At 43.5% G+C, this 71,503-nt stretch overlaps 6 protein-coding genes and 1 pseudogene across 6 annotated transcripts; 4 read left to right on the forward strand and 3 right to left on the reverse strand.

Moving 5' to 3' along the window:
* The first annotated feature begins 3,820 nt into the window (after positions 1-3,820).
* On the forward strand, positions 3,821-6,649 carry LOC124524292 (proline-rich extensin-like protein EPR1). Its single transcript, XM_047096481.1, has one exon. It carries the CDS (start codon positions 3,821-3,823, stop codon positions 6,647-6,649), a length of 2,829 nt encoding a protein of 942 aa, XP_046952437.1.
* A 6,000-nt stretch (positions 6,650-12,649) lies between these two features.
* On the forward strand, positions 12,650-13,366 carry LOC124524295 (interferon alpha-like). Its single transcript, XM_047096484.1, has one exon. It carries the CDS (start codon positions 12,650-12,652, stop codon positions 13,364-13,366), a length of 717 nt encoding a protein of 238 aa, XP_046952440.1.
* Positions 13,367-21,425: 8,059 nt separating this feature from the next.
* On the forward strand, positions 21,426-22,224 carry LOC124525727 (interferon alpha-like). The gene has a single exon (XM_047098307.1). It carries the CDS (start codon positions 21,507-21,509, stop codon positions 22,074-22,076), a length of 570 nt encoding a protein of 189 aa, XP_046954263.1. The 5' UTR covers positions 21,426-21,506; the 3' UTR covers positions 22,077-22,224.
* Positions 22,225-27,369: 5,145 nt separating this feature from the next.
* Positions 27,370-28,940, reverse strand: LOC124501052 (golgin-45-like). Its single transcript, XM_047064981.1, has one exon. It carries the CDS (start codon positions 28,834-28,836, stop codon positions 27,631-27,633), a length of 1,206 nt encoding a protein of 401 aa, XP_046920937.1. The 5' UTR covers positions 28,837-28,940; the 3' UTR covers positions 27,370-27,630.
* A 2,725-nt stretch (positions 28,941-31,665) lies between these two features.
* LOC124525735 (interferon omega-1-like) lies at positions 31,666-32,256 on the forward strand. The gene has a single exon (XM_047098317.1). It carries the CDS (start codon positions 31,666-31,668, stop codon positions 32,254-32,256), a length of 591 nt encoding a protein of 196 aa, XP_046954273.1.
* A 4,515-nt stretch (positions 32,257-36,771) lies between these two features.
* On the reverse strand, positions 36,772-37,216 carry LOC124525741 (ubiquitin-conjugating enzyme E2 variant 1-like; annotated as a pseudogene).
* A 16,130-nt stretch (positions 37,217-53,346) lies between these two features.
* IFNE (interferon epsilon) lies at positions 53,347-53,973 on the reverse strand. Its single transcript, XM_047098337.1, has one exon. The coding sequence runs from the start codon at positions 53,971-53,973 to the stop codon at positions 53,347-53,349; it is 627 nt and encodes a 208-aa protein (XP_046954293.1).
* Positions 53,974-71,503: the final 17,530 nt, after the last annotated feature.

Consider the following 71,503-nt stretch of genomic DNA (forward strand, 5'->3'; position numbering starts at 1 on the left):
ATAATATAAATGATAACATTTGCAAAAATAGAAATTATTATAGGATATTAAATTCTCATTACTCAGGTTAAAATGCAATTCCTTTTCCCAAAAGTATAGTTTCTTATTATTAATACATCATGTGCTGCAAACGACTCACCACATTTTAAAACTGACCCAGACAAAAAATATTTCAGTGAATATTTATAAAATTGAAGCCACACAGAAATAGATGAGACTCAATTGCAGAAGGTTGAACTGAGTCTCCTCTCCAACTTCCCAGGTATTCTGATGAGCTTATTAATACAGGGAAAGCACTTCTTGATTTCCACTTCTGAATTTCCAGTCTGACAACGTCCCGGGAAGGGCAGCTATGTACTTTCTTGCCAGAGAAGACTGATTCTTTGCAACTAGCTCCGCACAGGCAGGCTGGCGTCCTCGTTGCTCGGGAGAGTCTTTTCCTTCCCCATCTCCTGCACCGAACTGGTCACCGGGTCGTCCACCTTCTCATCGAGTCCAGTGAGCACTTTCAGCGGTTCGTGCTGGATCGTCGTGAAGTTGGATCATCATCTCCTGAAGACAGAGGTGGCCTGCGCTCTTTGGAACCGGCTGCCACGCACCTGCTTCTGGGGAAACCTGAAAATGTTCTCAGTCCTTCAGGCACGACAGCAAGGACGATCCTCCCCACATACTGCAGAACTGTGACGGTCTCCAGCGTGGGCAGGCCACGGTTCTGGGCCAGGTCGCCACGGAGGGTGCTGACAGAGCTGGAGAGCATCGTCTCCAGTGTCATCATGAAGAGGCTGGCAGGCCCCAGGCGGGCGTGATGATGCACAAGTCCACCCGGGGGAGACTTTACCCAGCTGCCCTGAACACCTTGCACATGAGGTTCTTCATTAGGCCGGGACTGCCGCCTCGGTCCTTATCCCGATCTTCTTTCCACTTTTTGTCGGGGCTTCAGACAACGTCATGACCTCAACACTTCCTTTGTATTGTGACGCTGCAGATCAAACACGCTCATGGACATCATAGAAGTCTCAGTCCAACAGGATACGTTCACCTAAATGAGACCCCAGGTTGAAGTAAAAACCCGACTCTCCGTCCATGTCTCTTTTTCAATTCTAAAAAGAATGCTCAGTGGTTTGATCCAGGTACCATTCTTCCACTTCTCCCAATGCACTCGAAGACAACTTGCCCCAACCCTCTGCATTTCCCTTGTAAGGGGCTCTCCATTAAGTTTGAATTCTCCCCTATTTCTTTACAGGAGACATGGCTCATATATTCTGACACAGTCTGAAGATAATAGAGGCATAAAGGTGAACTTCAAGGGTTAACTCACAGAGTTCTCTGCATCCTGTCCCCCAGAAGGTGCCGCCTGCACAACACGCGGGAGGCAGTGTGTGGCCATGTGGACTCACAGAAGGCAAGACAGGGATGGTGACTGCCCTCCAGGGAACAAGGAAGGCAGACATTAAAGACATGGTTCAGATTAATGAGGCACCAGCACAGTCAGTGCAGCTAAGGGCACGTACTAAGAGCTGAGGAAGAGGAGGGACTGGAGGGCGGCAGAAAGCCCCACTTTTGAAGACACCTGTGGCTCCGAAGGATAAATGACACCGGATTTTCATCTCCTCCTCAAAAAGAAGTGGAGACATTAGTAGTGGTCACACAGGAAAGTGTAAAGACTAAATGAGATAAAGTTTGCAAATTTTAGGCTGATCGCAGATGAGAGTCCACCTGACCGCAGTAAATGGTCGCTGCCTGCAGGGCTAGTAGGACATCCAATGCTGGGTAGAGTCCACACTCAGCCAAACCAGCTCAAGCTTTCAGTGCATCTCCCTTCACACCCTCAGGGGTGTGCATGGGGCCCCTCCCACCCCCCACCCCCCGGACACTCCTGGAGAGGGCAGTGTCTGCAGGACTGTGAAGGAGCAGAGCCCAAGTTTCCCCTCTGGGGTCAGTACCTGGAACATAAAAGAGAGAGCTCTCACAGCGCAAAGAAGGTCTTTGCAGGGAACCAGCCTCTTGAAAGTTGTCTGACAGAAATGGCTGCTCTGTGAATAGTATAAAGCGGTCAGAGCTCCTTCCCTCAGGCTCACTCACCTTCAGACCACTTCTGGTGATAGTTTGAAGGCACAGTGGAGAAGACACAATTTGTAGAAACGAGGAAACCAGTTTTAAAAATTATGAAGGAGAGGGTGATGAGAAATGGGACATTCCTAGATTTTCAGCCATTGAAATTCACAGCCCGAATTCAAAAGCTATTTCTTGGGTCAGTATTTGGGTAAAGTAGGTGAGTACTTCCTTCAAGTACTAAATTTAAAGAGGCACCAAATCTAAGTAATCAAGATAAATACCTTAATGCAATACTTTAAAATGTAAGTTAATGCAGAACATCCATGAGGTACAAAATATCAACATGTTCAATACAGAGGAGAACTGACCTTGCACATGCAAGTTCCTGAGTCTTCAAAGGAGCCACAGTGCCTATGAAATTTTGGCAAATTCCATTCAGTCTAGGAATTTCTTGCCAAAGAAAATACAAAGATCTCACCTGCTAAATGTGCTGAATGCTTGTGCACAACACCACCCTTCCTCTTTAACCATAGAGTCAAGTTGGAATACTGGGAGAGATGTTTCATTAACCAGGAGTTAAATAAAAATGACATGAAGTTTGTCAAGGAGACACAAGAAATTGTCAAACGTACAGTTCTACCAACTGAAAAGAAGAAGTAATCTCCACTATATTATTGAGTTTGTTTCCATCAATGGTGGAAGAGTAAAGTTCTATTCAATTGTGGTTTTGCGGTAAATATGCATTCAATCCCACTGCAAAAAGTTCACGAAAATAGCGGTTGAATATCTTAATATGAGAATGTTTAATATCTTATGTCTAATATTTTAATGTAATATTTACTATCAAATACGTCATGGTGACCCAGTGGACGACAGTGCTGTGCGAGATTCTCAATTCCTCCTTTGCAAAGTGCCATCTGTTCACGCCTGCGCACCGACTTCTGGGTGGCCAATGTTGCTAGAAGTCAGCAGAACGCTAGTGGGCGCCACACTTCCTCACAAAGAGCATCCAGATGCTGGCGGCGCGCGCGACTGGCTCCCACGACTGTATCAGCGCTTTGGTCCAGGAGCGTCCCATCGCCCATCGCCCATCGCCCCATCGCCCCATCGCCCCATAGTCCCATCGCCCCATAGTCCCATCGCCCCATAGTCTCATCGCCCCATCGCTCCATCGCCCCATCACCCAATCGTCCCACAGTCCCGTCGTCCCTTGATTCCGACGCTGGCCAATGTTGCCAGAAGTCAGCAGAAAGCTACTGGGCGCCCGACTTGACAGAGAGCATCCAGATGCTGGCGGCGCGCGACTGGCTCCCACGACTATATCCGTGCTTTGGTCCAGGCACCTCCCATCGCCCCACCGCCCCATCTCCCATCATCCCATAGTCCCATCGCCCCACTGTCCCATCGCCCCACCATCCCATCACCCCATCGCCCATCGTCCCATAGTCCCATCGTCCCATCGCCCATCGTCCTATCATTCCATCGCCCCGTCGCCCCATCGTCCCAAAGCCCCATCGCCCATCGTCCCACCGCCCCACCGTCCAATCGCCCCATCCTCCCATCTTCCCATCGCCCCATCGCACCATCGCCCATCCTCCCATCCTCCCATCGTCCCGTCGTCCCATCGTCCCACAGTCCCGTCGTCCCTTGATTCCGACGCTGGCCACTGTTGCTGGAAGTCAGCAGAATGCTACTGGGCGCCCGACTTCCTCACAGAGAGCATCCAGATGCTGGCGGCGCACGACTGGCTCCCACGACTGTATCCATGCTTTGGTCCAGGCGCGTCCCATCGCCGCATCGCCCCATAGTCCCACCGCCCCATCGTCCCATCGCCCCATGTTCCCATCGCCCCACCGCCGCGCCGTCCCATCGCCCCATCGCTCCACCATCCCAATGTCCCATTGCTCCATCGCCCCATATCCCCATCGTCCCTTCGTCCCATCTTCCCATCGTCCTATCCTCCCATCGTCCCAAAGCCCCATCGCCCATTGCCCATCGTCCCAACTTTCCATCGTCCCATCGCCCCATGGTCCCATCGCCCCATCGCTCTACCGTCCCATCGTCCCATCGCTCCATTGCCCCATCATCCCATCGTCCCTTCGTCCCATCTTCCCATCGTCCCATTGCCCCATCGTCCCAAAGCCCCATCGCCATCGCCCATCGTCCCACCGTCCCATCGCCCCATCGCTCCACCGTCCCATCGTCCCATCGCTCCATCGCCCCATCGTCCCATCCTCCCATCGTCCCAAAGCCCCATCGCCCATCGTCCCAACTTTCCATCGCACCATCGTCCCATGTTCCCATCGCCCCACCGCCGCACCGTCCCATCGCTCCACCGTCCCATGGCTCCATCGCCCCATCGTCCCTTCGTCACATCTTCCCACCGTCCCATCCTCCCAAAACCCCATCGCCCATCGTCCCAACTTTCCATCGTCCCATCGTCCCATCGTCCCAAAGCCCCATCGCCATCGCCCATCGTCCGATCGTCCGATCGCCCCATCGTCCCATGTTCCCATCGCCCCACCGCCGCACCGTCCCATCGTCCCATCGCCATCGCCCCAAAGCCCCATCGCCATCGCCCCATCGCCCCACCGTCCCATTGCCCCATCGTCCCAAAGCCCCATCGCCATCGCCCCACCGCCCATCGTCCCACCGCCGCACCGTCCCACTGTCCCATCGCCCCACCGTCCCATCGTCCCATCGCCCCATCGCTCCACCGTCCCATCGCTCCATCCTCCCTACGTCCCATCGTCCCAAAGCCCCATCGCCCATTGCCAATCATCCCAACTTTCCATCGCCCCATCGTCCCATGTTCCCATATCCCACTGCCGCACCGTCCCATCGCCCCACCGCCCCATCGCTCCACCGTCCCATCGCCCCATCGCCCATCGTCCCATGTTCCCATCGCCCCACCGCCGCACCTACCCATCGCCCATCGCTCCACCGTCCCATCGTCCCATCGCTCCACAGTCCCATAGTCCCATCGCCCCAAAGCCCCATCGCCCATTGCCCATCGTCCCAACTTTCCATCGCCCCATCGTCCCATAGTCCCATCGCCCCATCGTCCCATCGTTCCATCGCCCCATCGTCCCATCGCCCCATCGTCCCAAAGCCCCATCGCCATCGCCCATCGTCCGATCGTCCCATCGTCCCATGTTCCCATCGCCCCACCGCCGCACCGTCCCATCGCCCATCGTCCCATCGCCCCATCGTCCCACCGTCCCACCGCCCCACCGCCCCAACGCCCCACCGTCCCATCGCCCCACCGTCCCATCGCCCCACCGTCCCATCGCCCAATCGCCCCATCGTCCAATGTTCCCATCGCCCCACCGCCGCACCGTCCCATCGCCCCATCGTCCCATGTTCCCATCGCCCCACCGCCGCACCGTCCCATCGCCCTTCGCTCCACCGTCCCCATCGCTCCAACGTCCCATCGTCCCATCGCCCCATCGCTCCACCGTCCCATTGCTCCATCGCCCCATCGTCCCAAAGCCCCATCGCCCATGTTCAAATCGCCCCATCGTCCCATGTTCCCATCGCCCCACCGTCCCATCGCCCCATCGCTCCACCGTCCCATCGTCCCATCGCCCCATCGCTCCACCGTCCCACCGTCCCATCGTCCCTTCGTCCCATCTTCCCAAAGCCCCATCGCCCATCGTCCCATCGTCCCAACTTTCCATCGCCCCATCGTCCCATGTTCCCATCGCCCCACCGTCCCATCGCCCCATCGCTCCACCGTCCCATCGTTCCATCGCTCCACCGTCCCATAGTCCCATCGCTCCATCGCCCCATCGTCCCATCGTCCCAAAGCCCCATCGCCCATTGCCCATCGTCCCAACTTTCCATCGCCCCATCGTCCCATCGCCCCATCGTCCCATCGTCACATCGTTCCATCGCTCCATCTTCCCATCGCGCCATCGTCCCAAAGCCCCATCGCCATCGCCCATCGTCCGATCGTCCGATCGCCCCATCGTCCCATGTTCCCATCGCCCCACCGCCGCACCGTCCCACCGTCCCATCGCCCCATCGTCCCATGTTCCCATCGCCCCACCGCCTAACCGTCCCATCGCCCCATCGCTCCACCGTCCCATCGCTCCACCGTCCCATCGTCCCATCGCCCCATCGTCCCATCGTCCCTTCGTCCCATCGTCCCAAAGCCCCATCGCCCATTGCCCATCGTCCCATCGTCCCAACTTTCCATCGCCCCATCGTCCCATGTTCCAATCGCCCCACCGCCGCACCGTCCCATCGCCCCACCGCCCCATCGCTCCACCGTCCCATCGCCCCATGTTCCCATCGCCCCACCGCCGCACCGTCCCATCGCCCCATCGCTCCACCGTCCCATCGTCCATCGCTCCACCGTCCCATAGTCCCATCGCTCCATCGCCCCATCGTCCCATCGTCCCAAAGCCCCATCGCCCATTGCCCATCGTCCCAACTTTCCATCGCCCCATCGTCCCATCGTCCCATCGTCACATCGTTCCATCGCCCCATCGTCCCAAAGCCCCATCGCCATCGCCCATCGTCCCATGTTCCCATCGCCCCACCGCCGCACCGTCCCACAGTCCCGTCGTCCCTTGATTCCGACGCCTGATCACCCCGTCGTCCCATCGCGCTAACGTCCCACTGTCCGCTCATTCCATCGCTCCATTGCCCCCTCCTCCCACCCTCCCATCTTCCTGCCTTCGGGCCCTGTCCTCTGTTCCCTCTTACCCCCCAATCCTGTCCCAGCCGGTCTCGGCCGCGGCCTCAGGCTCACACGCTACCCTAGGCTGACAGGGCGATTCAACGCGCTCACGTGGGTTCGGAGCCTCCAGGTCGTTTAGGAAACGATTGTTGGAAAAAATGGCCCGGCTGCACTCTCGGCGCAAAAGGAGAGTTCGGGACACAGGGAGCCCAGAAAACTCAAGGTCCACGCCTCCCTCCCCGTGGAGGATGTTCCTGGCGGAGGAAGCACGGAGGAGGTGCCCGCCAGGCGCTAAGGGCGGGGAGAAGCAGGGCTTTGCGGGGACTATAAAAGCAGCACACAGTTGGCGCCCAGAGCGCCTCAGCCTTCGCTTTGCCCTGGCGCTCTTGGAAGGGCTCAGCCTGGAGTCCCCCGAAGCTGCCCAGAAGCTGCCCCGACGCTCCCCTTTCTGTTTCAAAGTCACAGCTTCTTTGCCCTAAAGCCACTTCCGAAAAGGACGGCCGAGCGCCACCTGCCGGCCGCCTGGAGAACCACCGAAATCGTCAATGGCCCAGATCTGTGGTTAGCCGCGCTCTGCAGCATCCCTGCCCGCTCCCTTGCTGGAGACCTGCCTTGGCTCCAGAGCCCAGGAAACAGGGACATCCTCCTACTTTTGAGACAGTTGAAAAGGAGCCCCTCTCACACATGCCTGAATGACAGAACCTCCTGTTTCAGACTTCCTTGGGAAGGAGGCTGTATCGCCCAAGTGCAGAAGGCACAAACCACCTGTTTCCACCATCAGATGCTCCAGCAGATCTCAGCCTCTTCAGCACAGACCACAGCCACGCTGCTAGGGGCGACGCCCACCTCCTTACCCTCCTGTCTAGCCTGGATCGCAGCCTGGAACACCTGGAGCCCCCGGAAGAAGACAACCCGGCCCGTGTTTGGGAATTGTGGCCTAGAAGTGCTTCTAAAGCATCCATCAGTATATGAAGGAAAAGACACACAGTCGCTCTACCTGGGTAGCAGGTGAGAAATATCTGAAACCGAAACCGTGAACTTAAAAAAAAATTAAGTTTATTTATTTATTTTGAGAGAGACAGAGACAGCGGGAGCAGGGGAGGGGCAGAGAGAATAGGAGAGAGAGAGAATCTCAGGTAAGCTCTGCCCTGCCCACACGGAGCCAGAGGGGGACCTGGAAGTCAAGTCTGATACCATGACCTGAGCTGAGACCAAGAGTGGGAGGCTTCATCCACTGAGCCACCTAGGGTCTCCAAAATCATGAACTTAAAAAAAAAAAAAAGTAAAGAAGACATGTTTAGGAGAAGAACATGATCTATTTCCGTAAGTAAATGATCTTGTGATGTAATTTTAAAATCTGATCAAGGTTCGGGGCGTATTTGCGATTTCCAAAATGTAAAGTCCAAATTTTAAGTGGAGAGGTGTTTGGGGATAGTATTTTCTGAAAGACGTTTGTCGGTAAGTGAATGCCAGCTGTTGTACCAGATCTATAGAAAACTAGAAGAGAACCGTGCAGGAGTTCCAGCTCAGATGTCTCTTCTGGTTGGCTCATCTTCAAACAGTGACTCAAGGACACGAGGCCCTTCCATTCTGTGACTTGACCATACTCAGCACAGGACTCCAAATGGGTGTGAGATGCTTGAGTCTATTCCAGTTAGTTGTAAAGGGAAACAATACGGAAGATCACATGGGAGGTTTTCAAGGGTCAAGGCTAGACCCCACAGGACAGTATCACTTCCACCACCATTTGTCTGGTCCGAATGTATTCTCATGGGCTGCCTAAGTGTCAATATCAAGTGCGTCCACTGGGAAACAGACTCTACTCTGGTGACTGTGGAAGAGAGGAGTTCAGTGAAAGTGAGTTTTCACTGTTACATTATTTGTACTGATGCTTTTTTTTTTTCTTTACGTTTACTTATTTTTGAGACAGAGAGAGACAGAGCATGAATGGGGGAGGGTCAGAGACAAGGAGACACAGAATCTAAAACAGGCTCCAGGCTCCGAGCTGTCAGCACAGAGCCTGATGCGGGGCTCGAACTCACGGACTGTGAGATCATGCCCTGAGCCGAAGTCAGCCGCTTAACCGACTGAGCCACTAAGGCGCCCCAGTACTGATGCTTTTCTCAAGGGGAACAATAGCCAGTATGTTGGCAGCACACTTTTTCTTGAAAAGCTCAAAACGACTGACCCAAAGTCTGACTCCACAGTTTAAACCGGGGGGAGATTCAGTCCAATGGATGTCACTCTTTGGACTTGACAGCGTCATTGATCCACTGAAAGAAGCATTGCAATCGATTGCCAGAGGCCGATGTTGGAAAGTGGCCATAAGGGTGGAGATGAGGTCTTGGAACACTTTGTAAAATTCAGTTATCATTATGTGAGGGAGGTTAGCAAAGTATGATGAGGTAGCTCCTTGCGGGTACTTGAGGCTCCCTGAAATAAAAGAGGAGAGTGGGTCTTCTATTGATGACCAGGCCCGTGATTCTTGTCTTAATATTCTAAATACTGAAAATACAAACTTGAAGGAAATTTCCACACACAGAAATGTTTATTTCTCTTTCTTTCTTTCTTTCTTTCTTTCTTTCTTTCTTTCTTTCTGTTATTTCTTTCATTCTTTTCTTCTTCTTCTTCTTCTTCTTCTTCTTCTTCTTCTTGTATTGTTTTGTTTTTAAATGCCTCACAGGCTATTCCATTATAAGTTCCCTGTAGGACCGTGAGGAATTCATATAGGATCTTCAGATCTATTGTCCTTGCAAATCACAAGATTCATATCTCTGTAGCCTCTGTTGGTAATATTCTTTCTCCCTTAATTACCATGCTTGTTTTCCTCATGAATATTGATTGTGCTCTGGAAATGATGTGGGCCAGACTGGGTGCCTAGAAAAACAGCCGGCTAAGATGATGTGTCTCCCCTTAAGTATTTTACAGACCCCTGGAGGGAGGTATTCTAAGGAGAAAACAGAGCAGGTCAGGGCTCAATCTGTTTGGGCTGCCTTAAAAAAATAGCATACCCTGGGTAGCTTGTAAAAAGCAGTAATTTATTGGGGCGCTTGGGTGGCTGAGCCAGTTGGGCGTCCGACTTTGGCTCAGGTCGTGATCTCGTGGTTTGTGAGTTTGAGCCCCGCGTCGGGCTCTGCGCTGACAGCTCAGAGCCTGGAGACTGCTTCAGATTCTGTGTCTCCCTCTCTCTCAGTCTCTCTCCCACTCACCCCTGTCTGTGTCTCTTTCTCTCTCAAAATACAAATATTAAAAAAAATTTTTAAAAAAGCAGTAATTTATTGGTCACAGCTCTACAGGCTGGAAATCCAAGAGTGGGGTGTCTCTTATAAAGGCCCCAATTCCATCATGAGGGCTATACTCTTGTTCTCGCACTACCTTCCAAAGGCCCCACCACCTAATACCATCACTTTGGAGTTAGGACTTCAACAGATAACATCCAAACAGTCTGACCATAGCGGCTCCTTAAAGGCTCCATGCCCGCCATTTAGAAGATAGAACACAGCCGTGCCGAGTGACAAGAGTGAGGAGGCAGGTTGGCAGGCAAGGACAGGGCGCCTAGAATTAGGAAGCCAAAGCCTTGCTTTCTGACGGGAAGGGAAGCTCTGATTATTACCCACCCTGCCCTCCCCGAATTCTACATATCAAACTGAAACGGAGCCTACTCTCCCACAGAAATAGACGGAGATAGGAGCCTGCAGCTAATGGTTCACGTTCTTTCTGAGTTGTCTCCAGAGAAGCTCAGGGTGAAGGCTTGATCGTTGGCGCTTCGGACCACCAAGTCCGGGGATCAACGGTCAGGTGACTGTGAGCTCTGGGGTCCGGGAGAGTTGGAGTTTCGATGTGTTGTGCTGTGCAGGACGCCAGGCTGGTTAGCTTTCTGTGATGACCACGTTGAGGGGCGATTTGAGATGAGGCCACACCTGGGGGTTCTTCCTCGTGCTGGGCAAAGGCTGAAAATAGTGCTGTTTTAGCAGCCTGAGTCCCAGAGCCCTGTGTGCAGGAAAGCAAATAAAATCCCAGTGGCTTCAGCAATAATCTCAGTAGGCCACGTGGGTAGCAGGAGACTAGAGCAGAAATTTCAGCCATTGTCTCTACAATCTTCCTCAGCACCTATGGCCCTGATGAAGCAAACTAGCATGGTCATTCACGAATGCCTTCTGGTAGGAGGAGAAAATCAGTGAGACGCCTGCAGTAAAAGTGACTTACTGAGCCAGTATTCAGGGCCCGGTGCTGAGGACAACAGAGTGAATGTAACAGAGTCCGTGACTAAGAGCTGGTGTGTCCAAGATGGGTACACAGCTTCCATTTAAAGAGTTGGTCTATGGAGGGCTTAGGCCAGGTAACTTCCTATGCAAAATCCAAAGAGTTAAGGATGGGAGCAAAGAGAAAGTTCTTCACATGATAATAATCAATATTTACAAACTTCTGAATTTAGGACAAACAACTTTCTTTTCTTTTCTTTTCTTTTCTTTTCTTTTCTTTTCTTTTAAGAATAGATCTGGTTTGGGACTTCTGAAAGTCCTCTGGGAAATTTGAAATTAAATGCAAATATAAAAGAAAATTCAAATTGAATATGTATGTTTTTTAAGATTATCTCTTTTGAGAGAGAGAGGGAGCACAAGCGGAGAGGAATAGAGAGACAGGGAGAAAGAGAGAGTCCCAAGCAGGCTCTGCACTGTCAGCGCAGAGCCCGACGAGGGGCTCAAACTCACAAAATGTGAGATCATGACCTGCGCTGAAACCAAGAGTCAGACGCTTAACCAACTGAGCCACCCAGGCACCTGCGAATACGTTTTCTTACTTGCCTATTTTCGTAGGCCATATCATTACAAACGGTGCAAAAATTAGCTCTTGGGGAGTGAACAAATCTTACGTATTACAATGGTTCGTTCCTCTTCAAATCAACCCTATTCAACCAAATCTTATTCCTTAGGATTTATAATCTCATCACCTTGTATCTTCTCGGTGTTTCTTGGGTATCTTATGTGAAGTATTGATGTTGAGTTCATGGACGTTATACAAAATGTATGCATGTTAAGAGCAATAAAACTTACGTCCAGTAGATGGATCACCAGAGGACTCTCCCTCCATCATTTGCTAGATTTCAAAGCTCTGTTGTGAGAGGTGGGCTTCCCTTGGTTAGAAGACGCCACGGTGCTTACGTTGGAGCCTTAGCGTGAACTGGGCTCTAAAACTAAATGCGAGTAGTTTCTATTTGATCATTTAATTCTACTAAAGTTATTCAACTCATTTATAATTATGTCAATTGCTGAAAAGAAATCGATGTGGAGAATATCTTGATGAATATCTAGCTGCTAGTGAAATTAAAAATTGTTTTTTGATATGAAGCAAAATTAAAAGTTAAGACCTAAAAATACATGTTAAGACAATACTGTAATTTTTCAATTGTTTTTAGAAGTTCTGAAAATCGTTTTAAGTATATCATTACATGTATATTATTATTATGTCTTTGTATAATTTTTAATTTGAATATGTAACTTAATACATTACTATTTATACACGTAAATATGTTAAAATTTGCTCTGCAAACTTAGCTATAGAGATAAATAAAATGGTAATAACTTTAAATTTACTTTTAGCTTAAAATTTTTATCAATTTTAACCCTGCCTTGGATAAAAAAAGAAGTTTGGCACTCTCTTTTTCTATGTATAAAGGATAGAGAGAGAGAGAGTACGTAAATAGATATAGAGTATAACTGTGTCATTAAAATTTCATGAGGGGTTCAATTAGCAAAAAAAATCTAAAAGGGCTCAGGGGTCAGGGGAAAGGGGGCAATAATTAAATAAAACGGTTGAGAAGCACTGCTCTAAACCCATTTGGAGAATGTAAAATGAAAACCAGAAAACAAAAGTAGGAAGTAAGAGGAGATTCAGAAAATGGTATTCATGTGTTCCCATTTAGGAGGTGCGCACAAGGGAAGATATTCAGAGAACCTAGAGCCACGGGTCACAGAGTCGCCCACCCCAGCCAGGCCAACAGCATCTGCAAGATCCCCAATGGCGCTGCCCTCTTCCTTCTTGGTGGCCCTGGTGGCGCTGGGCTGCAACTCCGTCTGCTCTCTGGGCTGTGACCTGCCTCAGACCCACGGCCTGCTGAACAGGAGGGCCTTGACGCTCCTGGGACAAATGAGGAGACTCCCTGCCAGCTCCTGCCAGAAGGACAGAAATGACTTCGCCTTCCCCCAGGACGTGTTTGGTGGAGAGCAGTCCCACAAGGCCCAAGCCCTCTCTGTGGTGCACGCGACGAACCAGAAGATCTTCCACTTCTTCTGCACAGAGGCGTCCTCGTCTGCTGCTTGGAACACCACCCTCCTGGAGGAATTCTGCACGGGACTTGATCGGCAGCTGACCCGCCTGGAAGCCTGTGTCGTGCAGGAGGTGGGGGAGGGAGAGGCTCCCCTCACGAACGAGGACTCCATCCTGAGGAACTACTTCCAAAGACTCTCCCTCTACCTGCAAGAGAAGAAATACAGCCCTTGTGCCTGGGAGATCGTCAGAGCAGAAATCATGAGATCCTTGTATTATTCATCAACAGCCTTGCAGAAAAGATTAAGGAGCGAGAAACGGGACCTGTTCAACATGGAAATGATTCTCACTGACTAATAATACACACTTCCCACGTGTTCTGCCATGTCAAAGACTCTCATTTCTCCATTCTGCTGTGACATGAATGGCATCAATCTGTCAATATTTTCAGGAGTATTAAGTACATCATGTCAACTCTACAAGCACTAGTCACTTTCCAATGACCTTGCTGATCTATTTCACAATTTATTTATTTACTTAACTATTTATAAGATTTAAATCATATTTGAATAATAATGATGTACTTTCACTTTGTGGTTAAGAGAAAAAATATATTCTTTATATTTATTCAACTTATTTTCTTTATTAAATATTTTCTATAGAAAAATTCTTGTCTTTGTTTATCATTTAAAAAAGAAACAACTCTGATGAAAGAATGGATTGTGCAATTCACTTACTCATTACATTATTCACGTTATACATTAAAAATCGACTTTCTCTAAGCCAGTCTGTATGCGGCTGTCAGGATAGGGGTGGACATAACAAATCCAGTTCTGCTTTTGCACCCGTGAGTTTTGTGGAGAAAGCAACCTAAAGACAATAATCACACTGAATTTATATCAGTTATATTAAACGGTATAATGAGGATAAGGGGGAAAATGGAGTTCTCTCAGCAGAATCTGCAGGAAAGCATGCCAGGAAACAGAAACAAAAGCCGTAGATATCTCCTATAATTGACTGGTGGACTTCCAAGTGCGAATATTCTTTGGAAAATGGATATTGAGTCTGCAATTTACAAGCAACGCCATTAACTGAAAGCCTTAAAACAGAAGCGGTCACACGGGAAGAGGAGAGCATGAGCAAAGAACTTCAGATCAATTCCTCAAAACTTCAGATGGTAAAGGGAGAAAAGAGCCACAACAGAAACAGAGACAGAATGGCCATGAGGTAATAGGGTAAGAGAGAATATCAGTAAAAGTCTATTTCAAGGACTGAAATGGCTTCAAAGAATTGCATCATTGTAAAATGTGGATGCAAAATGCCCACCGCACTGGGATGAAGGGGGCACTGAAGCTTTGCTGAGAGCTGATTTGGAAGAACTCACAGAAACCATATTGGAGGGTGGGAGGGAATGAGTGAATAAGAGAAGAGAAGTTCAGGTAGAAGGAGCAAATAGTTGTGAGAGATGTGCCTGCTGAAATGCAACAGGAGAATAGAATGGGAACTGGGAATTACGTGAATTTTTTTTTTTTTTTCTGCAGAGTTCTCCTTTTTGCACTATGTGTGTCTCTGGATAGATACATGGATTGGATGTATTGGCAAATCATGTTCATATGCTTAATGTTGTGTTTATTTTAAAGCATGGCACCTTTCATTCCCTACCATGATAATCTATTATCATTTTGATGCGTACTATGCGGAAGGTCAGGAAGCTGTTCTGTGGACGGAAACCATCCAGTATGTGGGGAAGCAGATGGAACTGACCTTAGCGAGGGCTGGGTGGAATTCGCAAGCAGGCACCACAGTGAGCAGGTGGAAGGTGGTAGCAGAAGCCAAGGGCTCCCGCTGGCTTCCCCTCACCTGGGAGCCACCCTAGTGTTTCCACGGCCGTCACGGTCAGATTTGCCTTTGATTTCCTGGTGCCTCGGTGCATCCCAACGCCGTGACAGCTTTCTAGGAAAGCTGAGTGGAGAAAGAAAAAGATGCTCTATCAAAACTGACGGGAAATAATGGTAGGGGCCCTTCCCGTTTTCATTCTTGCTTCCCTCTTTTGGTACTGACCTCAAGATGAAGTAGAAAGGAATTCAGAAGAGAAGTCCACCCGTGCCTATAAAATTACTAAATTAAAAAGAACATATACAATTTAAAAAACTCCAAGCTAGTAAAGAAAGGGGTTAGTTTCTCTAGTATGTGGCCTCCCTGCCCCACATCTTCTCTGTGAGATGGATCACGATGAACCAAATAGCTCAGGAGAAAAGAACTGACTCACTAACCCAGGAAGCCTTATTAGTTACTTCAGTGCAAGCCTCCAGCAGCAGGAAAATCAACACTGAGTCCCTTGCGGCCTCAGAAACTGAGAGCATGAGAAGGACTCCACAGGTTAATAGACTGAACTCCACATAGAAATCAATATTTAGCAAAATACAATTCCTGTTGCTATTTAAGGTTACAAAAAAAAAAAAAAAAAGATAGTTTACCCACACCAGTGCCCCCTACACACATGAAGTGCATAACGTTTGTGTCCTCTGGAAGCTATGGAAAAATCTGACTCTTGAGCACCTGACAGAAAGAGAAGGAATTGGTCACAGAAACAAGCTTGGGTCACGGACAGTTGATTATTTGGGGGACAAAAGCAGCCACCCTCCAATAAAATTTTGCTCAAAGCTGGAAGTATGATGAGCTGACTCCTGGCGGCCAGTTAACAGAGAAAGAGAGAGTGAGCGAGGGGAGCCAGGTGTCACACACAGGGCTATGGGCACGCTGACCCAAAGGGACCAGGCATCTTGACTGATGCGCAAAAAATAAAAATCACAACAACAGAGCTCAGGATTGGAGGTAAAAGTATGTCCTGAGCAAGGAGAACAACACCTACCTACTTTTGATCGTAACACAAAAGATTTCCGTCATTTGAAAGCTTTGGATCCCTTTACGCTGAAACATTTGAAGTACTGGGGCAAATTAAACTTCAATGAAATAGTGAAATGAGTAATTCATAGGGTTAATGTTATCTAATCTAATCTACTCTAATCTAAGGCTTACATAAAGAAAGGAAAAAAACTTAAGAAGAATAAAACGTATATAGGAACATTCAGAAAATGGAAACGGTTTTGTATTAAAAGACATGTGAGAAAGAACTTGAGAGGAACTAGGGCCCAAGACGCCCCCCCTTGCTCGTCACCCAGGCCACCAGACCCCTCAGGTGCCCAGCGCGCACCCCCTCTGAGGGCCTCCTGCTGGATCCCTGTGGCCGCATCTCCTTTCTGGGCTCTGACCTGCCTCCCGGCCAAGGGCGGCTTCACAGGAAGACCTACTGCTTCTGACACAGATCAGGAGGATGTCCCAGTTCTCCTGACTGAGGGGCATCTCCCCCAGGGAGAGGGTGGGTGGCTGCCGGTTGCAGGAGGCCCAGGCCACCTCTATCCCCAGGAGCTGCTCCGGCAGACCTTCAAAGGTCCTCACAAATTGCCATCTGCTGCCTGGAACCCGATCCTGCTGGACAAACTGCACGGGGCTCCAGGGACAGCCGGAACCCGGGACACCTGCCTTAAACGCACACACCCGGACACCCCAGCAAGAACCTTTCACTAGAGGACAAAAGTTCCATCCGGGGACTTCATCTCAGTCTCAAGAGAAGCAATGGAGTGATTGTGTCTCTAGAAAGATGCCTGAGTGCAAATCACGTGATCGTTGTCTGCATATTCAAATTCGTAACAATTAGTAAGGAGGAAGGAAGGAGACCCCAAAATGATTCTCTTTAATACATGAAGTCACATTCCCAGGTATTTAGTCATTTCACTGACTTTATTTCTGCTTTTGTCTTAGAATGTATCGAGTTAAATTGTTCAAAAGTGTGCTCCAATGTTCTTCTTCAGTGATTATCTCTCGGGGCCTCTTTCCTTGGGAGACACTTACCTCTAACGATGTGACATACGTATTCATGTATTGGCGGACGTTCTGGTTCCCATCCAACATGTAATCAGCTGGGCTGGTTGTCAGCCTTGACCTTCCATCAACTACAACACAAGTGCCAAACAAACTGAAAAGCAACAACTCTTCCTAGATCCAGACAGAGACCCTGGATGACTGGGAGCAGAAATGCAAGAGTTTAAAGCACAGCTGAAGCTCGTATTGGTAGAAACACTGAAGCTGAAATGGAAGGATTACTGGCAGGTCCATATGGATGAGCTTGAGATCGAAAAACTGTAAGATATCCTGTCTTTGGGGGCCACACGCTTTTGTGAGTGTTACCTTCGGGAGAAACCTTCACCAGGTTCTCACTGTGAAGATAAGAAAACAAACTCCTGGGGCTTCCAGCAGAGGAAAGGAAAGAGAAATCACTGGCTGGGAATCCTCTCGGTCTTCTGTTCCCCTCAACAAAGGCCTGCTCTCCAGGGAAATGATTTTCCTAGAGCCTCCCCCCGCCCCCACCGGGGGAAGGGAAGTCCAGCCCTCTCTCCTCTTCCACTCGGGGGACAGGAAAGACACAACTGCAAGCCCCTCTAACTTTCCTGTGTCCCTTAGCAGGGTGGTCACGTTAGAACATTTAGAAGCACTTAGCAGAGTATTTTCCACTGAATAAAGGCTTACCATCATGTTCTTATTTATTCATAGAGGTCTATAAGAGCATAAGTAACTTCTCCTAGCCCTCTCTCTGTAACTGACTGCAAAATGCTGAGAGTCTAAAAAAACAGAATTGGGAACAAGTGGCTCATCAATGTAATTATATACATACTAATATACTATGTACACATAGATACTATGTATATACACGTGCACTATGTATTCTGACACTAGCACGTTCCCCTTTCCTCCCGCTTCCCCAGATCTCATTCTTCACCTGCATCTCACAGTGTTTCCTTCTGCCCCAGTGTAGAAACCCCCAGCGAGCTCTGCTCTCCTCAGTCTCTCCTCCTGAACCTGCCCTGCCCATTCACACAGCTGCTTCCTTTTCGGCTGTGGTTTCCGGCCAAGTGCAAAAGTCACTAACTGAAATCAAGAGTTGTGTGAAAGTTCTAGGTTTTTGGAAACTCTCATAGGAGAGTTCTTGTTCTCTTCTTTTTCTTCTCATGACTATTTTTGGCCATGAGGGAATGTTCCTCCTGCAATGATGTAACTAGCTGTAGGGAAAAAGGAAAGAGAAAGCAGGATCATTTTAGTCAAGGGTCTGTTAAAATATTTACAAAGGAAGAGTGCCACCTACTGGCCAAGATGGACAAAGACAATGACCAAGTCTGGAGGCCTGGCTTGTGGTCTACAGAAGTCTGTTCCCAGGCAGGAGTCTTTTCTACAGAGAAAAATGGCTCTTTCCTGGAAAGAACTGACTCCAATAACATAATAATCCAATTTCCTTACCTTGGATATAGTTTTGAAAAAACACAAGTGTTCTCTTTTTTTTTTTTTTTTTTTTTTTTGAGAGAGAGAGAGTGAGCACGTAGGGGAGGGGCAGAGAGAGACTGGGGACAGAGGATCTGAAGCAGGCTCTGTGCTGACAGCAGAGAGTCTGATGTGGGGCTTGACCTCATGAATCGTGAGATCATGACCTGAGCTGAACCAACTGAGCCCCCAAGAGCCGTTAGCTTCACAGCAAAATTGAGTGCAAGATATCGAGACTTCACATACTCCCCGGTTCTGTATATGAATAGTCTCCCCCATTATCAGCATTGCCACACCAGGTGGAATAGTTGTTACAATTGCTTCCAAGGATATAACAGTAAGTTCCTAGGGTTGTGAACCAGCCTGAAATATTGCAGTGGTCTGTGGCACTCCAAAGCTCAACATTGGACCAGTCTAACAAAACATTATTCCTTAATATTTATTTTCTCTCATTGGATTTTTTTGGGTATCATACGAGAAGCACGGACATCGGATTTGTGGAATATACACAAAACATCTGCAAGATCAGTGTGACAACCTGGGGCTAACCCGTCTCTGTGATTGGAAGAGTTTCTCTCCATTGTTTCTTGGATCTCAAAGTCATTCTGGGAGAGGTGGCCTTTGCTCACTTGTGAGCTGCTATTGGCTGTCTTCTGCATGTTGCTTTTGTCTGAGCCTCGATGTGATGTGGGCTTTGGGAATTAAATACAAATATATTATATTTTATGATTTAATTCTACAAAACTCATTCAACATATCAGCAATTATCTAGTGGGAAACAGAAAAATATTGTGACAATATCTTCAAGAGTATGTAGCAGCAGGTTAAGTTAAAAATTATTTTGTCAGGGCGCCTGGGTGGCTCAGTCGGTGAAGCGTCTGACTCTTCATCTCGGCTTAGGTCATGATCTCACGGTTTATGAGTTTGAGTCCCATGTCGGGCTCTGTGCTGATGGCGTGGAGCCTGCTTTGGATTCTGTCTCTCCATCTCTCTGCCCCTCTTCTGCTTGTGCTCTCCCAAATAAATAAATAAACTGAAAAAAATTACTTTGTCATGAGGCAACATTAAAATTCAGTACACTGAAAATAAATCAGGGAATAATTTAAGTGAATAATTAAAATTTTTTGTTGCTTTTAGCAATTTGGAATGATTTTAAATATTTAAGTACATTGAAATAGGTATGTCTTTATAGAAATTTTAATTTACTTATGTACTTTATATAAAATCTATATAAGTAAATAAGTTATAAGTCACAAATTAAATTTAGGTCTGGAATAGAATAGAGACTCCAGAATTGGACCCACAAATGTATGGCCAGCTAATCTTTGACAAAGCAGGAAAGAACATCCAATGGAAAAAAGACAGCATCTTTAACAAATGGTGCTGGGAGAACTGGACAGCAACATGCAGAAGGTTGAAACTAGACCACTTTCTTACACCATTCACAAAAATAAGCTCAAAATGGATGAAAGACCTGAATGTGAGACAGGAAACTATCAAAACCCTAGAGGAGAAAGCAGGGAAAAAACCTCTCTGACCTCAGCCACAGCAACTTCTTACTTGACACATCCCCAGAGGAAAGGGAATTAAGAGCAAAAATGAACTATTGGGACCTCAGGAAGAGAAAAAGCTTCAGCACTGCAAAGGAAACAATCAACAAAACTAAAAGGCAACCAACGGAATGGGAAAAGATTTTTGCAAATGACATATCGGACAAAGGGCTAGTATCCAAAATCTATAACGAACTCACCAAACTCCACACCCAAAAAACAAATAATCCAGTGAAGAAATGGGCAGAAACATGAATAGACACTTCTCTAAGGAAGACATCCTGATGGCCAACAGGCACATGAAAAGATGCTCAGTGTCGCTCCTCATCAGGGAAATACAAATCAAAACCACACTGAGATATCACCTCACGCCAGCAGAGTGGCTAAAATGAACAAACCAGGAGCCTATAGATGCTGGCGAAGATGTGGAGAAACGGGAACCCTCTTACACTGTTGGTGGGAATGCAAACTGGTGCAGCCACTCTGGAAAACAGTGTGGAGGTTCCTCAAAAAATTAAAAATAGATCTACCCTATGACCCAGCAATAGCACTGCCAGGAATTTACCCAAGGGATACAGGAGTACTGATGCATAAGGGCACTTGTACCCCAATGTTTATAGCAGCACTTTCAACAATAGCCAGATTATGGAAAGAGCCTAAATGTCCATCAACTGATGAATGGATAAAGTTTTGGTTTATATACACAATGGAATACTACTTGGCAATGAGAAAGAATGAAATCTGGTCATTTGTAGCAACGTGGATGGAACTGGAGAGTGTTATGCTAAGTGAAATAAGTCATACAGAGAAAGACAGATATCATGTGTTTTCACTCTTATGTGGATCATGAGAAACTTAACAGAAGACCATGGGGGAGGGGAAGGGGAAAAAAAAAGTTAGAGAGGGAGGGAGGCAAACCATAAGAGACTCTTAAAAACTGAGAATAAACTGTGGGTTGATGGGGGGTGGGAGGGAGGGAAGGGTGGGTGATGGGTATCGAGGAGGGCACCAATTGGGATGAGCACTGGGTGTTGTATGGAAACCAATTTGACAATAAATTTCATATTAAAAATGTAAATAGATAAATAAGCAAACATTAAAAAAAATCAAATTTAGGTCCATACTTAAGCATCAATGGCTTTAAATTTTAACTTTTAAAAATTTTTAGTAATTCTTAACCCTGCATTGGATAAATAGAGTAAACTTTATATTTCCTTTTTTATGATTTTTTATGTATAAAGTACAGTTAAATATACAGTAATTACACATAATGTGTATCTGTGTTATTAAATTTTCTCAGAAGGTTCAATTAGATAAATATGTACAAAAACTCTGGAGGCAAGAGGTAATAATGAAAAAAAAAAGGTTGTGGAACCCATGCTCTAAACCCAAGTAGAAGGTGCATAAAGGAAAGCAAAAACAGAAGTAGAAAGTAAGGACAACGTTCAGAAAGTGAAAACTGCTATGTTCCCTACTTAAGCCACACGCACAAGGGAAGATGTTCAGAGAACCTAGAGCCACGGGTCACAGAGTCGCCCACCCCAGCCAGGCCAACAGCATCTGCAAGATCCCCAATGGCGCTGCCCTCTTCCTTCTTGGTGGCCCTGGTGGCGCTGGGCTGCAACTCCATCTGCTCTCTGGGCTGTGACCTGCCTCAGACCCACGGCCTGCTGAACAGGAGGGCCTTGACGCTCCTGGGACAAATGAGGAGACTCCCTGCCAGCTCCTGCCAGAAGGACAGAAATGACTTCGCCTTCCCCCAGGACGTGTTTGGTGGAGAGCAGTCCCACAAGGCCCAAGCCCTCTCTGTGGTGCACGCGACGAACCAGAAGATCTTCCACTTCTTCTGCACAGAGGCGTCCTCGTCTGCTGCTTGGAACACCACCCTCCTGGAGGAATTCTGCACGGGACTTGATCGGCAGCTGACCCGCCTGGAAGCCTGTGTCGTGCAGGAGGTGGGGGAGGGAGAGGCTCCCCTCACGAACGAGGACTCCATCCTGAGGAACTACTTCCAAAGACTCTCCCTCTACCTGCAAGAGAAGAAATACAGCCCTTGTGCCTGGGAGATCTTCAGAGCAGAAATCATGAGATCCTTGTATTATTCATCAATAGCCTTGCAGAAAAGATTAAGGAGCGAGAAATGAGACCTGTTCAACATGGAAATGATTCTCACTGACTCATCACACCACACTTTCCACCTGTCCTGCCATGTCAAAGACTCTCATTTCTCTATTCTGCTGCAACATGAATGGAATCAATTTGTCCAATGTTTTCAGGAGTATTAAATGACATCATGTCAACTCTACAAGCACTAGCCACTTATCAATGACCATGCTGATGTCTATTTGTCTATTTATATATTTATTTATTTAACTATTTGTAAGATCAAATTTTTTCATATAATATGTGCACATTTACATTGTGATAATATAATAAAATGTATTGTTTATATTTTGTCAATTTAGTGTTTGTTTTTTGTTTATTCAATTTTACTATAGGAAGTGTGTTTAAAAAGAAATCCAGGCCTAATTTTGTAACTTGATTTAAAAATGGATGGCAAAGGGTGCCTGGGTGGCTCAGTCGGTTGAGTGTCCAACTTTGGCTCAGGTCATGATCTCGCGGTTTGTGAGTTTGAGTCCCGTGTCGGGCTCTGTGCTGATAGCTGGGAGCCTGGAGCCTGCTTCAGAATCTGTGTCTCTCTCTCTCTCTCTCCCCTCCTCCACTCACACTCTGTCTCTCTCTCCTTCAAAAAAAAATAAACATTAAAAAAAATGGATGGCAAAATGCATTTACTTATTATATTATATTAACATCCGAAGTAACAACTGACTTCCTGAAAGACAAGTTGTACGTTGCCCCGAGGATATAGGACCTCACAAATACAGTTTCTTTTTTTTTTTTTTTAATTTTTTTAACATTTATTTATTTTGGAGAGACAGAGACAGAGCACAAGTCTGGGAGGGGCAGAGAGAGGAGATACGGAATCCGAAGCAGGCTCCAGGCTCCCAGCTGTCAGCACAGAGCCCGACGTGGGGCTCAAATTTGCAAACCGTGAGATCATGACCTGAGCCAAAGTCGGACGCTTAACGGACTGAGCCACCAAGGCGTCCCACAGATACAGTTTCTAATGTCTTTATCTTTCATTTTTCTAGGGATAGATCTAAAAACAATAACCAGGAGCACCTGGGTCGCTCAGTCAGTTAAACATCTGACTCTTGATTTGGGCTCAGGTCATGATCTCACGGTTTGTGAGATGAAACCCCGTGTCGGGCTCTGGGCTGGAAGCATGGAGCCTGCTTGGGATCCTTTGTCTCCCTCTCTCTGTGCCCCTCCCCTGCTCATGCTTTCTCTCTCTCTCAAAATAAATAAATAAACATTAAAAATAATAAAAACAATAATCATACTTAATGTTATAATGAAGAAGGCAAATAAGTGAATTCTCTCACCTGGTGCTAGAACGAAGTATGTCAAGAAATAAAAAATAAAAGCTGTCCATCTCTACAGTTGACTGGGAGACATTGGAGTGCAAATTACCATTGTTAGAGGACAAGTGAGCTTGCATTTTACAAGTAACGCCATGCCTAGCGGTCCATATGTGACAATGGGAAGCCAGAAACAGAGGTGGACATGGGGGGAGTCAGTGTAGTGTGAGAAAAAGACATAAACTGGATTCTAAGGATCCTCAACCATTCAAGGGAGGAAAGAGAAGAGACACAAAGGATACACAAGTATACTGACCATTCAGTAGAAGGATAACAAGAGAGAATGGTGAGGAGCGTATTTGAGGAAATTCATTGTGCTTAGAAGAGTGTCAGTGGATTCATGGACGATGTGGATTTAATTGCCTGCTATGTCAGAAAAATAGATACCGTCGGTGACCTTCGTGAGAGCTGGTTTGGTGGAATTAATAAGCAGAAACCACACCGGAGTGGATGAAAGCCTTAATAAGAGAAGTTAGTGCCTCTGAAGTGGAGAAGACAGCGTGGGATCTGGAAAATGTTGTGAGGTAGTTTTTCTGTGCGTCGTTCTGCCTTTTATGCCATATGGTTTCCTCTGGGTGATTTCATGAAATGGATGCACTGGCATGTTAATGTGTTTAATATTGCATTTATTTTGATTCATGATTTACTTAATTACTTTCAATAGTTTATCCTTAGTTATTACTACCTTGTATATCAGCAAGCTATTCATCTTTAAGAATTCACTAGGCAGGAATAGATAACTAATTCAACCCTTCATCAAAACATCTGTTACCACTGACACAATAATGTTTCCTGGAATTATTGGCTTTATGAATTCAGTTACTTAACTTTGATCACTGTGACATTGGTTTACTGCAGCAGTTTTCTGCCATGTTTCATTTTCTAGGAGAGTTTGATATGATAAGAATTCTCTTATGTTACTCACCGGTAATTTTCCCTAATTTTGTAACTACTACAATCATTGGTGGATCCCAAAATAGCAAAATTATTTTGGACATAAAGATAGACAGATTTTCTTAAAATGAAAGTGGGAAGCTGGGTCAGGCATTCTCTTTGTTAATACTTAAGGCAAAGAAAAATTTAGTTAAAATCAGCTGAAAATACAACACGAAGAAGGAAAATCCATAGAGCACAAGAGCGTCGTATATAATTCAGGAGTAATTATAGTGGAATATTATGGGGGCGCCTGGGTGGCTCAGTTGGTTAAGAGTCTGACTTCAGCTCAGGTCATGATCTCGCGGTGTGTGAGTTCGAGCCTCACGTTGGGCTCTGTGCTGACAGATTAGAGCCTGGAACCTGCTTCGGATTCTGTGTCTCCCTCTCTCTCTCTTCCCCTCCCCTGTTCACACTCTGTCTCTCTTTCTCTCTCAAAAATAAATAAACATTAAAAAAAACCTTATGATAGTAGAATATTATGCATGAAGTCATGCACATGAAAGGCACCGAGCATTGCATCTTCCTGAGAGTAATGACTAAAAACATGGCCTGTATTTTCCTAGTTTTCTTCAGACAGCTATATATGAGAATAGTGTTTGTCTCTTTCTACACAATTCTTAGCAAGCTTTCCTGTCCTACCTTGCACTAACTGACCTTCAAAGGAGGCAGCCTAAAAAACCAGAATTCTATCGTGAATTCTAGAGATGGCTGACTGATTCATTCCTCATTTCGAAAAAGTGTCGTATTTATATTCAGTGATGAAACGGTGGCTTGTGTTAATATCTGAGCGTCGAGAATAAACATCTAGCTGGAAGTTCAGAAGAACATGATGTTTCTTTAATATTCTGGCACCTGCCCCTCCCCCAGCATTCCAGGACACTTTCCCCTGCCCTATGGGTTTCCTCCCTGTCCCAGACGGAAGTTCCCACACACCGTGGTCGCTCACTCCCTTGACCTGTCAGCCTGTTTCTGTTCCGTTGCGGTCCCAGCTTAAAGTTTCCCTTAAGAGCAGCACATCACAAGTAGAAAGCAAAAACCAAATGAAACGTCTAGGTTTTGCAGAAACACCTGCAAGAGAGACTTTCTTTTCATTTCCATTGAATGTGATGTAATAGCAACTAAGGCTAAAAGGAAACAGAAAGCGGGATCCCCTTGAAGGGTGGGCGAATGAAGCTCCTTTCAGGGAAGGCCGCCCCCTGGTGGCCATGTGCTACTGGGACAGCGACCAAAACTGGGGGAAGGGTTTGGGATGCATGCAGAAATTGGACTTCTTCCTGAAATTGTCCCTTTAAGCTACGACTTAAAGGACTTAAAGGACTCAAATATTCAAAATATTAATTATTCAAAAGTTTTGGAGAACTTAGCTGCAGGGCCAGAGGCGCTGGCCAGGGGATTGAGTCCCCACCTGCCAACTTTCCATCCCCAGGCACTTCTGGCCAACCTGACAGGGGACACGGAGGAGGCAGGGCCTGTTGCCAGGTGCCCACTGATGGGCTTGGCAAGATCACTTGCAGCAGCAGCGGAAGCAGCCAACGTTCTCCAGCTTCAGCAGTCAGAGTGCGCATCGGGCCATAGCTCCACCCTCTGCCGGCTGATTGCTGGGCTGCGGAGGTCAAGGCCCCCACATGCCCAGTCCAGCACAGAAACACAAAACTCGGGGAACCCTGCCCACACATCTACACCCAGGTGCTCATCTGGGCCTGTGTTTGGGCATGACTACGTTCTGATTACAGGAGCAAGAGGCTCGTTTCTTCAAAAAACCACAGCTGCACATCTGAAAACATAAAGGTGTCGAAAGTCTGCAGCCACTGGGGAACATGGAAGGAGAAGAGAAATGTAAAAGGGTCCGTGGGATCGGTGACATGTCCTCAGGGGGTGGAACAACACCAAAGGGCAGCATTGAGTCCAGGCTCTCCAGATCCTTCAGTTCCGGACCCTGAGAAGATTCAAGTGGACATTGGGAGCACAGACTTCTCCTGTGTGGACGTGGCCAATAGCAGTGTCCCCAGCAGGGGTGGCGATGACATCACAGCAGCCTGCAGGGTATTGGAAGGGAGGGGGGGGCTACTCCAGTGCCAGATGCAAACTTCTGTCTCAACTGGCAGAAAAATCTACTGCCTTATGACTTTTTTTTTTTTGAATGTAGAGAAATTTATTGCCATTTCAAAGTATAACTCTGATGAGTCAGACAAAAAAACCATTAAGTTGACATTAAAATATGTTATTTGACCAGATTTGTCTTCAGAAGATTTCTCTTTTGATAGACAGTTCTGCACCTACTATGGTGTAATCTGGTGGAAACATATTGTGGATATTTTTAAAGACCTATAAAAAGGGTGTTTTATGATGGTGCATCATAAACAATTATTAATTAATTGATGGATTTCATTTTTCATTTTGTACAATGTTCCAGAAAGATTCCACTTTCTCTACCACATTTTATATCAAATTGGATATTCCTACTGTGTTGCATTTGTCAAAATGAGCTCAGTGGAATCTGTTTTCTTTATATATGTCAAGTTGCACCCATTCAAACTATGGCATTCCCCACACAAAACCAACATAATATGTTTTGCTGAAACACTTGCTAATATGCTGGTAAAATACTTTTAATTTTCCTAACATGTAGCATTTGGTTTTAAAATATTAGTCCCTTCACCCATAGTATTTCCATGAGCCTCCTTTGTAGCCCCAAAAAAATCACCAAAAAGGGAATGGACACTCCCTCCACCCATCCCCCTGGCTATTATTCCTTGAGAGTAGGGGCCAGAAAACTTTCTGTAAAGGACCTGATAGGAAATATTTTAAGCTCTGCAGGCCATACAAGCCCTGTTGCATCTATTCGATTGTACTGCTGTGGTGTAAAAAAACAAAACAAAAAACCAGAAAATAACCAGAGACAACAGTAAATGAGTGGTGTGGCCGCATATGACCCACCTTGCATTAAGAGTGCCAAAAGTTAAGTCTGCTCGTATTAAATACACAGCAAGATATAACTTAGGGCTTAAAATAGAGGCGGAATCTTTTTCTTTCAGAGTCCTTTAGGAAAAGCATCATACAGTGCCTGCAAAGTTATCATCTCCTTTAAATATAGCTACACAGTTTCCTTCTTTTCTTACCCTGAGATACTTATTAAGAAAGGGTAATCTGTGGTCCAGTACATAAAACATCTTTGGGGATATAGATTACTTAAATAGAAAGTGATATTACTTCTACCATTGTAAGAACTCCAGCTCCCAGAGAAGCAAGTGCCTGTGGCGTGCCTCCGACACACTGAATGTTAAAGGACAATAAGTTCTCCCTGGCAGTGGTTGCAGCAATTGAAAGTTATATTTTCATATCTAGTATAGGGATGAAATCGTCCAATATTTTTCTTTGTAGCAAGTAAGGTGGTTGGTGAAGACTCAGAAAATGGGTTGTCAGGTGAGCTTTCAGTACAGGTAACTGGATCTAAAATGCGTAGAACCGTTTCAGCCATTTTTTCTGCTGGGGTGCTGCAGAATTCAACTGGCGATGGAACCTTTTTTTGGCCGTTAGCACCGACATTTCCCAGAAGATGAGCATTGACCGCTTTTGCCAACTTGTGATTTGTTAACGCTAGTTCTGCCGTGGTGTGAGGCTGTGTACTTGGGTAGTAGGTTTGCTCTCTTCCCCACTGCAAAGAGACTAAGAGCTCCTCCAAGAGTTTCTGGGTAGCTATCATTTCCTGACGAAACTGTTCCCGTTCACTCAGGAGATCTTGAATGGCACTCTGTGCATCACGGTTTTGACGCTGTAAGCCTGCCCTGGAGTTGGTTAATTCATCTGCCATAACCCTGCTCGCAAGGAATTTACTTCGCCATAGATCACACTGTATTGACATACGTTCTAATTGTTCAGAAAGTTGAGCTGTGTTTTGACCTAGGGCTTCGTTTTCTAAAATAAGCTGATTTTTCTCACGGGCTAGACGTTCAAAGTGATACTGAAGATCATCCCCAACAGAAGCCACTAGCAGCTTTTTTAACTCACGATTGACCTCTGTCTGTACTCTGAGCTGGTTTGAAAGACCTTCTTTGTCCTGTAATAACCTTCTTTCAGAGTTCTTGAGCTTCTCCAGTACATTCTTTACCTCTGACAGTTCCTTTCTGGGTTCTCCAACTCCCTCCGACTGACCAAGGAATTCTCCTCTGTGATGTCCCAGAGACTTAACCTTTGCATTTTTGTTGGGGATATCATGGGTTATAGCAGCTTTGGGAACTAATATTCTTACGGCTTCGACTTCCACTGCCTTTTCAGCGAGGATCTTCCCTAGCTGAAGAACTCCTGGGCTGTCTCCTGGAACTGCTTTCTTTCGTGGGTTCTGAAGGATGTGATGCTTCACGGGCTGGATTCCAGAGGTAACTTCAACAGCTTTAGGTGGCTCCTCAGTTTCCATTCCATCTCCTGCTCCTCGGACTGGGGCTGGAGTGAGGGTGACTTTGGCTTCTAAACTTTCAAGAGTAGTCATTTTTTAACCAATGAAAAGGCACCTCAAACCTTCTACGGAAAAACCGCCAAGGGTCCTTACTCTGCCGATCCCAGGGGCTTCACTTTACAGACCGTCGGGCTCCGCACACTCCTCTTCTGCCTTATGACTATTTAAAAGGGATTTTGTCAACTTGTCCTTAGAATGTCAAGTCAGTCCATTTAGGTGACTCATACCACAGCCCCTGTTGCCGTCCAAAACATAGATGACAACCCTTTGGCATCTGAAGTGGAATTTGGAATCCTTGATCACCTCACCCTCCCTGCCATACTGATTTCATGCCCTAGCCTTTCCTGGTTCTGAATTCCAATGTCCATTTCTATCCTTCATTCCCTTAAGAGGTGCTTCCAGACAAGTCATTATCTCAATTCTCCTTACGGTTTTGACCTTGGATCTTTCGTCCCATCAGGATAATTTATTCCTCCAGATTTATATTCTCTCTAAACCGTTGTATAAATGACTGCGATCCCAATGGGTCCATTGAGGAGACTGAATTCATAATTTCAAAGATCTTAGAATAGTTAGCACCCAATCGACCCCGGTGTTATCATCATAAAACATCATCATCCTTATTATTATGCAGATGAAGAGCAGAATCTTTTAGGACCATCCAATTCCCTTTCTCGGGGCAATACTGCCATTGAGTGAGTGGCTTTCTTAACGGGGTAGCGTGCTCGGGCGAGGCAAATATCTGCGATCCTGATCCTTCCACACGGGGTTAGCAGGTGGGGTCTGCTTGCCAGTCTCTTGTGAGCTGGTTGATGCGACCCCTGTCGTCTCTCCTCAGAGCTGATCATATGTGGATTAAGTGAAAGCAAAATCAGGTGCTGGTCTTGCAGAGCTGAGGGCCGTCCATGGATCCAGGAGTTGGTCTTCTCTGAGCCTCTGGCTGACACAGCTCTTTTGCTGACTTGGGGGAACTCAGGGTGGCCTTCGTTCTCTCTGCCAGAGCTCCCAGTCCCCGGTTCTGCTGCACCGAATCGTGCTCACTTACATTTTGTCAGCAGAAAGGTCACTTCTTTCACTTTCGTGACATTTGGACTTAACCTTTGTGAGGTTTTTGTTTGTTTGTTTGTTTGTTTGTTTTTGCCCATGCAGAACTGTCATGTTTTGCTTTCTAGGAAAGTTGAAATGGGAAACAACACAACTGATGTTTTGAAAATGATAGAGAAAAATGGGGCAGCCCCTTGGCCTTTCTTTAACTTCCCTTTGTATTAACCTCAGGATGATGTAGAACACGACGCAGGAGGAGGAAGACAGACTATGTCACCACTGTGTAGAAACTAAGTTATTAGAATTCTTTTTGTTGTTATCTTCATTTAATTTAAAATGAAAGATCACGAATAAATAAAGGAAAAAAGACATTTCTCTCTGACATAACAGCCTCGGCCTCACCCCCTTCATTCTGAGCATGAGAGGGAGGAACAGACTAAGAAACTAAACAGAAATACCTAGACTGAATGAACACCTGAGAATCGCTAGTTTCTGTGCTGAAAGATTCCACTGAGAGACATCATCAGTGAGTCCCCTGAGCCCAGCTCAGAAGTTTTGAGTCTAACTAGTGTTCAATGATTGAAGTAAAAGATTGAACAATAAAAGCTATGGTGGCAAAATAAAAGTATTTGCTTACCAAAGGTGAAATGATTACAGTTGGGTCACTCCCCTCCTTAGAGGAAACAAACTTTTGCCCTTGGCATCTGAGAGCTGTTGACACTTTGATACCTGCTCAGGAGAGAGGAGGTCAGCGCTGAGAGCTAGGGTCCCTCACAAAAACAGTCCAGGGGTGGAGGGAAGGAATGAGGGGCATTAACTCGTTTGCTAACAAAGAAACCAGTGCCTCCACAGCAGGGGAATTCTAATGTCCTCAGGACAAGGTGAGCCTGCCCTCAGGGAGTGAGTCCAGGAGAGGCTGGGTTGAGGACACTCAGTCACTCCAGAGGAACATGTTAGTAGAGGTGATAACAACCTTGCGCGTGAGGGGTTGCTGAGAAAATAAAATGATCTGGGATTAGAATCTTCACAGCTACATGTCCCAGACCAGAACCGGGCTTCCTGCTGGGGACACTGGCACAGCCTGAGGAGCACTGTAGACGGGTTACAAAATGGCAGGAGGATAGTGTCTGTATTATTAGTCTTGACCCTGAGGCCCCAGTGAAGCATAACTGCATGGACCTGCATCAATTATTTCTAGAATGAAGAGAAACATGCAAGAAACTCATTCACTTACCACCACAAGCCTCTAATGTGAATACAACAGTAATTAAAACCCAGTCCTGGTTCTAAAGAGCTTATTTACCGTACATGGTCTGGTCAGAACCTAGCACGATACAAAAACCCATAGGAGTGAAGGAGCCTGTCTCTGTATGAAGTAAAGAGGGTAAAAACCTAGTCCACGATCAAGGCCAAAGTTTCTTTCTAACACAAAGAGCAATGTTCATATATGAAAACATATATGTGAGCAGGTGTATGTATGAGTGCCTACATGCCTACATCACTCCAGTCTTTAGGACAAAGACGTTTCTCTTTGATTGATAAGTATCCATTGGGATGGACATATCGGAAGTTTATTGGGAAATAAAGCTTCCATTGCCAGCGTAGTATTTTAGATTGATGACATCTTCTTACACAATAAGGAGAATGCATAAATGAAAACAAAAAAAAGGAAGTAGAAGTGGAGAGGATGTTCAGAAAATGAAATTGTCCGCGTTCCCTATTTAAGAGCCATGCTTCGAGTTGGTCCTCAGAGAACCTGGGCCCCGAGGTCCCCCAGCCGCCCAGCTCAGCCCGGCCAGCAGCCCCCTCGGCTTCCCCATGGCTCTCCTGCGCCCTCTGCTGACCGCCCTGGCGCTGCTCACCTGCCGCCCTGGAGGCTCTCTGGGCTGTGCCCTGCCTGGGAGCCACGCGCAGGTTAGCAGGGACAACTTGGTGCTCCTGGGCCAGATGCGGAGACTGTCCCCTTTCTTGTGCCTGCGGGCCAGAAAAGACTTCCGCTTCCCCCGGGAGATGCTGGAGGGCGGCCAGCTCCGGGAGGCCCAGGCCGCCGCCGCCGTCCTGCGGGAGCTGCTCCAGCAGACCTTCAACCTGTTGCACACGGAGCGCTCCTCGGCGGCCTGGAGCCCCGCGCCGCTGCACGGACTCCGCTCTGGCCTCCACCGGCAGCTGGAAGCCCTGGACGCCTGCTTGGTGCAGGCCGCGGGCGAGGGAGAGCGCGCCCCGGGGATGCACGGCCCTGCCCTGGCCATCAAGAGGTACTTCCAGGACATCCGCGTCTACCTGGAGGACGAGGGATACAGTGACTGCGCCTGGGAAATTGTCAGGCTGGAAATCATGAGAGCCTTGTCCTCCTCGGCGACCTTGCAAGACAGCTTGGCCATCAAGGATGGAGACCTGGGGTCACCTTGAAGTGATTCTCAATGACTCACGTGCCACATCACCCCTGCACTATGACTGCTCACTTCAAAAGACTCATTCCTGCTTTAGTAGAGAATTCATTGAATTTAACTCAACAAATACTTTGTGAATAGTATGAAGAAGATGTTTTAAAAAAATTCAGCTTCAGGATTGTTAGCCTCTAAGAGATGACTTCTCTGATGCTTGGTTTCCCTTTTTTAAAAAAGTTATTTATTTATTTATTTATTTATTTATATGTATTCCTTCTTGCATCTATCGTATTTATAGAATTCAGAGGTTATATACAGTGAAATGTTCATCTTTAAATTGCATTAAAATTTACAAAACATATTTACCTTTCCGTGTTATTTAATTTGCATTTTGCTTTATATGTTACATACTTATCAAAGAGAACTTCTCGAATGTTTGTTCTAAAATCAAAATCCACATCATTGTAAATGATATTGAGGAACAGATAGTAAAATTTATTTACTCATTCATTCCATTCAGAGTATATGTCAAAACGGGAGTATCTAAATGACAAATGTGTAATTGTGGTCAAGGAACTAGAGGTCACCTGGGGTGCCTGGATGGCTCAGTCAGTAGAACTGCAACTCTTGATCTCAGGGTTGCGAGCTCAAGCTCCACGTTGGGCATGGACCTCACTTTTTAAAAAATGAAAGGGGCGCCTGGCTGGCTTAGTCTGTAGAGCGTGCAACTCTTGATTTCCGGTTTATAAATTGGAGGTGTAGATATTACTTAAAAAGCCAAATTAGGGGCGCCTGGGTGGCGCAGTCGGTTAAGCGTCCTACTTCAGCCAGGTCATGATCTCGCGGTCCGTGAGTTCGAGCCCCGCGTCAGGCTCTGGGCTGATGGCTCAGAGCCTGGAGCCTGCTTCCGATTCTGTGTCTCCCTCTCTCTCTGCCCCTCCCCCGTTCATGCTCTGTCTCTCTCTGTCCCAAAAATAAATAAACGTTAAAAAAATTTTTAAAAAAAGCCAAATTATGAGAAAAGCCTAAATGTCCATCAGCTGATGAATGGATAAAGAAAATGTGGTATATATATATATATATATATGATGGAATACTACTTGACAATGAGAAAGAATGAAGTCATGTCATTTGCAGCAACATGGATGAAACTGGAAGGTATTATGTTGAGTGAAATAAGTCAGTCAGAGAAGGACAGATATCATGTTTTCACTCATATGTCGATCTTGAGAAACTTAACAGAAGACCATGGGGGAAGGAAAGGGGGAAAAATAGTTACAAACAGAAAGGGAGGCAGGCAAACCAAAAGGGACCCTAAATGCAGAGAACATTCTGAGGGTTGATGGGGGTGGGGGTGGGGAAGAGGGGGAAGTGGGTGATGGGCATTGAGGAGGGCACTTGTTGGGATGAGCACTGGGTGTTGTATGTAAGTGATGAACCACGGGAATCTACCCCGGAGACCAAGAGCACACTTTACACGCTGTATGTTAGCCAATTTGACAATAAATTATATTTGAAAGAAGTAAAATCTTTTTAAAAAATGAAAAAAAAAATCTAGAGGTCAATAAAGCACATACAGTTTCTGCTGTGTTGAAACTCAGCCTTATAGGGAAGGAGACATAAAAAACAGTACTAATGTTTATTTTATTTCAGTTATGTTAAAAATTACAAAGGGAAGCAAAGGAAAATGATGTTCTTACACAAGAAGCTTTAGGTACAAAGGATGTTGGCAAGGAAGAGTGATATTAGATATCCTTTCTAAGGTGCCTGGGAGACATGTGAGTGCTGACGTCTTACCTGCAGTTGGGAATGTGGGTCTGGAATTTACAAAAATGCCATGAGGGAGGTGTCAGTTTGGGATTCCTTACTGAGTATCCGGGAACGAGGCATGGGAATGAATGTGGTCACGTATAAGTAGAATGGACAATGAGATGTAGTCCTGCAGACCTTCAATGTTTAAAGGTCAGGCAGAGGAGAGTCTGGGAAGGGCATTGAGGCAGAGTGGCCAGTGCAGTTGGAAGGACACATGGGGACAAGACTTGACCATGAAGGGAATACGGGTCAGGGTGGTGCTTTGTAGGGCAGGTGTGGATGAACTGTCCCCATGGACCTGCAAACAGATGGGGCTGGTGGCCTTAGCATGGTTTTGGTTTAGTGGAATTAATGGGGCAGAGGCCAGATAGGAGACTGATTCTGGGGTCAAATCTCAGTGAGTCATTTTTGTTCAGGACCCATAGACACATTAAGTTCCTGGGAGGAGGGAGAGTCTCCGGGCACCTGACAGAAACTCTAGATCAAAATATTCCAGCTCTAAGAGAGCTTTAAGTCTATTATTGTGTCTATTTGAAGATGAGGATTGAACTCACTTAAAGGCAAAAATAGATTGGGGCTCTTGGGTGGCTCAGTCAGTTGAGCATCTGACTCTTGATTTCTGCTCAGGTCATAATCCCAGGGTCTTGGGATCAAGCCCTGTGTCGGGCTCCGTGCTGAGTGTGGAGCCAGCTTGAGGTTCTCTTTCTCTCTCTCTCTCTCTCTCTCCCTCCCTCCCTCCCTCTCTCTCTCTCTCTCTCTCTTCCCCCCGCCCCCCTCCCCTTCTCTCTCTCTCTCTCTCTAAAATAAATAAAATAAATAGATATTTTGACAACTCCAAGAATGTCACCACCACTTGAGAAGCTCCAAAGATGTAGCACCAAAGATATAGCACACAGACCGGCCTCCCTTCATGCTTTGAAAACTCAGAGAACATGTGCCGACTACTAGAAAAATCTCCCAGAGTATCTTCAGCATCTACAAGTAGTGGCCTTCAAAGGCATGTCAGTTCATCTACAGTGCCTAATCACCGCCACTCTTGCCAAGATCCTGATACTCCTGATTTATTTGTAGTAAGTAATTAATTAGTTATAATAACATGCACAGGGGTGCCTGGGTGGCTCAGTTGGTTAAGCGTCCGACTTCTGCTCAAGTAATGGTCTCATGGTCTGTGGCTTTGAGCCCCGTGTCGGGCCCGGGGCTGACAGCTCAGAGCCTGGAACCTGCTTCAGATTCTGTGTCTCCCTCTCTCTCTGTCCCTCCCCCACTTGCACTCTGTCTCTGTCTCTCTGTCTCTCTCTCTTTTTTTTTTTAGAACACAATGAATCGCTTTTATTTCGGTATGCACCCACATCTCAGCATTTAGTGGTCCTGAACAGAAAAGTGGAAAAACGCAGCAATTTGCCAGGAAGTCAAGCCCGCCAATTTCGGGGATCCGCTGTGCACACCGAGTTCTTTTTCAATCCCTGCTGAGGACCGTGAGAAACAGCAGCACCAAAACCAAAGTATGCACTGAATTCAAGGTTCTTTTTGTTCCAGTTGCCACATTCCAAACTAGACCCAAATGGATTGCAAGATGACCACATGAGAGCCCTGTGTAAAACTTTTTCAATTTTTAAAAGCAAAAGCAATTACAGGAAAAGAAAATTCATTCAGAGGGATCGTGTGTGCTTACAAGTGTCTTCTGTGGCCTTTCTCCAAGTTTAACCACCAAGAACTTTGAGAGCTGGCGGGTGTGAGTACCCCTGGTGACTGTTCTTTTCACTTTATCAGAACCTGAGCTAAAAAACCGCATCAGCTGATGATGACAGCAGAGGGTGGCAGGGCTGGGGACCCAATATTCATTCCCAGGCTGGTGGAGAGTGAGTAAATGTGGTTCCAAAACTAAATGAGGGAAGTCAGAGACGCTTTCCAACCTTATCTGATGGCTTCTGGCCAAAGCAAGGAAGTACTGTGGAAAGTGTTGGGTGGTGATGGTACAAAAAGGGAGTTGAGGAGGAGGAAGGAAAAAGCAGCACCCCTCAATTAAGGTGGGGGAGAAGATATGGAGAGAGCCCTGAATTCCTCACCAAAGGCCAATTTCAGAGGGGAGCAGAGGGGGTTACAATCTATGCTTCGGCCAAGGGTGGTGGTGGAAAGTTAAAAAGGGACAATGGCTTGGGGGGGTGTGGTGGGGGGCATCATTTAAGACTTAAAAAAAGCAGGGGTGCAGCTGGAGCACCCACACACACCCAGCAGTAGTCCCACAGGCTGTGACCTGAAACCTTCACACCTACTCTAGCAAGCCAACCCAAGCTGAAGGGCTGTTGCAGGGAGGGAAGGAGAGAGGGAGGGAGGCAGGCAGGGAGGCAGGGGGAGGAGAAGGGGAGAAGGCAGAGACCCCAGGCCATGTAATCAGCAGCAAGGTGATTGTGTGATGTGTCTTTTCACAGTTGAGTTAGATGTGCCCCACCAGTTATGATGGGAATCAATTTAAATACACTATCTTGATCCCCGAAGTTCAACTATGTGGACAGTGGTTACACTTGACAGGATGATTTGTTATAGCACAACTTATATATTTTAGATGGACAAAAAAATTAGTATCGTTTCCAGTATCTTAAGATAAATTGCCTTTGAATGGGAGCTTCCTTTCCAGTACTTTGAGGTCTACAAGACATATCTAGAAAACTTACTACTGTGGAAAATGAAGACTGCTTAAATCGAATGGGGGGGGGAGGGGGAGGGCCTGTGGTTTTTCTTTTTGATTAATTGCTGTAACACTGTCCTTCGGGCGGCTGAGGGAGTTTCATGTTTTCTTTAGACATCATTAGGTGCCGGAGCTCTTGCAGGACGACTTTGATGCTATGTGAATTCTGCCATTTTGCTAGCACTGATATGGCTCTTGGGTCCACCACTCCATTAATATTAATTTTTGTTACAAATCTTACAAAGGGGGGGTGCTTCTGGGTATTTAGGTCCACATTCTATTTTAAGGCTGTATATTTGGTTTTCATAAATTGTTCTCGGAGGCCCAATTATCATCCCTGTCCATCTTGTAAGTGTCAGTCTTTGTCATCTTCTAGACCCCAGCTAACTGTGCCATCTCCTACTCCTTTCTGGCCTTCTTCCAGTTCTTCCAACAGTCGAAAGTTGCGAGGGACTTTTACTCCCGAGCCCGTGGTGGCTGCCATCTTGCGTCGCTGTCGCTCCTGTCTCTGTCTCTCTCAAAAAAAAAAAAAAAAACATTAAAAATTATAAAATGAAATGTGTCAACATTTGGATAGACGATATAATTCAGTGAACCAATAATTTCCAAATGACCAAAATCATGCAGAGGTAAAAGATTTATTGAAAGAGGGGGCACCTCGCTGGGTCTGTTGGTTAAGCATCTGACTTCGGCTCAGGTCATGATCTCACAGCTCATGAGTTCAAGCCCCGCGTCAGGTTCTATGCTGACAGCTCAGAGCCTGGAGCCTGCTTGGGATTCTGTGTCTTCCTCTCTCTTTGCCCCTTCCCCACTTGTGTACGTGCGCGCTCTCTCTCTCTCAAAAAACAAAACAAAACAAAACACAAAAAACAAAACACATGCACATAAAAAAATACAAAGGGGAAAAAAGCTTATTAGACAGCAACAGAAACAAATTACTAACAGGGGAAAATTCATTCACTGTATTTCTTATCTCAGGGACTCTCTCTAAAGAAAATCCTGCATTTGTGTGATTGATTGTTTTTCCTGTGTGCTAAGGATGATATATTGTATAGAAAGGGAAGCAGAACTGGAATGGAGCTAAAGCAAACCACTGGGCTTTTATACTGGACAGGAGGGAACATTTTGGGCGCAGAGGTAGGAAGAATGGATCCAGGAGACCAAGGGCATGCTGGGCGTGCTCACCTGTGCCCTGGGCAGGAGATCCAGCACCCAAGGGTGAAGAACCCTATGTTTATCTTTTACCTTGAACTAAAATAAGGTGACCTTCCAAGGTTGGTGTTGATACATACAGAATGTAAGATATTTCTTGAGGTAAATTTGTAATTATTAGCTCAAAGAAGGTGTATGCATGTAGGCAGAGGGGATGACAGAAAAAAATGGGGTAAACTTTAAGCCTGGTGGAAGAAGTAAAATTTGCAAGGATTGTAAATTATGAGTTAATGCTGACTTTTTTATTTATTTATTTATTTATTTATTTATTTATTTATTTTTTAATGTTTATTTATTTTGGGGACAGAGAGAGACAGAGCATGAATGGGGGAGGGGCAGAGAGAGAGGGAGACACAGAATCGGAAACAGGCTCCAGGCTCTGAGCCCTCAGCCCAGAGCCAGACGCGGGGCTCGAACTCACGGACCGTGAGATCGTGACCTGAGCTGAAGTCAGACGCTTAACCGACTGAGCCACCCAGGCGCCCCAATGCTGACTTTTTTTAATTAAAATTCACACAGAGCAAATTTCTGGTTGATGACTGAATTTTGATTTAAAGAATATTTTGATTTCTGAGTCTTACACTTTCCCCATGTAATAAGATAAAGTAGGTGAGTCAATAGTGATTATACTTTCCTTCTCCCCAGCCTCCTTGTCCATACTCCCAAAGCTGTTGACTGGATTTTGGCTGAAATAAGTCAAAGAATGATAAGACCCCATTTTTATTGTAACAGTTTTGGGAACATGGCCCAGTAAACAGTTGCATATGCTTTTAGAGACAAGAGCTAGAAAAGGAGACTATGCATAATAAAACAGCACAGCCTGAGTCACAGACCTGGGGAGCTCTCATCTGATGTACATCGATCTTATTCTGATATTGCTTCTTATTTAAACTATTCCTGTGGTCATAGCCACAAAAGAAAGATGGAAATATGTTCAGACAAGCTGAGATTTTAGGAAGCACTACGAAATAGCACATGTGTTTATAGCCACATCCATCCTAAGTGAGAAAATGCTTCGTATAGGAGAACAACCTGCAGAAAGAATGTGCTGGAGAATAGGGGATGTAGTCATGGCCATTTGACTGTGCAGATGGCCAACAAATAACCTTGGCTGAAACGTGTGGAGCACTGGGAGAATCTGGGTTCACTGATCCAGAAGCTATTCTGTGTCATTCACACATGTGTGCTTGTGTGTGTGTGTGTGTGTGTGTGTGTGTGAACTAGATGAAAGCTACTGAGCTAAAGTGGCAAAGATCCTAGAGTCTTCAAGGAAATAGTGTATAAAAAGTACTTAGAATACTAAGACTTTGTCAGCTTTATTTGTGTTTGGGTATGTTACATGGTTCCTTTTTCCTGCCTTTGAAAAATGTTACTTTCTTAAGGCTTGAAGATATGGTACTCTTTAGAAAATGGCATGGAAAAGACTCTATTGAACTCCACCGTTGGTTGTGAATGCTTAAAATCGAGTTGAAATGTCGTAGTTCTGAAAACTTTTGAATGACGTAATGGGCAAAACAATGGAAATCTGAATTATAGTGAGATCAAGTTATTTCTGCTCTGATTATTTGATGATGTATATACATCAAGTTTTCCAGGCTGTTTTTCATTTTTGGTTTGTTTTCCTTTTAAGGGGAGAATTTCACAAAGTTTCCACCTTATAGCAATTTTCCCGGAATGTATGTAGGCAGGGATTTTCAGTTCGAACCACTAGAGGACAGAATAGTATCAGTCACTAGAGAGGCTGCTCAGTGTGTCAATAAAAAACAAAGAAATTCTAGGTATTCATACGTCTTACTGCATCTGGTTAATTAACGTAGCACCAGGCTATGTTCATCCTTAACGACCACAGCTAATGCTTTGTTGTTGTTGTCATTGTTGTTGTCTTTTGTTTTTACCAGCATTCAGCCATTCAAATATGCTTCTTACTTCTTAGCAAAGTGATACCAGGTGCTAAAGTTATTAAAATCAGGATGGGAAAAATTACCCCCAATTCCCTTAAAAGCCAATTATGTTGGATGGTATGATGCAGTCAGATTAGACAGTAAATAACAACACAGAACTGGTGTTAGCCTGACATCATCATTTTAAAGCCTGCCTTTCCCCTTTGTTTTGCATTATTTATTTATTCTAGATCCCCATAAATATATTTGCTATTTAAATAAAACGACAGTTGGAACATTTTTGTACACATTGTTTATAAGCTAGTTATCACAATCAATAATGTGATCAGTAACATGGGTTTTTAAACCAACTTGTGAAAATTAATAAAAAGAAACCTCAATAAAATGGAGTCAGGAGGTTGGGCAGGGGGAACTCTCCTGCCTTGCCAGCCCTACCAATCAAAGTCAGTTGCGAATCCAACCGGAAGACATAGGCCTTGCGAGCCAATATTACTTTACTACTGGCAGTAGTCCAGCCAGTCACAATTCAGCCAATGGGAAGCCACTATACTTTGACCTCCTAGTTTACTCCAATGGACTTTTTGTTTATAACAGCTACCCTCCCCAGCAACCCCACTCTCCCACTTTTCTCTATAAAAGAACATTTCCTCTTTTTTTTTCCAAACTTGTCTACTGTTTTGCTATACCTTGCTGTGCCTGATTGCAATTCTGTGCTATTCCCAAACAAACCCATCGATTGCTGGCAAAAATTTAGCAGTTTTATTTAAAAAAACATTTTTTTTAACGTTTTATTTTTGAGACAGAGAGAGAGCATGAACGGGGGAGGGGCAGAGAGAGAGGGAGACACAGAATCGGAAGCAGGCTCCAGGCTCCGAGCCATCAGCCCAGAGTCCGATGTGGGGCTCAAACTCACGAACCGCAAGATCGTGACCTGAGCTGAAGTCGGACGCCCAACCGACTGAGCCACCCAGGTGCCCCTAACAGTTTTATTTTTTAAGGCTAACAAACTATTGGCAAAAATTCAGAACAATCTATTCCTATTTAACATGAGTCTGGATGCAGGTGAATATTCTTTACCCAAGTGAATTTAATGGCTATTACGGTATTCTATAAAATGGAGGGCCCATTGTTTATTTATCTAATCCTTTATAATAGCACATTATTATGGCTATTCTTTCTGCAGGTTGTTCTCCTATACGAAGCATTTTCTCACTTAGGATGGATGTGGCTATAAACACATGTGCTATTTCGTAGTGTTTCCTAAAATCTCAGCTTGTCTGAACATATTTCCATCTTTCTTTTGTGGCTACGACCACAGGAATAGTTTAAATAAGAAGCAATATCAGAATAAGATCGATGTACATCAGATGAGAGCAATCATCTTTTATATAAATAATGCTGCAATAAAAAATTGGGCACACATTTGGACAGGTGTAGTTCTGTAATATAAATATCTAGAACTGCATTTTCTGGGTTCAGTGGTTCAAAAATTTTGGTAGATTTTACCAAATTAATCGCCCATGTTTGAGAATTATACACCTCTACTGTGTATAGGTATGTGCTCTTACCCCAATCATCACCAAACCATCTTGTTTATCGGATTTTTTATTTATATAAATGATTGCCAGGGAGGCTGGTTTTTTGATATATGTATATTATCTACTTGTAGCTCTATCTGTTTTTGTAGTTGGCACTGAGTTGTTAAACTTTTCTGAGTCCTTTTTATATTGAAAATGTTAGCATCGATCATATGTTTCAAGATTTTTTTTCTGTACATCTTTAAATTTCTTGATAGTTCTTTATCGGGCAGACTTTTAAAAAAATCACATATTAAAATGTGTTGCTCTTTTCTTTTCTGGCCTTGGGTTTTCACATCACTCAGAAGAACTCTCCCATCTGAAGATTAAAAACTGTTTTCAAATTTTATTTTGATTTTATTATTTTTTTTAATTTGAGGCAACAAGGGGCAGAGGGAGAGAGAGAATCTAAGGGGGCTCCACACCCAGCACGCACCCCAATGTGGGGCTTGATCTCACAACTGTGAGATCATGACGTGAGCCAAAATCAAGAGTCAGACACCTAACTGACTGAGCCACCTGGGCACCCCTAAAGCTTTTTACGTACATAGTTTTTTCCCTCGTATTTAACAGGGTTTTTTCTCCTTTCATATATTTATATCCATAACCGTTCAGTGACTTAGCAACTTTTATTGTACTCACGTAACAGCTGGGTGGTCTTAGAGAGGCAGTGACATGCTCCTGGCCACAGAGCCCCGTATGTCAATGCTGCTATCGAAACCCAGATGATCTCCCTTTACAGCCAACCTGCTCATTTCCTTTTATCCCTTAAACATCAAATTTCATTTTGCGTATTATGGGAGATTTGAAATCTCATTTTTTTTTTGTCCCAAGGAGACTATTTTCTCAACAACTTTAATTGAGTCAGTCAACCTTCCCTTATGTATTTCGAAAACAACCATTATTCTATTATCAGTCCTCATTTATACGTATCTGCCAGGGATCGTAAAGCAATTTTATTTGTTTTTGTTCCAGTATCAACTTTAAAAATTCCAATTTCTAAAATTCTCTTTAAGTAGAGGTTACATATGTGTCAACAAAAAAAAATATCCTTTTTTGCCAAGATATACGAAAATTCAATTCAAATTATTATCGGAAAGCATAACTCCTTCCCAGGCTCTTCCATCTGGATTCTGCTCACCCATCCTGCACCCTATTCCCCCAGCCTCTGCACCGTGGAACCCCTTAGGATTCTCCTTTTACCTCTCTTTCTCAATCTAAATTTGAAGAGGGGATCTCTCCTCAAATCGTCTCTAACTACATGGAATGTTTGCCTTTTTTTCTGATCCCTGCCCCTGCTCTCCTGGATCCATTCTTCTATCCATCTCACAATTATTTTCTTCCTATATATTATAAAAATTGCTTTCTATTGTTTTCTGGAGATCATTCCACTTCTGCATCACTTTCTACACTTTCATATATGCATATAATGGAGCATGACAAAAGACCCCCAGACCAAGCAGAGAGAGGCACAATCTTCCTTACAGGGTACCTGAGAGGAAGAAGCTGTGAATACACATGCATTTGCTTTTTGTTTTGCTCCTATGAATATTTCAATGCGTGTGACGATCGCTTGTATAATATATTTAAATACAAAACCAAATCAGGACTTAAGAGTTGATGAGGGAGGAGGGTGTAGGGGGTCTCCTGATGATTCTGACCCACAGGCACCATGGAATGGCACTGCTCAGGATGCTTGAGGAAAGATAGCAACATCTTGGTTCCCTTGTGTTCAGAGGACGTGGCATGGGCCCCAGTTTCTGTGGCTCGATCTCTGCTCTTGAGAACAGATCCTCTGAGTGTTAGTCTCAGTAGTACCGCATTAATAAGTATCACTTTTCAACCCAGGGGCCACCAAACCATATCGCTTGTGTGGGCACCAGATATGTTCAACATTTCCACGTGGAGAGACGCTGCATCGCCTTCTTCGTTTCCTCAATTTTCCTTATTCTCTATAAATTTTCAGCAGGTTTTTTCACGGAAAGATAGCACCTGCTGATTTCACCCTGATATCCTCCCAGGCCAGGGGCTGTATTCTTTTGCGTTCAACAGAGAGGCTTATTCCTTGGGAAATTCTCTTAATTCCCACTGTTAGTGCCTCACTGCTCAGGAGGGGAACTTCTTTTTTCTCCTCCCCCGCCCCTACTACGTCCACCTGCTGATGAAGCCCGGGGAGGAGTTGCTCCATCCGGGTCTCGTCCCAAATAACACGAGATCCTCTGTGCCGCGAGGCTGAAAACCTGCTGGCACCTCACGTGAAGGGTACGATGGCTTGGTCTTTTGTCAGTGCCTGGCTCTCTTCCATCAGCTACTGAGGGACTCTGAAGGTCCCTCCTATTCTCTGGGAGTGACAGAAGCAAAATTCTCATTTGGTACAGAAGTGTTAAGATCCCCTTCCTGTCCAAATTCTACCCTCAAGTCTGAACCCCGCCCAGGAAGCAAGTGGGGCTGGAGCAGAGTTAGGACCCAGGTAGGGGTGTATCTATTTCTCGAAAAACATGTTTTTATTAGGTCTGAGTTTCACAGTTTATTGGATGTATATCCAGCATTTGATTCATCATCTGAATTGCCTCAACATATGTACATACTGTATTATATTTTACATTTTTTCTTAAGTAGGGAAGATACCTAATTTGAGCCTAAAATAGCACTGCCTTTGGATTCACACCAGCAGGCGTTTACGTCAGGGGTCTTAGAGTGGGCTCACATTTACATTAGATGACAAGGAACATCCTAAGAAGAACCCATTCTGAGGAAGAAGAAAGTTAATTCACAACCTGGTCCAATTCTCATTACCCAGCTTGGGAATAGAAAGTCAATTCTGATAAAGCCATGATGATGACAACAGGATCACCCTTGGCCTGACCCGTAAAATGCTGTATCTAAATGATGTGAAAGAGAAGGACAGTTGGTGTTTTATTATTCTTGTTGTATTTGTTTATTTTTAATATGTCAGGCATTTGTTGCACACAGTAACCTGAGAGAGATGCTTTAGGGAAAGAAATCTTTCCTCCAGAACTGAGCCCTCTACCCATGCGTGTATAATGCGCATGTAGTTTTTGATGTCTAAGGCCTCAGATATGGGCCCAAGTGGTCCAAGGAACTTTGTGTCTAGGACTTAGAGATGAATCTGCTGGGGAGATCTCTAACATCCTTTCTGCCCAGGACCCTTGATTGTGTATCTTCTGAGACAATCTCCCTGTAGAAGGCTACGGCTGAAACCCTGAAATATCCGAACACCTCTCTTTGCCCTTCTAATTTCAACTCATGGTAGAAATCCGCCCAGCCAGGGGCGCCTGGGTGGCTCGGTCGGTGAGCGTCCGACTTGGGCTCAGGTCATGATCTCACGGTCGGTGAGTTCGAGCCCCGCGTCGGGCTCTGTGCTGACAGCTCAGAGCCTGGAGCCTGTTTCGGATTCTGTGTCTCCCTCTCTCTCTGCCCCCTCCCCTGTTCATGCTCTGTCTCTCTCTGTCTCAAAAATAAATAGATGTTAAAAAAAAAAAAAGAAAAGAAATCCGCCCAGCCAGAGGGATTTTGAGGACAATTTTGTTGGTTTATTTATTTCAGTTCCTGAAACCCACCCACCCACAGAGAATGCATCCTCTTTCTCCCCCAACCCTCAGTAGGCACAAATGGGTCCTTCAAGGTATTTCTCGTGTAATCCCATAATTTGCTCTGGAAATATGCTTATTTCTTTCCCAGTTCCATTGAGCATCTTTCCTTCCTCCCAAGGAATGAGAATAAATGAGGAGCTGTTACTACAAAAAGTCCACCATACTGAATAATATACCAGCTAAGAATCCAATTTTTAGCGTTCTCAAACTAACTCCCTTTTGATTATAAATATTTTTATCCACATTGATAACCACTTTGTTCATCTGGCATGAGCCCAAATGAATTTCTGTTATTTGGAATAATTAAATTTTCTCCCAGGGAAATATTTTGTTTATTACAAGGCGAATACAGAAACTTGGAATAAATTTCACTACAACAAGGTACACTTAGATCTCTTATGTAGAAAAAGTCACATGATTTATGGGTCAAGGGTAACCTTGTTCTTTGTTCTCCTCAAACCTTGCTCCACCCTTCCCAACAGGTACACATCTCCACCTTCAGTGACTAAAACGTGTCTGACCAGGTTTCTATATTTCCAAGAAGATGGATTCTTCTCGCATTGAAGGTAAAACCGTGGGACCATTTTTGTGTTATGATCATTTCCCTGCATCACTGTAATGTGACTCTGGCTACTTGTCTCTAGATACTACATGCTGGCTATCTTCTACTTACCCATAATATTTCAAGTGTACAAGCCAAAGAAATAAGGACATTTTCCATCAAATCTCTACTAATAGTGGGTGGAAAAACTAATTCAGCGGCCATCCACTTTGGACAGTAACAAGACAAGTGCTTTTTGAATACAACAATGGGAGGAGTGTTACACTCCATACAACTATAAAAGTGAGCCATTTACACTATTTTCATGTATTGTTTTATGTATATCTGCTATATTCAGTGTTTCTTAAACTGCACCAAAAATAGGAAACACTCAAGTTGGTGTCAGTGGTTTCTATATTACTCGGCGGTTGAAAGCGTGACTAATGGTCACCGGCAGACAGCGACTGAAGGGCCATGAAGAGCGGGTTCAGGAAAGGATTTTCTCAGGTGAGAACAATTAGTTGGGAGAGGGGCTCCCACCGGCACTTCTGTCCTACATGTCATGTCTTATTGTGCTCTTACCATACAAGGATAAAAACCACTCTGTCATTAGAGAAAGAAAGATACTTCATTTTTTAGTGCAAGAAGTCGCTTACCCAAGTTGTCCATCCCGGAAGAGTAGAGAAACTGAAAAACAAAAGTAAGAATATAACCTCTTAGCAGACACATAAACAAAACTTCCTCTTCTGTAGGTAGAGTGTCTCCTTACATGTATAACTGGCCATGACGATATGGTACTTATCTCTCTCTTTCTCTCTCTTTGTTAATGCTGCATTTAAAAAAAAATTATTTATTTATTTTTATTTGAGAGAGAGAGAGCACACACAAGCAGGGGAGAGGGGCAGAGGGAGAGACAGAGATAATCCCAAGCAGGCCCTTCACTGAGCGCAGAGCCTGATGAAGGGCTCCATCCTGTGACCCTGGGGTCATGACCTGAGCCAAAATCAAGAGTCAGACACTCAACCAACTGAGCCACCCTGGTGCCCCCCCTCTGTTAATGATGCACTTTAAATTTCCTTACTCATTCAGTATTTAGATTGTCCCTTTATGTGTTCAGGAGTGTGCTAGGCAAAGAGTTCAGAAGCCATTTCCCCACCATGAAGTAGGTCGCACCTTAGTTGAGAGAGAACTAACCCATCATTGTACAGTGTGGTCTGGGACGTGATAAAAGTTGTGCTCTGGAGGGGCAGATAGATTTAGACAGATCGGACTCTGAGGGCTTTCTGTGAAAAATTTTAAGGAGTCATAAAGAGCCAGAATGAGATATTAGCACATATTAGGAAGCGAATCTGTACACGGCCAAGGCAATAGCATGTGAGTTTGGGTTTTCTGTGGCCCCAGATGGAAGGTCTGTGTGTTATGCTTTTGGAGGTCCGGTGCTGAGAAAGCAGACTCTGAGACAAAAAGTGCCATGTGAGGAGTTTAGTAGGGAGTGCTACGGGCTCAACGCATATGAGAAGAGCAGGCAGGATGAGGAACGGAGGAAAACCCGAGCTGCTGTGCAGTCACAGTGTGGCTTCGGTCAAAACCGGGGTGGGGGAAGGGGCTCTGAGACTGCAATGACCCTTCAGGGGTGGAGTGAGGGGTCTGAGCCTTTATCCCCCCACATCCAGTCCTTGGATAGAGGGGAGAAAATTGGGGATAAATGACTCATTTCAGCCAAAGGCAATTCCAAGAATGACTCCCAAGTCTCTGTATTTACCAAACATCTACATTTCTCAACAGAAGAGATTACTGAACCGTCTGCCATCTTCCACCTTGGAATCCTCTGTCTTTCACAAGTTTGATTTCCCTGTGTTCACACCATAATCTTCATCCAATCGGATATTGTTATGGTTGCAGTTTTGATGTCACACGATCATAGGCATGAGGAACACACACGGTTACAGAAACAAAACTTGGGTTGGATCATCTTCCTGAAGAGACAGTTACTGCCACCTGGCGTATTAGAGTCTTTACATCCAGCTTCTTTAAGAAGGAGAAAGACCATTGAATCTGCTGCTGTGAAAAGGCAGTGATAGAAAAAAGAAAAAAAAAACTATCCTTACCAACTATCTCCCACCTGAGAGGCTCACTTCTCTCTAGGTATTATGGGAAAATATGAGATCAGTAACCTCAAAGAGACCATGTCTTCAGCTGTTAACAGTCTACCAAGGCTATCAAGAAACAGAGGCATGGGCTGTAATGTGGAGTCCAAGGACCAAAAGCATCAAAATCATCTAGAAATTGTTAGAAATGCAAATACTCAGTCCCCACTGTAAGACTTAGTGGATCAGAAACACTGGGGTGAAGCCATGCCCCCTGTATTTTAACAAGCCCTCCAGATGACTCTGATACACACTGGAGATGGGGCTTCATTTAGTGCAGGTGATAAGTATCTTGAGCCAAATCTCTACAAGAAGCCATATTTAGGGGAGCCTGGGTGGTGCAGTCAGTGGGGCATCCGACTTCAGCTCAGGTCATGATCTCACGGTTTGTGAGTTCAAGTCCCACGTTGGGCTCTGGGCTGACTGTGTGGAGCCTGCTTGGGATTCTCTCTCTCCCCCTCTCCCTCTGCCCTTCTCCTGCTCATATGTGCTCCCTCTCTCAAAATAAATAAAGTTTAATAAAAGAAAATAATATTCAAAAATATGAGAATGGAAATTCTATTACCCAGATGGTACTGCTGTGAACATTTTAGTGCAATTCTTTTCAGACATTTTACAGGCATTTTTATTTATAGAAATTATGATGGTACTAGTTATTTTGTAACCTGCTTTTTGATTTAATAATCTATTTAGCTCATACATGTATATGTGACAAGGATAACTCAGATGACCCAGCCTATGAGTACAAATGAGCTTATCTTTACTCTGAGCCCCCAAACTTGTCTCTTCAAAATCAATGTACAGAAATCAGTTGCATTCTTATACACTAATAATGAAGCAACAGAAAGACAAATAAAGAAACTGATCCCATTCACAATTGCACCAAGAAGCATAAAATACCTAGGAATAAACCTAACCAAAGATGTAAAAGATCTGTATGCTGAAAACTATAGAAAGCTTATGAAGGAAATTGAAGAAGATATAAAGAAATGGAAAAACATTCCATGCTCATGGATTGGAAGAATAAATACTGTTAAAATGTCAATACTACCCAAAGCTACCTACACATTCAATCCCAATCAAAATTGCACCAGCATTCTTCTCGAAGCTAGAACAAGCAATCCTAAAATTTGTATGGAACCACAAAAGGTCCCAAATAGCCAAAGTAATTTTGAAGAAGAAGACCAAAGCAGGAGGCATCACAATCCCAGACTTTAGCCTCTACTACAAAGCTGTCATCATCAAGACAGCATGGTATTGGCACAAAAACAGAGACACAGACCAATGGAATAGAATAGGAACCCCAGAACTGGACCCACAAACGTATGGCCAACTAATCTTTGACAAAGCAGGAAAGAACATCCAATGGAAAAAAGACAGTCTCTTTAACAAATGGTGCTGGGAGAACTGGACAGCAACATGCAGAAGGTTGAAACTAGACCACTTTCTCACACCATTCACAAAAATAAACTCAAAATGGATAAAGGACCTGAATGTGAGACAGGAAACTATCAAAACCCTAGAGGAGAAAGCAGGAAAAAACCTCTCTGACCTCAGCCGCAGAAATTTCTTACTTGACACGTCCCCAGAGGAAAGGGAATTAAGAGCAAAAATGAACTATTGGGACCTCATGAAGATAAAAAGCTTCTGCACTGCAAAGGAAACAATCAACAAAACTAAAAGGCAACCAACGGAATGGGAAAAGATTTTTGCAAATGACATATCGGACAAAGGGCTAGTATCCAAAATCTATAAAGAGCTCACCAAACTCCACACCCGAAAAACAAATAATCCAGTGAAGAAATGGGCAGAAAACATGAATAGACACTTCTCTAAAGACGACATCCAGATGGCCAACAGGCACATGAAAAGATGCTCAACGTCGCTCCTCATTAGGGAAATACAAATCAAAACCACACTGAGATACCACCTTGTGCCAGGAAGAGTGGCTTAAATGAACAAACCAGAAGCCTATAGATGCTGGCGAGGATGTGGAGAAACAGGAACCCTCTTGCACTGTTGGTGGGAATGCAAACTGGTGCAGCCGCTCTGGAAAACAGTGCGGAGGTTCCTCAAAAAATTAAAAATAGATCTACCCTATGACCCAGCAATAGCACTGCTAAGAATTACCCAAGGAATATACGAGTGCTGATGCATAGGGGCACTTGTACCCCAATGTTTATAGCAGCACTCTCAACAATAGCCAGATTATGGAAAGAGCCTAAAGGTCCATCAACTGACGAACGGATAAAGAAATTGTGGTTTATATATACAATGGAGTACTACGTGGCAATGAGAAAGAATGAAATATGGCCCTTTATAGCAACATGGATGGAACTGGAGAGTGTGATGCTAAGTGAAATAAGCCATACAGAGAAAGACAGATACCATATGCTTTCACTCTTATGTGGATCCTGAGAAACTTAACAGAAACCCATGGGGGAGAGGAAGGAAAAAAAAAAGAGGTTAGAGTAGGAGAGAGCCAAAGCATAAGAGACTTTTAAAAACTGAGAACAAGCTGAGGGTTGATGGAGGGTGGGTGGGAAGGGAGGGTGGATGATGGGTATTGAGGAGGGCACCTTTTGGGAGGAGCACTGGGTGTTGTACGGAAACCAATTTGACAATAAATTTCATATATTGAAAAAAAAAACTGAGAACAAACTGAGGGTTGATGGGGGGGTGGGAGAGAGGGGAGGGTGGGTGATGGGTATTGAGGAGGGCACCTTTTGGATGAGCACTGGTTGTTGTATGGGAACCAATTTGAAAATAAATTTCATATTTAAAAAATAAAAAATAAAAAATAAATAAAAGCTCACACAAAAAAATAAAAAAATAAAATATGTATCTTCCTCAATATCTCCAAGTTTAGAACTCTGCTTTTAAAGTTTTAAGAGAGCACACATATTTAAAAGCAAGCAATTTTTATTTTTTTTATTTTGTATGAAGCAGTTAAGACAGTAATACAAGTAGGATGTCAACCTAATAAAGCTAAATGTTTGGGGAAACATTAGCATGTACAGTATTGCTTTTAGCTTCTAGATAGGAGTACATATTAACTGCTGTAAATTTCTACTTGGCCTCTTCTCCATTCTGTTCTCCTCAGTTCTTAGGAAAGAAATATCCAGGGGGAGAAAATGTTCTTTCTCTAATTCAAGACTGCGGACAGTATGTGAACTTGAATAAGGAAAGCCAGGAGCAAATTGTTGTCATGCTTGTTATCATTATTATTTTGCAGAGATCTTGCACAATGCCATTCGGGTTTGTGGGGTCTAGAACAGAGTGCACTCTTTTGAGTCAGACAGATCTGGTGGAGAATCTCCGCTCTGGCATATACTGGCTCCGTGACTTGCTACATTACTTTGAGCAAGTTACTTCACCTTTAAAGTCTTGTTATTCTCATTTCAGAAAAGAATATAATACAGAAACTATCTTGCTAGGTTAACTTGAGGATCGAATAATGTGTTAAATGAAGGATTTGCTTCTGAAAACTTCCTGGTTTAAAGAAAACAAAAATTCTACTGATCATGTGAAGCAAATGACCTGTATTTGCAGTCAAGTATGGTAAATGCCTCTCCTCTCTCCACCTCCCTACCTCTAGGTGAACTTGAAGGTACACAGGGGTTGAAGGGTGACGTTGACCAAGACTGCCTCTGCTTCTCTGCCCTTTTCCTCTCTGGCAGTTGGCCCTGCCTCAGACTCAGGAGCCTATTCAGCTCATCCTCCTTCCTCTGAAGCCAAATCCAAAAGCACAGGCCAACAACGAATACACTTACTAACACTAATTAAACCGAAATGAAATGTGTTTTGTTCTTCAGCAAGTTTTCACATTGACAGATTTCATCTCGAATTATACAACGAGTCAAAAACAGAGCATGACGTAAAGTGGCAGAATTAGCCCCAGAATTTTGGACCATGGCTCTGCTTCTTACATTGGGTGAAGGTCACCGTGGCCGTGGGAAAGCCACCAAGTCTCAACTGAACTTCAGTTTCTCTGGCCCCGCATTTGTTCCATCATGGTTTCGGGAAGCTCCCGGCTGGAAGAGCTGGAATCCCTTCATCCCTAGCAGCTCTCATGAGTGGAAACCCCCTCCCTTGGTTGGCACGAGTGCCCTTCTGTGCAGCCCTCCTCCTCCTCCTGGCCACTCCCCTCCCCTCCAGGGGAAGGCTGGAGCAGTCCTGTTTCTTCTACCCTTCAACTAACACTTCCTTTTGCCAGCAAGACTCCTTCATGTGTATTTCTAAGAACTCTGACTTGTTAGGTACATTTTCATTTATTGTTTTAATTTGTAATGTTCACACGATTAAAAATACAAAAATATGCTGGAAAACCTCCCTCCCCCTGCTTCTTCCCCTAGTCTCGTTTCCCCAAAACACAAGTTATCATTGTAATTTATTCTTATATATTCTTTATTTGTTCATGCACAAGTTAGGTCAAGTAGAAAATTTGTTTTACATTTTATTAAAAAAATTTTTTTTAATGTTTATTTATTTCTGAGAGACAGACAGAGACAGAGTGCGAGCAGGGGAGGGGCAGACAGAGAGGGAGACACAGAATCCGAAGCAGGCTCCAGGCTCCGAGCTGTCAGCACAGAGCCTGACGTGGGGCTCGAACTCACGAACCACAAGATCATGACCTGAGCCAAATTGGATGCCTAACCGAGTGAGCCACCCAGGCGCCCCTTGTTTTACATTTTAATGTCAAATACAGCACTTTATACACACTGTTCTCCATCTTGCCTATTTTTTTACTCTTTTCTTTCAGTATAGGAAGAGCATCCTCACTCTGTTGTCCAGCCGGGTGGTGTTCCTTTGTGTGACTATACTTCAACTGTCTCAAACTAAAAGAATTTGAGTGGTTTCCTGTCTTTTGATATTATAAATAATGCTGCAGTGAACAGTATTGTATGCATGCCATCAGACACATATGCAAGCATTTTTATAAGATCAATTTCAAATTTATGGATCAAAGATGGTAATTTTAACAGATATCAATATATTGCCTCTACAGCGATCCTACCAATTTCCAGTGCTCTGGCAAATTATAGGAGCATCCCTCTCCAAAATCTCCACAAAAGTGTGGGCCTTCAGCTGTTATGAATGGCATGCTATTCACTTTTAATTTGTATTTTTTATCATTATAAGTGAGGTTGAACCTGTTTTCATGCATTTGTTTTCCCTCTGCAATCTGCTGTTCATGACCTTTGGCCATATTTCTATTGTGTCACCTGTAACAGATATTCAGTGTGTATTGACATTTTCAAGTCTGGCAATGCACATTATTCCTTGTACTTCTTAACGTTTCTACCAATTTCTGGCAAAGAAATCATTGGAATGGACGTGGTAAGTTAAGAAATTAGTTCGGTGGAGACACACCTCATTTACTTTGAGGAAAATAAACCCATTCGAAGAACCAAGTATGAAAGACTGATGAATCTATTTTATCTCATGAAAATTTAAGATGAATGGAAAATACAAAGTGGCATTACAAAACAAAGACCATTGTAGTCACTACGCATAATCTTAAAGGACAGGTAAATATACATATATGTACACACACGAAACCAAAGCAATTAATGACAAGAAGAAATAATAGTCTCTGGAACAGTCGTCCGGCGCCTCCACCTACCCTATGCTTCTAAAGTCTGCCCTTGGCTCATGCCCCACATTCTTCAAGGAATGCATTCCTCGTTTGCTTATCTTTCTTATCAGCTGGAGTGCAAAGAAGAGACACCGGTTGATTTCTACTCGAACAATGGTCCAGGCACAGCTGCTGTACTCTTGGCTTTCCAGGTAATCATGGATCCTTTGGAAGTACATTTTAATCTGTAACCTAACGTTCTCACTCCCCAAGATGCAGCTGTCCTGCTCTGCTTCCGGGCCTGTGAGTTCTTCTAGGTATTCCAGCTGTTGATGAAGCTCAGTGAGGAACTTCTCCACGTGGCTTTCCTCCCAACCATCTGAAGAAGTATTTGCCCTGAAGAGGTTGAAGATCTGCTGAAGCATCTCGTGAAGAATGGCCAGTGCTTGTCCTTTCTGGTACTGGCGAGGATTCACAGACCGCTGGGGAAGCAGGAAGTTTTTCCTGTGTGGCAGACACTGCTGAATTGATGAGCTTTGCAATGTACTCAAGAGTTTTAAACTCTCTCTGTTTACTCTTTGTTGGAAGAGAGCCAGTTTCAACTCTAGGGAGAAGATAGTAGAAGAGGCCAACAGCACCGACACAATTTCAAAGAAATGCTTGTTAATCATGGTGAAGGTCAAATATGCCACTTATCTCTGGGCAGACTTAGTTAGGAAAGCTCCAACTTTAGTGAATGTTTGCCTTTCATGCAGCTCAGATTGTTCTGGAAGGTGTTCTCTTTTGTTGGTTTTGTTTTCTGATGCTGTCATTACTCCGAGATTACATACTGGGTTTTCTGGTTCCCTTTTCATAGTGTTTATGGGACCTTTCCTCCACTTTCCCCATTGTGTTGGCTGTTTAACGAAGTAACCAAAAGAACTTGTTTCATTGTATGTGTTCCTTGGATAATTACAGACTAGTCACCCAATATGATTTTCTATTACTCTTATTATGTATTAGATACAAAGTTTCACTCAACACAATATGCTTTCTAAATATTTAGTCAAGCTTATTAAAGTTCTTTTATTAAGAGTATTTTTTTAAAGGAGTACTCTTTCATGGAGTAATATTTATCAGAGGCTTAGCAGCACCTATAGCGTGCTTGGACGGGGCAGGGGCAGGGAATTAAAATCTATACAGACTGCTAAATTTAAAAACTCAAGTAGAACTGTAAATTTGTGCAAATGCTTGAGCAAATTAACCTTAAAATATGTATGAACAATCTAAAATTGTTTTTTAATGTTTATTCATTATTTATTTTTGAGAGAGAGCGAGAGAGAGAGCAGGTGAGGAGCAGAGAGAGAATCCCAAGCAGGCTCCTCACTGTCAGCACAGAGCCTGACATGGGGCTCCAACTCCCAAACCATGAAATCATGACCTGAGCAGAAACCAAGAGTCGGACGCTCAACAGACTGAGGCACCCAGGCATCCCAAATTGTTTTATATCTTACTAAAGTAGTTCAATATCTAAGTTTCTAACCTATGAAAGTAATGTGAATGAGAAAAAAATTAGCAAAAGAAGGTCATTATAAAGTTATTACAACTGCAGAATATTAGAAATGGCTTATAGGTCCAATAATAGGGAAATGGTTAAATAAATGTTAGTATATCCATATAATTAAATGCCATGTAATCATTATAAATGATAAAGTTATATGTGAAAAGGTTGGGCAGTTGGCTGATGTACATTCCCTAGGGTACCACTAACTATGGTAAACCAAAGCTACTCTCTTTACATTAATAATGCCTCTTGAATTACAAATACCCAGTTCCACATTTTAAGTCCTCCCAAATATGCCCTCAATCTACCTTTCCAATCTTATCTCCCACTGTTGCTCCAAATATAAGGTAAGGGAAACTGAATTCCAGATAAAGTTAATGACTCACTATTTCCTTAATACACCTAGCAGAGGTGTGTGTGTGTGTGTGTGTGTGTGTGTGTGTGTGTGTCTTCTCTCTCAGAAATATCACCCATGGTGTTACCTCCTTCGCCTCTAATATGTGTCTGTGCAAGGACTAAGGGTTACTTCTTTAGGATGTAGATTTCTTTTACGAAGCTATAATCTGTCTTCTGGATCCTCACAGCATTGTATACCTTTTTAAAAACACTTTTCTTGTTCTGTCTTATGCATGGCTATATATTTTTGTCACATTTACATTTATGTGAGTATGTAAGTATGATTAATGTCATATAGCAGGGTTATATCTAACCATGTTGCTATTTGTTTTCTAATTGTTCATATGGTTTTTTTCCTTCTTTTGGATTGATTACAAAACATGATTCCATTTTATCTCCACTATTGGTTTATTAGCTATACCACTTTATTTTTATAGTAGTTTCTCTAGGGTGTGAAATATATGTCTTTGGGGTGCCCGGGTGGCTCAGTCGGTTAAGCATCTGACTCTTGATTTCAGCTCAGGTCATGGTCAGTTTGTGGGATCGAGCACCATGTGGGACTTTGTGCTGACAGTGTGGAGAATGCTTGGGATTCTCCCTCCCTCTCTCTCTGCCCCTCCCATGCTCGTGTGCTTTCTCTCTTTCTCAAAATAGATTTAAAAACTTAAAAAATATTAAAATATATATCTTTATTTAGCACATTACAATTTACTTTCAAATAATATTACACATGGCTTAAAGGATATCACAATATACTCTTCTCCATCCACTCATCCTTTGTACTCTAGTTGTTATACATTTTCATGTGTTTTAAACCCCACAAACATTGATACTATATTTATTTTAAGTAGTCAATTATATATTTTAAAGAGATTTTTTAAATGAGGAAACCTTTCTTCTATATTTACTCATTATCATACATTTACCAACATACCATTTCTGGTGCTGTTCATTTCCTTTCAGTAGATCTAAATTTCTATTTGCTATCATTTTTCTTGAATAACTATTATTATTCTTAAATCCTTTAATAATTCTTGTATCTCGGTTCTGCTGGTGACAAATTCTCTTGGCTTTTTGTTTGTCTGAAAAAGCATTTTGCCTTCAGTTTGAACATACGTTTTTGCTGAGTATAGAATTCTAAGTTGAGATAGTTTTTCCCTCAGTACTGTAAAGATGTTGTTCCATTGTCTTTTGGCTTGCACGATTTCTGAAGAGAAGACTGCTGTCATCTTAATTTTATTTCTTTTGCATAATATGTCTTCTCTTTCCCCAACTGCTTTTAAGGTTTTCTCTGTACCATTATATTTCAGCAATTTGATGATAATGCGCCTTGATGCAATTTTCTTCTTGTATCTTCTATTACGAGTTTCCTAAGCTTTTTGAATCTGTGAGTTTATAATTTTTTTTAATTTACTTATTTTTGAGAGGGAGACACAGAGCATGAGCAGGGAGGAGGCAGAGACAGAGAGACACAGATCCAAAGCAGGCTCTAGGCTCTGAGCTGTCAGCACAGAGCCCGATGCAGGGCTCAAACTCACGAACTGCGAGATCATGACCTGAGCTGAAGTTGGGCGCTTAACCAACTGAGCCACCCAGGCGCCCCGATAATTTTAATTAAATTGGGAAAAGTTTCAGGCCTTATTTTTTTCAACATTTTTTATCTCCTTCTGGGACTTTAAGTACAGATATATCAGACCATCCAGTATGATCATACAGGCCACTGATGTTTTGTTCGTTTAGCTTTTTCTCTTTTATTTTTGATCATTTCTATGGCGATGTCTTCAGGTTCAGTGATAATTTCTTCTGCTTTATCTTATCTGAATGTTAATCCCATCTAGTATATTTATCACTTTAGGTAGTATATTTCTCATCTCTAGAAGTTTATTTTGTTCCTTTTTGATATCTTTCATTTCTTTCCTCATCACGTTCATCTTTTCTCCTATCTTCCTGGGCTTATGTGGTTTATTTATGATAGGTGTTTAAGCTTCCTTCTCTGCTAATTCTGTCATTTGTGTCATTTCTGGGCCTTGTTTCATGATTATCTTTTCTACTGCTTATGGATCCTATTTTCCTGTTTCTTTGTATGCCTGATGGCTTTTGGCTGGATTCAGAACATTCTAAGTTCTACATCATGGGTACTGGATTTGTTAAGCCCTACATATATGGCTGGGCTTTGTTTTAGGACATAGTTGAATTACTTGGAATCTGTTTGATTTGTTTGGGGCTTGTTTTTCAACTTTGGTAGCATGGATGGAACAGACTTTGTAGTCTAGGGTAATGTCATCTCACTACCAAGGGGCCATCCTTATAAGGACTCTACTCACTGTTCCCTGTACTAGGAAGTCTTTGCACTCTGGCTGATGGAAGCAGGAGATGTTCCCAGCCCTGTGTCCACCCTGGGGATAGTTGGCCCATTCCTTTTTAAAAAATATTTATTTATTTTGGGGAGAGCACAAGCAGGGGAGGGTCAGTGAGAGGGGGACAGAGGATCCAAAGTGGGTTCTACGCTGAAAGGTTGACGGCAGTGAGCCTGACGTGGAGCTCGAACTCAGGAACAGTGAGATCATGACCTGAGCCAAAGTCTGACGCTCAGCCCACTGAGCCACCCAAGCACCGAGGCCGATTCTTTCCTGAGTATTCTTTCCCCAGTCTTGAGATTCTAAGTGACATGGACACTAGGTATTCTTAACAAAAAGTTGTGTGTGCAGGGCACGTGGGTCGCTCAGTTGGTTAAGCGTCTGACTTCGGCTCAGGTCGTGATCTCGCGGTTCGTGAGTTCGAGCCCCGCCTCCGGCTCTGTGCTGACAGCTCGGAGCCTGGAGCCTGCTTCAGATTCTGTGTCTCCCTCTCTCTCTGCCCCTCCCCCACTCACGTTCTGTCTCTTTCTCTCTCAAAAATAAGTAAAAAACATAAAAAAAAAAAAGAGTCGTGTGTGTGCATGTGTATGTGTACATGCACTTGAGTGTGTGCCTATACACATGCATGTGCATGTAGAGGGTCACGAACGACATATGAAGCCCATGAAATGGCAAAGCCTAGTGTGTGGGTCCCTTTTGTCTAAATCTAAGGATAGTATTAAGGGAATCTACTGCCAGCTTATAATACTTCAGAGAAAAACAGTGGAAAAGTATGACAATGAAAAAAAAGTGCTAAGTCTTAAGTATCACTGATTAAGACAAAGTCTTTGAAAAAAATAGAATAGGGGCACCTGTGTGGCTCAGTGGGTTAAGCACCCAACTTTGGCTCAGGTCATGATCTCAAAGTCCATGAGTTTGAGCCCCACGTCAGGCTCTGTGCTGACAGCTTGGAGCCTGGAGCCTGCTTCAGATTCTGTGTCTTCCTCTCTCTGACCCTCCCCCGTTCATGCTCTGTCTCTCTCTGTCTCAAAAATAAACATAAAGAAAATTTTTAAAAAGAAAGAAAAAAATAGAATAAACTAACAGTGGCAATCTATCTTTCACTAGAATGGACTTTGTAAGTGGCTTTTAAATTTGCTCAAATATACATTTTTATCTACTCACCTTTTTCCCACAAATTTATTTAACATTATTGTCAATCTAAAAAACATTGATGCTGCAAAAAAAAAACCAAAAACCTCGTGATTACCTCTCTGTGTTCAAAACATACCACAATAGCTCATTAGTAAGAAAGGCGTTAAATCTTTCTTAATGTTTATTTATTTTTGAGGGATAGAGACAGGGCAGAAGCAGGGGAGGGGCAGAGAGAGAAGGAGACACAGAATCTGAAGCAGGCTCCAGGCTCCACGCTGTCAGCATAGTACCCGATGCAGGGCTCAAGCCCACTAACCGTGAGATCATGACCTGAGCTTAAGTCCAGAACGCTTAACCAACTGAGCCACCCAGGCGCCCCTGTAAGAAAAGCATTTTACATTTAACCAAAAGATGGCAGCATAACATCAATTACTTAGAGCCTGGTATCATCTTGCACTGTTGGCAAGAGAAATCCAAAAGTTCATGGCACCTAGTGGTCTAATAATGTGTGGTCAGCAACACATTATTACTTTGACAAAACGAATAGTTCCCACAATGCATAAGATCATTAATTACTCTAAGTCATATGAAGATACTTGCTGGTTAGTATTGTGAAGTCTTTCCCTTTTCTTGCCTTGATCGCTTTAATGGACACTTGTTGCTTCCTGACTATTCACAGACATCACTTCTCCCTTTTCTAAGGGCTGTTGGTCAGCACAACCTGACTTCTCTGCATGCTCTTGGGTCTTGTGCTTCTGGCCAGAGTCCCCATCTGACACATCTAGCCCTCATCCAGGCTACTCACTACCTCACTTTCCCTGGACTCAGTGATTATTTTGGGCATGGTCATTTGTCACAATGATCTCAACACACCTCTGCCCCCTTTTTTCTGAGCATCTATTTACAAAAATTTAACCACATTAATTTATCTGTCATCGGATGCTGTTAGTTAGAAGTGATCTTAAATGACATATAATCTCTGCTTCGTATACCTTTTCTGAAAAATCCAGTCCTAAAACCACTATTTGGGCAGAAGAAAGGTAAGAATTGTGCCAGAAGAGGGGGGGGATGCATGGTAGTTCAGAGGGATGCCAGGGCTCAAAGAGGATGAGGCGAGCCTCCATATGGACAGCTGACCTAGCATGGGGTGTTGGAGCCTGAGAAGAGTAGAGTATCTGTGGGGGTACAGTTTCTGGAAAGAGTCATAGCCTAAGGCGAGTGACTTATGGAGGAAGGCAAAGTTCTTATGGAGAAAGTTTCAAAGTACCGCCATAGAAATTACTCAACAACTTTATTCTCCGTTTATTTATAAAAGTTGTATATATTTAAGGTAAATAATGTGATATTTTGGTATACATGTACATTGTGAAATGATCACTATAATCAAGCTAATTAATGTATCTATTACCTCAACGGGGGCGCCTGGATGACTCAGTAGGTTAAACAACTAATTTCTGCTCACGTCGTGATTTCACGGTTTGTGAGTTCGAGCCTTGCGTTGGGCTCTCTGCTGTCATTACAGAGCCCACTTTGGATCCTCTGTCCCTCCCTTTCTCTGCTCCTCCCCACTCACATGTGTGCTCTCCCTCTCTCTCTCACAAAAATAAACAAACATTAAATACATATACCTCATATAGTTCGTATAGCTTACGTAAATACTTACTAGTGTAAATGAGTTAAATAGAGGAATAGTCAGGCAGCCACGTCAAAATGCCTAGATGCCATACTTACTCAGAGGATCAAAGTGAGCCCCATCAGTAATGGGAAAAATTGAAATCATGCCCCATCTCATACGATGCAAATCAAAATAACAACATCCCTTCTGCGCTATTCCCACCAATGTAAATAACTTGGATTTAATCATGAGGAAATATCACTTAAACCAAAATTGAGGAACATTCTACAAAATAACTGCCCGGTAACAGTTCAAGGCTGTGAAAGTCAAAGAAAGACCAAGGAAACGTTCCAGATTAAAGGAGACTAAAGGGACCTCCGGTTTCCAGTTCTGCAAATGAGGAGCTTACAAGGCATCACTCTGTCCTATTAAGTAAAAAGCTAAACACACTGAAAAATCAATCACTCTTTTTGGATCCGTAAGACAGAGGAAGACACAGGGCAAACCAACGCCCCCCAAATTGGAGAGAGAGAGGCCGGAGAATCCAGGGACTAACAGTTTACTGAAGCAGAGGCTCATGAGCAGAAACCATTGTGGGAAAAGTGTGGAAGCAGGAAACCTGAACTGTAATTGGCAGATTGCTAGAGGTTCCGTGAGACTAAAGAATATGCCAACTGAACACAGTGTGATTCTCACCAGTGTCCATTTGCTATTAAGGATATTACTGGTACAACTGGACAAATCTAAACATGAAGGCTGAGTATTACATTCTTCTAATGTAATGATGTTAATTTCTTAGTTTTGATGATGACATTATGGTTATGCAGGAGAAATGTTCCTGCTTATAGGAAATACACATTAAAGTTCGTGAGAATATTGGGGCATCAGACTGGCAGTTACTCTGAAATGTTTCAAAACCAAGATTCTCTCTCTTATATTGGCAATTTTTGTGACTAGTCCAAAAGGGGGAAAAAGTGTGTGTTTGCATGTGCATGTATTTTTTTAGTGAAATTATTCATTTTTGAGATGTGATCACTGAGGCCTCATAGGGCGGAGTACCCTTCTTTCTCCATACTATCATCGCCTATGCTGTTTTTTTGTCCCCTCTTCACAGTTTAATTGAGGCCAAGAATGGCAAAAATACAGGGAAAGAAAAGGCCACCACTCTGCATTATGAGTATAGCATGATGCTTAAGCTCATGGGCTCTAAAGTGTGACAGCCCAGCTTTACTATCTGTTTGCTGTGTGCTCTTAACCAAGCGATTAACATCTCTGCGTCTCCATTACATCAATGTAAAGACAAGGGTAACAACAGTATCTCATGCAGCTGTTGTGACTTCTGGTTGAAACAATGTGCTTATCACAGTGTTTGGCAGTTGCTCCACACTCAATAAATGATATTAGTATGTTATTTGTATGAGGTATGACAGTATCAATCGATTGAAACACTCTTTTCCATTGACCCCCGGACAAGTACATTCAACATAGCTCTCCAAGCTCAGTCCCCGCTCAGTCCCCTATTAATCAGTCACAGCTGAAAATAAGATGAAGCCTGTCTTCCATCAGTGTTTTTTTTTTTCCAGTAAATGTCAATTAATCCAAAGAAAGAAGGATCAAGAGGGTGCATGCTCTAAAAGCACTTAGACAACATGTAGTGGTCCTCATGACATTAATTCAGTCAACAAATTTTTATTAATTGCTTATTATCTTCTTATCACTGTTTAGGCCTGTTCAGTGGGCCAGTGATAAAGATCCCAGGAATGAAGCTTAACTGGATTAGGTAGGGTGAGAAGGGAAAAACAGTGAAGTATAATCAAATTGTATAGCATGACATAAAAGTAGATCAGAATAAGATCAGTTGGGAGCATCTTCTCTTTCTACTTATGGACTGCCTGGCTGTCGAACTTCCATATATAGAACAAGAAAACCAGGTAGCCTGAGATCACCCCCTGAGGCACACCGGGATCTAAGGAATGAGTGGACGAGGATACCACAAAGGGAAATAGAGTGTCTGGATCAGTAGAAGGGAAAGCGGCTTTCAAGAAAGAAGGGTAGTCTAACAGTGTCCCATGCTGCTGAGTGGGTAAGCAAAGAAAGTACTTGAAAGCAGACATTGGTGTTAATGACATGGAAGTCATTAGTGACTTTCGTAAACAGAATTTTCAACAGAGCAGTCTGGGTGGGAGCCAGATTTCACTGCTTTTAAGATGAAATGGAAAAAACAATGTAGGTGATGCCAACAAAAGTTTGATCACTACATGGAGGAGAAAAACCAAAAGAAAGCAATAATGGAATATTCAATCTTGGAGGGCTTTGATATTTTATTTTGGTTTTTGAGGTGGTAATGGCAACCTGTTGACTAGATGAGGCCAGTGGAGAGAGGAGAAAGAGATGGAACTCATGGCAGGCTTGGTATTTAGCAGGAAGGATGGAAGAAAGACTAGGTGTCAATATAAAATTATATTGACACATATATATATATATATATATATATATATATATATATATTTCATATTTAATGTATATGCATGTATTACTTGACTAATATACCTGGTTGGTCACCAGGTATATAGTGCATAGTTGCTTAGTCACCCCTAAGGTAATAATGACATCAATTTACCTTGCTTTGAACAGAAGCAGAGAAGGTCCACAGTCCATCCAGGATTGGGACTTCGCCAGGTGGTATTCAACTGAATGACAATGAAACAAGGGACTCTAAGATAGTAGAAAGAGAGCAGTGGAAGTGTTGAATTCTGGAACTGATAACAGGCGAGTCTGGATTATACCTAAATGATCAAGTTCAGGGGCAATATAGTCCACCTACACCCCTCTGATCATACTTCACAATTGACTTCCTATTTTCTCTAGTCTTCATATTTATACTTGGTTAGATAACAATGCTACTTGTGTATCCACTCACATGGCAATATCCACTTACTTAATATATACTACATATGAAATACTTCTTGTAAAGCTTTATGTATTTGTAATTTATCACCTCCTCTTTTCTTCCCCTCACCCCCAACCCTCAGCAGGATTCTTCGGTAAAATATTGTAAAGCAACAGAGACTCTTAGCACATCAAACATATCAAAGTCATAAGAAGTGGTCCAGATAACAAGAGAAAGATTTTTGCTACATAGGATCCTTTCTGACAAAATTAAAAGACCTAAGCTTTTCGGAGATCATCAGGAAAAGATACACCAAAGCTCTTCAAAGATGCATGCAAATATGGGCATCATGGTTTTGAGAATATTTCATCACGCAGCCAGGAGTGAACTGGGTAATTGGGCAGGGAGGGGACAAGAAGTTTAAGACAGAGGGAAAATGAAGGGCAGAAGAGAGAGACGGAACCCTGTACAACCATGAAAGATGGTCTCTATAAACTGAAAAGCATCTCAGTGGGAAAAGTTAAGAATTTGTTTGCATGTCCTCTGAACTCCAAGCATGTTTACTGTTGGTTAGTGGTAGAATTTTCTTTCTAGTAGCAGACAACACCCCCATGATTGTCTAAAATTTTTATTTAACTACCATTATTGCACTACATGCTAACTAACTTGGATGAAAATTAAATAAAATTTTTATTTAACTAACACCTACAACTCTATGTGTAAGGCATTACTTTTGGCAAACTCTAAATATGAATTCATTTCATTGTTCTATGATTTAAGTGCTCTTACAGCTCCCATCGCACAAATAAGGAAACCAAGACACGGACGTATTAAATCCAAATGTTGTGCAGTACTAAGAGAACATATTGATATTATTTATAATCTTTATAATAGGCTTGAGAGGTAGGTCTTATTATCTCCACTTTAAAATGAAAAGAAAAAAAAACCACCTGTGATTTAGAGAAGTTAAATAACATTTCCAACCACAGGGACTTTCACTTCTGATCATGAGGGACTTACAGGTCAAGAATTAACCTCCCAGAGTAAACAGCTAGAAAACTAGACAAAATATAGGCAACAGCTATTTGTAGTCACTGGATGAAAGGCAGCGGAAGACTGTTGTTCCTGAGAGATGGGAAGCAAATGAGGCTTTCTAATTGGAGGCAGTTTCTAGACTGGGCTGCAGGAAGGAGGATCCTCCCTAGACAATCTCTCTGAGTTGAAGAAACAGAGATTAGAGTTTGGGGAGGCCAAAAACAACCAGAACTTGCAGAGCAGAGCACCCAAAAGGAGGGAGCTAGTTATGGAGAGAGAGTTTCAGAAATTTTCAGAGGGGTACTCTTGAGTTCTTGGTGAATACTGACCTGTGCACACATCAGGTGAAGCCCAGTAAGGCTCAACAAGTATAACGTTCAGAGGAAGAAAACAAACATCATGGGGCTTGAAGCCAAAGAATACATTCAGGGTTGGAAATCATTCCAAGTCCCACCAGCTACCTAGGAGAGACATTCTTGAATCCATAGGGCATTCAATGAAGAACCCCCAAAAAGTCACTCTTAAATATGAGGCTAAATTAGTCCTAAAGTAAAGCCTAATCAAGACCTGTCTTGAAAGAGCTTAAGAACAAGATCGGAAAAAAACCAACTAATCTACAACCAATGACTGCCTACAGAACAAAACCCAAAATTCTTTAAAGAAATAAAACAAAATCCAGCACACTAAAACATAAAACTACAATGTCTGACATTCAATATAAACTATTAAACCTATAAGGATATAGGAAAATGTGTTTCCCGTATTCAGGAAAAAAAATGAGTCAACAGAAATGGACTGAGAGATGATGGAATTAGCAGAGATATTAAAGCAGCTACTCTAAATAAGATCCACAGGGAAAATGAACATAAATACAATGAGAAGGGAAATGGAAAACAGAACAAAAAACTGAACCAAAGAGACACTCAAGACCTGAAAAACACAATATCTGAAAATGTCACTAGATGGGATTAACAACCCAAAACAAAGACACAGCAAAATGGTTAGGTCATAAGCAGAATTAAAACCAAGCTCCACGTGACTCTAAGGTATTATCATGTTCCCTTGGTGCTTCTCATTTTACAGTGCCTTCAAAAAAAAAAAACCCCACAGCTAACAACAAAAGTAGAAATATCATCCAAGGAGAGGTTTTGTGGGTAGAAGGGCAAATGTAAACATGTCACAAGGAAGAGAACAATTTGAGGATCAAGACAGACACAGGCTCATATTCTAGCTCTGTCATTTAGCTAGGTGAACTTGTACAAACCTCTACAGCTTTGAATTCATTGCCTCATCTGTAAAATCGGGATAGAAAGATAACCTGATATATAACAATATATACCAATTATTGAGATAACATGTGAGAAGTTATTTATCATCCACTTGGCACACAGAGACATAACTGTTTTCAATCGCTAGTAGGGGAGAACCCTGAAATTCTTACCTGGGCTTAAGAAAGTACATAAAAATCAATGATTGAAAGGTCTGAACAAGGCTTAGGAAAAGCTCTGTTCTCTCTCTCTCTCTCTCTCTGTGTGTGTGTGTGTGTGTGTGTGTGTGTGTGTGTGTGTAAGGGAGTGGTCCTGGGCGCCAAGAGGTCCTGGATCCTTTTGCACCAAACTTTTGCCGCATCTAAATCTAATGGGCCAGATAATGTGAGCAAACATATTTCTTCCAGAATAGTATACAGTGTCTTAATGGATGCTGCTCTTTTGACCTGAAAAAGTTAACAGGGATTCTACGTGGAAATCATTACAGAAAAAGATCTGCCAAAATATATATTTTAGGAAACGTGCCAGTCAACTTCACATTGTTGTAATGAATGCTGTCTTGTTTCCTTGGAACAAAATGTATTTGAAAGAGCCCGTGTCTTACGCTGAGATAGTCCTGGCTCTGAAATAGCACACGAGCTGCACAGTACTTGGAGAGCCAGTCAACTGCAGTAAGCCGCCATTTTGGTAAATTAGGTACGTAACAGTAACACCGTAGACTAGTTACAAGGATTAAATAAAGTAACATATATAAATTGCCTAGTATTAGTCATTTAAAATTAGTTTGCTGTCCTTCTGGAGTCCTTTTTGTCCCCCTCCAATTCCTATTTATTTTATTTGACATGAAATCTTCCTGATACGGGAACTGAGCTAAGGTTCCAAACCACTGGTCCCTGGTGTCAACTCTCTCAGGTTAGATTTGTCACTTCTTCCTTTCCTGAAGAAACATTGGATAGACCAAAAGAGACAAACACCAGAGAAGCCACTGTAACCACATGGGGCTCTGTCACATTTGGAATTTGTTATTCTCTGAGGTTTGAGAAGAACTCAACCGGCTTCAGTCCTTGGCAGAGCAAAGAGAAAAATAAATCAAAAGTCTATAAAATAGTAAAGAGCTATAAACTTTGCCCTTTGCCTTCTTACTCTAGCAGACATTTTTCAAGGCTCTAAGCAATTATCAAGTGACACGGTTGTCTAAAATCAATACTGCTACCTGTGTAACAACCAGAAAGCAGATATGAACAAGGGTGCCTGAGCTGGTCCAGGGATTGATGAGTTTGCTGAGTAACTTAGTCTGACTACCTGGTCACATATTTCTCTTGACACAGTGAACAACTAGGACCAGAGGGATCCCTAGCGGGAAGGCTATGGCCTAAAAGCCTTCCCACTAGTGGGAAGTTTCCAGGAAACAGACTGAAGTATTATCAAAAGATCAGTGAGATGGGAGAATATCATGTGATCTATGGACTGCCATGCCAGGAATCCAAGTTCACCTCAGTTCCAGATAAAGATACTCTTGTGGCCTGAGATAAGAATTATTGCCTCAAATAAATAAGATGTTCTTCTAAATAAATAAATAAACTAAAAACTAAGACAAGGTATCGCTGCTTAAAAAAAAATCTTATTAAAGGTGCAGTAGATTTGTAAAGTTCTTTTTTTTTTTTAATTTTTTTTTAACGTTTATTTATTTCCGAGACACAGAGAGAGCATGAGAGGGGGAGGGGCAGAGAGAGAAGGAGACACAGAATGTGAAGCAGGCTCCAGGCTCTGAGCTGTCAGCACAGAGCCTGACGCGGGGCTCGAACTCACAAACCATGAGATCATGACCTGAGCCGAAGTCGGTCGCTCAACCGACTGAGCCACCCAGGCGCCCCTGTAAAGTTCTTTATAATGAGTAAACACCTATGCCTGGAGCTCAAAAAGGGAGGAGTATTTAACAGACTTAAATTCAATTTCAATTTTTTTTGAACATAATTACACTTATTAACAGTGAGTCAATTTATCTGCATGCTCAACTTCCTGAGGGCACCTTAGTTTGACCCCATCTATCAGTGTCAAACTTCACTCCGACTAACCTGGGAAGCCAGGAAACCCAATCTGTGTGTTATATTCCTTGGGTCATGTGTGAATGCAAGATGAAGAGAGTCATTCTAAAGATAGAAAACTGGGAGACAGCTGCCCAGAGTGGCCCCTATTGAAATTCAAGAGAAGACGGCTTGGAAATGGACACACACTCAACAACAGGCAGCAACTGGGGCACGGGTGGAGCACGCTGGAAGGATGGCAGTGTCTCTGATAAGCGTCCTGTGTGGTGACAGTTCTCCTTTTTGGGGGTAGGAATAAAGGTTTTTTAAAAGAAGTCTTTAGACACAGGAACAAATGTTCTCTTTGTCACTATGACTTTGCAGCAGATACAGTCAGGTCACATAATGAAGCCATTCATTAGCGTTGGGAATATAAACTGAGCCTCTTCCTATTCATCTCACCCTTCCTGAAGGTCAGAACAAGATTAAGATCACCCTGAAATGAACGGCCTGCCTGGCCGGTGGTGTAATGACACTTTCAAGACGGTTTCATTAAATCAGTTTCTGAGGCCCTCAGAATGGTTTTTCTTTTTGAAACATCAGCAGGCATGATCTTTATGTACAGAGAAGAAAAGAACATTAAAACAATTTTTTAATGTTTATTATTTATTTTTGAGAGAGAGAGGGAGAGAGAACAGGGGAGGGGCAGAGAGCGAGGGAGACACAGAATCTGAAGCAGGCTCCAGGCTCCAAGCTGTCAGCACAGAGCCCGACATGGGGCGCTAACTCACGAGCCGTGAGATCATGATCTGAGCTGAAGTTGGACACTTAACCAACTGAGCCACCCAGGAGCCCCAGAAAAGAATATTTTAAAAGAAAACACCTTATATCGTAGGAGGGGGAAAATGGACACTATGAAACGTTGCCAGTCAGCTGTTGTTTGGGACTGAGTGATGAATACAAAGCATTGTAGTACTGTAAGTCTTTGAGGTTATTTGTTGGCATTTCAGAGACCAAGGAGATCATTTTATATTCATCAGGTGGGCTTTAAAAAAAATGTGCGATTTTGAATAGTAGCTCCTGGCCATATCCTCTGTATGTTCACACTACCATCCCAGAAATTTAAGGACAGTGATTTCTTATTAAAGAAAAGTATGAACTACAATGCTTAATTTTAGACTTCAGCAAAATTGAGCTTTTCTGTCTGTAGTTCATGTCTATTTAGCCATAATTAGAAGATCACATACTGGGGGTGCCTGGGTGAGTCAATCAGTTGAGTGTCCGACTTTGGCTCAGGTCATGGTCTCGTGGTTCATGGGTTCAAGCCCTGCATAGGGCTCTGTGCTGACAGCTCAGAGCCTGGAGCCTGCTTCACATTCTGTGTCTCCCTCTCTCTCTGCCCCTCTCCTGCTTGTGCTTGGTCTCTCTCTCTCTCAAAAATAAATAAACATTAAAAAAAAAAGATCACACACTGATGTGAACAGAAAAAGTGCATAGATATATGGTGGGGAAGGAGAATGGTAGAAAGCGGAGGGCATTAAAAGACAGGCAATAGAAACAAAACATTTTGTAACTTATTGAGATATAAGTACAGGCACAACTACGTTTTTTAAATAAGAAAAGCAGTGATAAATTTTCTGACTCTCAAAATTTTACATCAGATTTTATATTAGACAGACATGTTATTTTTCATTTTATTAAGAGTTTAATAGTGAAGACCATTGGTTCTCAGACTCAGTGGAACAAAGGTTTTGCAAGTTGAAGCTAGATGATCTGCTGTTAAAATCAAATACTAGCAAGGATTTCCCAATTCATATACAAATAAGTTAATGGGAGCACTTTCTAAATTGTAAGCATTTTCCTCATAAATTGGTCTTAAACCACTCATGTGGCAATGATTTACCTTGACTTCTCAAAATGGCATCTGATTTGCTCATAGCACACAATTAAAATAGTCATAGCAGTAATTCATGGTGTTCTTTTAATAACACCATGACTCCTAGATGTTTTGTCCTCTAAAGATGTTAGAAAACGATAGACTAAGACCATTGATCTATTGGTAGATAAGCAAATTTAAGCTTAAAGAAATAAAGAGAAAGGAATCCAGGTGTGTTTATGGGCCCCAAACAAAAATGGGAACTCTGCATATGGTCTGTGGAAAAGTGGGTCACTGCATGTAAGGCAATGTGGATATCTTTGTCAGGCTTTACAAAGGATAAAGTTTCAGCAAGTGCGACACAGTTAATTTTGAGACTTTTCTGGAAGGCAGTGCCTTCATGAATTACTCTTTATGTTCCCCCAAAAGGAAACTTGATCTTTAAGGACTTGTTACTCCTTTAAAATCTAGATTATGAGGGTTTGAAAAGATCATAAACTTCATTTATTTAATAATGGAAATCGTTAGTCATTTTTACAAGTATTTACTGAGTACCTATCAAAACTAGCAGTGAAACCTAGAGATGCCTCATGTGATTCCTAAAGATAGGTTTTGAATGTTACATCTTTTTCCAAATGATCACTCCTCTTGTCCTTTCAAAGAGAAAGAACATGTTGTTAGCTTTTAGATTCTCTTGTAATTTTCCTGTAAGAAGAGGTGGAGAACAAATCTACATACCAAAACACATTAACAGGGAATTACAAAGGTTAGCTAAAACTCAACACCCAAAAAAACAAATAATCCAGTGAAGAAATGGGCAAAAGGCATGAATAGACACTTCTCCAAAGAAGACATCCAGATGGCCAACCGACACATGAAAAGATGCTTCACATCACCCATCATCAGGGAAATACAAATCAAAACCACAATGAGATATCACCTCACACTGTCAGAATGGCTAACATTAACAACTCAGGCAACGACAAATGTTGGCGAGGATGTGGAGAAAGAGGATCTCTTTTGCACTGCTGGTGGGAATGCAAACTGGTTCAGCCACTCTGGAAAACAGTATGGAGGTTCCTCAAAAAATTAAAAATAGAACCACCCTACAACCCAGCAATTGCACCAGTAGGTATTTATCCAAGAGATACAGGTGTGCTATTTTGAAGGGGCACATGCACCCCCATGTTTATAGCAGGGCTATCAACAATAGCCAAAGTATGGAAAGAGCCCAAATGTCCATCGATGGATGAATGGGTAAAGAAAATGTGGTATATATATATACAATGGATTATTACTGGGCAATCAAAAAGCATGAAATCTTGCCATTTGCAACTACGTGGATGGAACTAGAGGATATTTTGCTAAGCAAAATTAGTCAGTCAGAGAAAGACAAATATCATGACTTCACTCATATGAAGACTTTAAAATGAAACAGATGAACACAAGGGAAGGGAAGCAAAAATAATACAAAAACAAGGGGACAAAACGTAAGAGACTCTTAAGTATGGAGAACAAACAGGGTTACTGGAGGGGTGGTGGGAGGGAGGATGGGCTAAAAGGGTAAGGAGCATTAAGGAATATACTCCTGAAATCATTGTTGCACTATATGCTAACTAACTTGGATGTAAATTTAAAAATAAAAAACAACAACAAAGATTAGCTGAAGGCAAGAGAAATGCCAGGGAAGACTGCAAATCAGCACACTGCCTTATTACTATTTTTAAAAACTCGTCCATTCATGTTTAAAAAAATTAAAGAAGGCCAAAATAAAGAAATGCTTTACTTTGATTCTGGCTACCACCAAAAAGGACGTTTTCAAGAGCACCCAAGGAAAACCCTAAGATTAAATTGGAAATGTGGGCTATTTATGCTATGGTCATAATGTCTTTCACGGAGATATTCTGGATTACATAACTTCAGAATTAAAGCAAAGGTGAAAGATCTGGGAAATTAAACAAGATATCAGACTTGATTCCTTGAATCTAGAAAGTCCTTCTTTTTTCTCATGATTTCTCTAACTCAGCAAATCACTGGACATCAAATTCATTTGTGGGGTAAAC

The sequence above is a fragment of the Lynx rufus genome, unplaced genomic scaffold, assembly GCF_022079265.1.
Source record: "Lynx rufus isolate CCGP_SWC_20201006 ecotype Redwood Valley unplaced genomic scaffold, mLynRuf1.p SCAF_10, whole genome shotgun sequence".
Classification (NCBI taxonomy): domain Eukaryota; kingdom Metazoa; phylum Chordata; class Mammalia; order Carnivora; family Felidae; genus Lynx; species Lynx rufus.

Coding starts and splice junctions, on each gene's coding strand:
- LOC124501052 (XM_047064981.1), bottom strand. CDS start 28,836: ATGACTACTCTTGAAAGTTTAGAAGCCAAAGTCACCCTCACTCCAGCC.
- LOC124524295 (XM_047096484.1), top strand. CDS start 12,650: ATGTGTTCCCATTTAGGAGGTGCGCACAAGGGAAGATATTCAGAGAAC.
- LOC124524292 (XM_047096481.1), top strand. CDS start 3,821: ATGCTTTGGTCCAGGCGCGTCCCATCGCCGCATCGCCCCATAGTCCCA.
- IFNE (XM_047098337.1), bottom strand. CDS start 53,973: ATGATTAACAAGCATTTCTTTGAAATTGTGTCGGTGCTGTTGGCCTCT.
- LOC124525735 (XM_047098317.1), top strand. CDS start 31,666: ATGGCTCTCCTGCGCCCTCTGCTGACCGCCCTGGCGCTGCTCACCTGC.
- LOC124525727 (XM_047098307.1), top strand. CDS start 21,507: ATGGCGCTGCCCTCTTCCTTCTTGGTGGCCCTGGTGGCGCTGGGCTGC.